Raw genomic sequence first — 72,089 nt, forward strand, 5'->3', positions numbered from 1 at the left:
GTACCACAACGAATGCGTGTACATCTTTTATGTGGACACACAGTTCTTACAGGAAATCTTTTCATTGATCAGATACAACTTTCCACATCAGCCATATGACGAAGACTGTGACAAACAATCCTAGAATAATTAATAAAATAATTTTATGTTCTACGTCTCATTTGTATTTGCCAAATTCAATTAGTATCATATACGTCTTCTATGGGGTTAAATATTAACAATTGTTCATCTAAATAAGTTAATGGTTGCCCAGAATATACCCACACAATTCAATCCCAGAGTTTCCCAAATATCTAGGTCAAGTTGAACATGTAAATGTACAACATAGTCACTACTGTATTGTCTAGTGCACTGTTTCCTGTTTAATTTGCGTGGACTGGATCACCAATTTTCTTCAAATAAAAATAACCATATCACCTCTAATGATCACCACACTTCACACAATGTGTACAATGTCTCATGCAAACAAGTTAACATTACTACAATGCTCATCTCATACATTCTCTTCTTCACGAGTCATATATTGTGTAGCAAACTCCTTTGTCTCCACCTTGTGGCCATAGCAGTCAAGGACAGACACATAGAGTAGTGTAGAAACTCAAGACACTCATTAGCCCCCACATCAGGAGCGACACTATCTTTTTTCCTCTTAGTTGAACAACAACAAAGAACAAAACTATCTCTCTTTTTTATTTTAAACAAAGAACAAAACATCTCCCTCACAAAAACATTCCCCTATCAATCCGCAAACTCCTTTCTGTGCAGAAAATCTGTGCCTTTATTGTGGAAGCTCAAGACATTATGACTTTAATTGTGCAAACGAGTTCCTAAGGACTCTCGCCCTAGCCAAAGTCAAGACCATGACCAATCCAGCCATTATGAAATAAGAGAATGCCACCAAACGCACCTTTGCACCAGTTTTTCAAGACGATGTGAAAACCCTACCCCCACTCCTCCAATTTGTCGGATGTTGGATTCAGGAGTGGGAGGAAACTTCATGGACTTAAAGTTCGCTTCTATCAAACACATTATAACCAGACTTAAGTCCATACCGATTGATATGAAAGCATGGAGGGGTCATCCTTGTTCTCGGGACCAAGCACACAGGAGACAATCGAACTGGTGCTCCGCATGAAACCTGACCAACAAGAAACGATCAACTTCCAGCTCATCTCTTCCCTCTGTGAGAGATGTAGTTTGGTTCACTGACATTAGTTCACTCTGCAGATCCCTTTAAGGCCTTCAGAGAAGAACAAACTGCCCTGGTCATGAACTGTGTACTGACTTAGCATGTCACGTACACTAGCAATTAGTACAAGGATGTTTGTGCATGAAATTATCTTTATAATGGCATCAGGATGCGTTGAGATTGTGGAGTGTGTAGGGGTTATCCTTTAATTGTGTGGTTTCTCAGCATCTGCGAATTCCAATGTTTCTATGTCAAATGTGATATTTTGAGCTTGGGAAAGTTATTTCTTTGCCAACAATGTATACACCCATACGTCTTACCTATATCTTATTTGAATATTCCTTCCCTTATCTATATGTTAATGACGCCTTTCCTGTGTACTCAATAAAACTTGGGTGCCTGGCTCGCCAAGCACTCACTGCCATTAACTAAATTCGGATGTTGTGTCTGAGTTCTGGTTAAGGGTTAAGTCACTGGTGACTCTTATATTTTATTTTACCTGATCTAGGTGTACTTCTTTAGAAATTCTTTAACAGTTGGAGGCCCCAGCGAGATGCTTATCTATACACTTCTTACTGAACGTGGAGCAGCGGCCTACTTCTCTTGGACGAAGCAGTACCCCGGGGCAAGAGATTTCTCTTGACTTCTCCTGGGAAAGGGGGGTCGGCTGCGGTGTCAGTGCCAGGTGTACAGCTTCAGCATTTGTGAACTTGTTCCCTATCAGGTAAAATACTTTGCTCTTTGTATGTTTTTCTCTCTTTACGTTTTGTCTCTTTCATGTACGCTGTTATTGTTATGTTCATACTTTAACTTGTTCTGTACTACATGTTGGTTCTATACCTTTCTGTACCGCTGTTTCCCTGCTCCATCCCTATGTTATTATGTTACACTGATTTGTATATACATTATGCCTAATGTTACTCAACACCCCTGTGATACTCCTCTAAAGTGGGTGGATGCATATTGTGAAGAAGGGTGCTTTCTTGCATTTTGCCTGATCCTTCTGATGTCATTGTGGATTGTCTATATTGTCTATAAAAATCATAGAGCTGGCTTCCTTCCTCGTATTTGGTTCTTTTGATATATGTATGGTTTGTGATTTTTGCATTTGTACTGCAGTTTAAACTCGAGATTCTCCTCATAGTCCTTTTGTGTTGTCTCATGTGCGTCATAATATTAATTCTCGCTGTTCCTACTATCTGCATCATCGATTGTATCTTAAAATCCCATGCCATGCGGTTCCTATTTTGAATAGTGGTAGTTTGTGGACTAGTATAATCAGCTATCGGTGGTACATTCCTCGTTGGATTGATGACCTTGAATGTCCTAATACTTTTGACGCTTCGGCTGGGGATTGCGGCATTGACGCATAGTTTTGCTCATTTGCTTATATTAACTGTTTTGTTTATTCACACTTGCCTTGCCCACGGTTTTACTACGACTCTACGGTTCTTTGGCTACCGATAGAGTGTAGGTATATGTAACTGGGCTCTGGGATAGCCGCCCACTGACAGTTGGGTGACACAAGGATTGTACATAGGTGGATATCCAGAGACGGGACTGGCTCTCCCTGACTGGTTGCTATGGGTGTGATACTTACCAAACTCAATAAAATGTCCAAGTACAAGCCAACGATTGTTGATTTGGTAAGGGTCACATTTGGGAAGGCTGCGGTGAAAAATGCTGCTACCATACTGCGCAAGGCTGGCATGCCAAAGACTGGCTGCCTTGACTTACAGGCATGGTGTGACTTTGCTTTGAAAGAAGCACGGTGGATTGCTGATCGTGATTTCGGTTCTCAGGTTCAAGCATGGGTTGATGCGTCTTTGAAATTTGATCCCCTTATAATACACCGCTATTTCCTGTGAAAAAGAAGTGTCTACCAGGACAACCGCAGGCATACCGGATGGTACATGACCTGCGGGAAATCAATAAATTGATGATTATAGATTCCCCGTTAGTCCAAAATCCACACACGATTTTAAATCAGATTCCCCCTACGGCAGTGTTCTTTAGCATCGTGGACCTTGCGAACGCGTATTTTAGCGTTTGTATTGACGCAGAATCCCAACTGCTGTTAGCCTTTACTCATGAAGGTAGACAATTGTGCTGGACCAGATTACCGCAAGGAGGGGCCACATCCCCCTCAGAGTTTTCTCAAGCGCTAGCGTATGTCCTGTCCTCCTGGCACCCAGAAGACCAGGACACACAGCTGCTGCAATATGTTGATGATCTGATGTTGTGTACAACAACCAGGAGCATTTGTCTAATTGAAACCCGATCCCTCCTGCTGTTTCTGACCGCTGAAGGGTGCAAGGTCTCAAGGGACAAGTTGCAGATCGCGCAAACAAAGGTGGTGTTCTTAGGACACTGTATCTCGCCACAAAAGAAACATATCACTGATGACAGAAAAACCGCCAGAGCGCAGGCACCCCAGCCTGCAAGTGCACGGGCACTACGGGCCTTTCTGGGATTGGTGAGTTACTGCCAGGAATGGGTCCCCAGTGCATCAAGCTTGATGCAACCACTGTTTGATGTGCTGATCACTTGCAACAAAGGACAACCCTTCCAACTGACGCCTGAAGCGCAGGAAGGGTTTCAGAAATTAAAAACTGCAATTGTCTCAGCTCCTGCTTTGGGACTACCAAACTATGACTTGCCATTCAATCTGTTTTGTCATGAAAGTGAAGGACATGCAAAAGGTGTCCTCACCCAGCAACATGGAGCTAAACAAAGACCCATAGGGTATTACTCTGTGAGGTTGGATGTGATTGTGAGAGGAGCACCTTCATGCATCAGAGCCATTGCCGCCTGTGCTGTTCTCAAAGAAAAAGTTGCTGACATGGTGCTGGAGCACCCCCTGGTGGTACAAGTACCGCACGCAGTGCAGGAAGTGTTGTCACAAGTGACAACCAAGCATTTGTCAATGGCAAGGCTCACCAAGTATGAGGTAGCTCTCCTCACTCCTCCCAACCTCACAATTAAAAGGTGCACTGCTTTGAATCCTGCTAGACTTTTGCCAGATGTAGGGGAAAAGAATGACAATGATGATGACATCCCCGCACATGACTGTATTGAATTGATGCATACTGAGACTAAACCACTTGACAATGTCAGTGAGACTCCCATCCCAAATGCTGACCTGGAATTGTTTGTAGATGGATCCCGGTTCTATCAAAACGGTAAGCCACATACAGGGTACGCCATAGTGTCCCAACATGAAGTGCTGAAGGGAGAATCCCTGCCTCCCTCCATGTCAGCACAAGAGGCGGAACTGACTGCACTCGCTGAGGCGTGTTCAATGGCAGAGCATCGTGTAGCCAACATATACACAGACAGTCAATACTGTTTTGGTATATGTCATGACTGCTTACCCTTATGGCAGGCCAGAAACTTTACCTCTTCCTCCGGGAAACCCGTTAAGAATGCCCCACTGGTAGCGCAGTTGTTGAGAGCTCTGGAGCTGCCCAAGAAGGTAGGTATCATTAAGGTTAGGGCGCATACCAAGGAGAGATCACCGGAAGCCCTAGGAAATCACCGAGCTGACCTGGCAGCCAAAGTTGCAGCCCTTCTGCCTTTGCCCAACCACTTATACTGTTTGGCAACGGATACTGCCTTGGGAAAGGTGGATCTGGGTCTGCTGCTGAAGCTCCAGAACCAAGCCTCAGAGCGCGAGAAGGAGGAGTGGGCTAGACACCCCGGATCCCCAGGAGAAGATGGACTGTGGAAGGTAGGAGCCCGCACCTGCCTGCCTAGGGTCTTGCACCCCATGATGTGTGCTCTCTCTCACGGGCCCACCCACCAATCCAAGGAAGCAATGGTGAGTTTAGTTAGTCAGCATTGGGTAGCACCAGGGTTCCACCATTCTGCCGCCAGGTTCACGCAAGGTTGTGTTATCTGTGCCTGCCATAACGTCGGGAAAACTGTTAAAGTCCCTCGTAAATGCACTCCAAAGCCATTGCATCCTTTTCAGAGATTGCAGATTGATTTTATTCAGCTCCCGAAGGTTGGGATCTATGAATAAGTCCTGGTATGTGTGGACGTCTTCTCGAACTGGATTGAAGCTTGGGCCTGCAGCCGGGCTAACGCAAAAACTGTCGCAAGGAAGCTACTCTCTGAAGTAGTATGCAGATATGGTGTTCCAGAAGTGATAGAAAGTGACAGAGGTACACATTTCACATCAGAGGTGTGCCAAGAGGTGACTAAGGCATTGGGGATCGAACAGGCGTTCCACACTCCATACCACCCCCAAAGCAGTGGTAAGGTGGAGCGCCTGAACGGTACCCTTAAGACAAAAATTGCTAAGGCTTCAGCGGAAACTGGGTGACCCTGGACTGAGTGTCTGCCCATAGCCTTATACTCAATCCGTACAACACCCAACAAGCGAACTGGACTTAGTCCCTATGAAATACTTTTTGGGGCTCCACCCAAAACTGGTCTGTATTTCCCACAACAACTGCAGATGCTACACTCAGATTTGACTTCTTATGTAGGATCCTTACAAAAGACATTACAGCAGATTCATAAACGTGTTTACAGTTCCATTCCAGATCCATCCTCACTCTCAGGAACTCATCAATTGCAGCCAGGAGATTGGGTAACCATACGTAAGCACGTAAGGAGGGCGTTGGAGCCTCGCTTTGAAGGTCCTTATCAGGTCCAATTAACTACTCCCACCTCTGTGAAGGTTCAAGGGAAGGAGACATGGATACATGCTTCCCACTGCAAGCTGTTCGCAGGCCACCAGGATTAAACAAAAGGAAGTATTCAGTCATACTTTGTTACCTATGTGCATTGATTACACTGGTTTCTAGTGAGGATGTTCTAGATACAAGTTGTAACAACAAGTTTATCAAATATCATGGGATTGTGTCTCGAGTGAAAAATCTTTCAGATTGCTGGGTATGTACACATTCTCCTGTCTCGGCTAAGGCAATGCCATATTTTGCATCTCCTTTAACCGAGCAGGAATTGTTGACTTCTATTTGTTGGGATCTCCCTCTTATCTCCCTCCCTGAAGACCAAAAGAGAACAGTGATCGCATTACCTGTTACAGGATGGATAAAACATCCTTGGTGGCAGGTAAACTTAACATCTAGGATTAATACATTTTTTGAATTAAGAGATGAAGGTGCCGGATGGCATAATAAGCCACTTCAAATGTTAGAAATGGGTAATATACCTACAGATGAGCTGCAGATCAGTTTCTCCGTTCTAGATAAAGTGAAAGTTGTACAATCTAGAGTTGTCTCAGGAGTGAATGTGGTGCAGAGGAAGCCCTCTGTCCTCCTCCGGGAACTACATAATATCTCCTGGCAGTTTTCTGAAAGGTTCCCAGATAGTGATCCCACTCAATGTAAAGACCTACATGGGTACTATAAGGAGGGGGGAGAGGTGCAGGGGCCTAGACAGACTACGGATAGTGAGCAGCCACAAGTGCAAGAACACTCTGATGATGAACAACCAAGGTGTGATCTCAAAGCCTATTATGCAGTACTCACTGGAGACAAAGCTACATCATGGTGCCTATTCCCTGACACAATTCTGGTATCTTACATCACGAGTGCTATCATACATGGGGCACAGCTTAAATTGCCAGAAGGTGTGTACGTAGTATGCGGTAGTAAAGCCTACAGGTGGATCCCTCTTGGGGCTGGAGGTACATGTATCCTAGCAAAGCTGGAGCCAGCCACCTGGGTTTGGACTAGTGATGAGTTTCCCTATCAGCATGTTCCATCACATATGTTATATAAGCGTGCCGTCCCAGAACACAAGGTACACTTTGCACACACACATTGGGCCTGGAAGGCTGGCGCAGTTCTGGGAGGACCAATAGGAATGATGTTTAACTCACATGATAGAGGCTTTGGGAGATGCTTTTGATAATAATGCTGATACACTATTCGACATACTTGGTGTTCAAAATGAATATACTAAACAATTAATTCTAGTCAGTAATCAGCATACAGTAGTTCTAGACTACCTCACCGCCTCACAAGGAGGGCTGTGTCAGGTAGTGGGTCCATCTTGTTGTCACTACATAAATCCAGCAGGAACATTGCAGATCACTCATGATTTGGAACAAGCAAGAAAAGTGAAAGAGCTGTACCGTAAAGCTATCTCCAACGATGAGACTAAATGGCCAGAATGGTTATCTTACTTAAATCCTGCAAATTGGTTTAAAGGTTTGGGTGGAATGATTTCTGGGGTAGTGGGACTGTTCCTACAGGGAGTCTTGTTCATTGTGGTATTAGCCATCATTATTAAGATTGTTATGGTAATCATTAAGAAAATTCTGGGCACTAACTGCAAATGTTTTTCAGGAAAATCTGCTAAGAAAGTACCTGGTGTATTAAAAACTGAAACTCACCTTATGACCGTGTTGACAACTGACAAGGCACCTTGTATCTTATGTGGAAAACCTACTTTGCAAAAATTTGACAACTGCATGTACTGTGGATATGAGAGTGTGATCTAAAGGATCCCAGCCTTCAATGAACTATATTCTTTTAAAAGACTCATGCACCTTATGGACTATCAACCATACCATGGACATTTCATTATATGAACATTTATTGGACTCATTTATTCTTATTTACTCGTATATAATCAACACCCTTTGGATGCTGTACACCGGAGTATGATAACCCCTTCCTTGGACTGTGACTTGAAGCATAATCACAGGGAGAGAAGAGACCTGAACCAGTTGGGGGCAGGGCAGAGGAGTGGGAGGAAGATCTCCTTACTTTCCTCGGGGCGGGTCTCTCTAGGCAGGGCTAGTGAGTGTAGCAAAGATAGCAGGTCTACTTTGTTTTAAATCCTCTAGCCTAGGGTGCATCCTTGAAGTCCATTCTAAAGATATTTTAGGAGGGAAATTGTGAGAGATGTAGTTTGGTTCACTGACATTGGTTCACTCTGCAGATCCCTTTAAGGCCTTCAGAGAAGAACACACTGCCCTGGTCATGAACTGTGTACTGACTTAGCATGTCACGTACACTAGCAATTAGTACAAGGATGTTTGTGCATGAAATTATCTTTATAATGGCATCAGGATGCGTTGAGATTGTGGAGTGTGTAGGGGTTATCCTTTAATTGTGTGGTTTCTCAGCATCTGCGAATTCCAATGTTTCTATGTCAAATGTGATATTTTGAGCTTGGGAAAGTTATTTCTTTGCCAACAATGTATACACCCATACGTCTTACCTATATCTTATTTGAATATTCCTTCCCTTATCTATATGTTAATGACGCCTTTCCTGTGTACTCAATAAAACTTGGGTGCCTGGCTCGCCAAGCACTCACTGCCATTAACTACATTCGGATGTTGTGTCTGAGTTCTGGTTAAGGGTTAACTCACTGGTGACTCTTATATTTTATTTTACCTGATCTAGGTGTACTTCTTTAGAAATTCTTTAACACCTCTAAATTTCTAGTTATTTTTGGGATCCCCTAGTTCTCTACCCATAATCCCTCATCAACTGGGAAACAAGGACCATTGCCTTCCCTTCAGAATACTGTAAAGAGAACTGCCAGGTGGCACTTTCTGCCTCTAAAACACTGCAAGGCATCAGGGATGGTCAACAGGACTTTGAGAAATTACCAGTTCAATTCCAGATGTTTAGGGATGTCTGTAGAAAGAAGAAAGCTGACCAGCTACCACCTCATCAGCTATATGACTGTCCTATTGAGCTGCTCCCTGGATTTTCTATTCCATTTGCCAGAATCTACAACCTTTCGAAACCAGAGTTAAGAACCCTTCAGGAACATTTGGATCAAAATCTAAAGCAAGACTTTATTGGCCCTCATCCTTCCCAGCAGAAGCACTCATTTTCTTTGTTGAAAAAAAAGATTCTACTGTTCAACCATGCATTGATTACCGGGAACTAAACAAGATTACTATTAAGAATCACTATCCTCTCCCGTTAATTCCATAAGTGCTGGAGAGGCTTCTAGCAACCAAAGTCTTAACTAAACCGGACCTCAGCGGAGTGTATAGCTGGTACAGATCTGCCCCGTAGATGAATGGAAGATGAATGGCTTTCAAAACAAGATATGGTCACTTCGAATCTTTAGTGATGCTGTTCAGTCTCTGCAATGCTCCTGCTACTGTCCAGCAATTTATTAATGACGTATTTTAATATCTGTTGGATCAATTTGTAGGGGCATATCTCAACAACATCCTCATCTTCTCTGACAATTTGGAGGAACATTGCAGGCACATTCAGGTGGTATTGGAATGACTCCAAAAGAATAAACTGTACATCAAACTAAAGAAGTGTGAGTTTGAACAGACCCTAATGCAATTCCTGAGATATATTATCTCCCCAGATGTCGTAAGTATGGACCCCAGGAAGTACAGCGCCTCATTCGTTTTGCGAACTTCTACAGAAGATTTATCAAGGACTTATCAAAAGTCATCTCTCCCATCACCTCCCTCACACAAAGAAAGCACACACATTTTCCTGTTTCCTGGGGGCACAAGTCGCTTTGGAGAAACTAAAGACTCTGTTTATTTCAGCACAACTACTGATGCACACAAGACCAAAATTTCATTTTGTTGTGGAAGTGAACACCTCCGACTCTGCAGTGGGAGCTATTCTATCACAACGAGTCGGAGATACGATGCAATTATATCCTTGTGCATTTCTGTTCTATAGCTAATTATCCGCTGAAAACAACTATGATGTTGGGAACAAGGAACTTTAAAGAACCATGTACCTTCTCCCAAACTTGGGCAAAGGCTTATTGGACCTTTTTCTAACTTCAGCAAGGGTCGGCCAGGTGGCTTTCCTCTTGAAGCTCCCAGGCAACCTAGAGATCCACCCAGATTTCCATGTGTCCCTACTGAAGCCATTCCAGGAGTATACCTTCCTGGAGAGACATCAACCACCTCCCCCTTCTTTGAAGGTCCAGGAGCATAATGAGTATGTTATTGAAAAAATCTTGGACTCCCAAAGATATCAAGAAAAACTGCAGTACCTGGTACAGTGGCAGGGATATGGGCAGGAGAAAAATTTGTGAGAGCCAAAAGAAAACATACATGCTCCAAATATTTTGCAAAGGGTATCCTGGTAAACCAAGCCCTGGGATGTACAGAGGCCATCCTTGAAGGAGAGCCCTACTGTCAGGAATCGAAGCAGGCACCTCTTGCTTTACAGTTAGTAGCTCTCACTACTGAGCCATCTAGTCTGTGGATAGTACTTTTACATTACTATCAACCTTGTTCTATGATCCCGGTTACTTAGCACCTGCCCCCAGGTTTGTCCCTGCCTCTGTCCCTGATTAGGTTCAATATAAAAGCCTGACCCTGCTACTGCATCAGCACATAATTAACCCCTTAGTGACAGCCCTATCGTAAAACTATGTCCTGCTGTTGCAGGACGTGTATGGAGGGAGGTAGCGGCGCTATCTCCCTCCATACAGCGCAGGCATCAGCTGTTTATTACAGCTGACACCCGCGGGCAATAGCTGTGCTTGGCCGTTTGGCCGATCGCGGCTATTAACCCTTTAAATGCCGCTGTCAATTCTGACAGCGGCATTTAAATCCCCCAAACGCTGTTCGGGGGTCCCGCATGGCCCCCCCGCGGTGAGATCGGGGGAGCCGTGCAGGTGTCATGGCAGCCGGGGGCCTAATGAATGGCCCCAGGGCTGCCTTAGCAGACTGCCTATCAAGCCTTCCACACAGGGTGGCTTGAAAGACTGCCTGTAAAAAAGCAGTATGACGTAATGCTGTAGCATTACGTCATACTGCAGGAGCGATCAAAGCATCGCATGTTAAAGTCCCCCAGGGGGACTTCAAAGAAATGTAAAAAAAATCATCAATAAAGTTTTTTTAATTTTTAAAAAAAAAAAGTTATAAAAGTTTAAATCACCCCCCTTTTGCCATATCCATTATTAAAAAATCAAAATCATAAAATAAAAATATGTATTTGATATTGCCGCGTCCGTAAAAGTCCGATCTATCAAAGTAGTGCATTATTTTTCCCACACGGTGAACATCGTCTGAAAAAAAAAATAAAGAACTACACTTTTTTAGTTACCCTGTCTCCCAAAAAAAATGCAATAAAAAGTGATCAAAAAGTCGTATGTATTCCAAATTGATACTATCGGAAACTTCAGGACATCCCGCAAAAAATGAGCCCTTGCTCAACTACGTCGACGAAAAAATAAAAAAGGTATTGTGTGCACAAAATGACCGCAGAAAATAATTGAAAAAAATTAAATATCTTAAAAAAAAAATAAAAGTACTACAGCAAAAAAAAATACCATACAAGTTTGGTATTGTAGCAATCGTGCTGACCCATAGAATAAAAATATCAGGTCGTTTTTGTTGCAGTTTGTGTGCTGTAGAAACAGGACACACCGAAAGATGGTGGAATGTCGTTTTTTTTCCATTTCTCTCCGCTAAGAATTTTTTAAAAGTTTTTCAGTAAATTATATGGTACAATAAATAGTGCCATTGAAAAATACAACTCATCCCGCAAAAAACAAGCCCACATACAGCGATGTTGATGGATAAATTAAGGAGCTACGATTTTTTAAAAGGGAGTAGGAAAAAACAAAAATGGAAAAAAGCAAAAAAGCTCTGTCACTAAGGGGTTAATCTGCTTCACTGCACTGTTTGATAAAGCTCCAAATTGCCTGTTCCCCTGCTGTTTCTGCAAGATCTCCTGACACTGACTTCTGGTTTCCTTTCTGACTACGCTAGCCGCCTTATCCATTTGTACTGCAAACCGAGACCTCCCATTGCTGACTTCTGGCTCATCCTTGATTACTCTCTGGTCCTGCAACCATTACACCTGATGCTCCAACCTCCTGCCCAAAACTGCTACATGGGATTTTAGTCAAGGTGAATGAAATTATAAACAGTTCCAAACATCAGTCCATTTTAGCACAAAACTATCATGCCTCTGCTAAAAAGCTGAAGATGATGAGGAATTTCACCTTTCAGCACAACGACAACCAAAAACATACCTCCAAATCAAGAAAAGAATGGCTACACCAGAAAAGGATCAAAGTTTTGGAGTGGCCCAACCAGAGCCCAGACCTGAATACCATTGAAGATCTTTGGTTGACCTGAAGAGGGCAATACACATGAGATGCTCTCACAATCTGACAGATTTAGAGCATTTTTGCAAGGAAAAGTGGTCAAAGATTGCCAAGTCAAGATGTGCCATGCTGATAGACACCTACCCAAAAAGACTGAATTATTTCATAAAGCCAAAGGGTACATCAACAAAGTATTAGTTTTAGGGAGTGCATATTTATGCAACCACATTTATTTTTTTCTATTTTTCCACTGTAAAAGATTTTAGTTTAACAGATAACAGATATTTTTAAACATGAAAATAACATTGCATTTTAACAGCAGTGTGTAGACTTTTGATATTCATATTTTGCATGTACCACAAAATTTACTAATGAAAACCACAGCTCACTCCGCAGGCATGTATGTAAAATAGAAAAGTTGGAAGGTGTGGAGGCAAAAACAAACTAGAAAAAAAAGACAACTCTCCGGTGTTGAAGGAGTTAAAAGGGTTATCCAACTGTGAAAGTGATCAATTAATGGCTTAAAAGCACATCACTCCTTCAGCCATTTTGTCTCTTTTTAATAAAGCAGTGGGTCAGCAGATGTTACATTTCTACTATAATTTTAATAGTATTTCTTGCACTGTTACGGTACTTCTTATCTGCTTCACCTAGCAGTGGGTGCAGTGAGTTGTTCTTTGTTTTAAAATCGTATCATATACCCCAGATGTACTGGCATTGGTCCCAGACAGTGTCCTAAAAAAGCAATATTTTCTCAAAGCTACATTTAGCAACTTTAATTGTTACATTACTGTTTAAATTTTTTAATGAAATGCTTATAAATACACACAATAACTATTATTCACTGTAAAATGTTTATTGTAATTTCATTGGATGCTGAGGGGGCGAGGCAAACATGTGATCAGCCTACTTCAAATTTACTATATATGATGTATTCATTAAAGGTGCTTCAGAAGATAGCTTGAGACAACATATTGTGTTACGTGTATTCTTCTCAAAGGTGCACCGTTGAATTGGGCATACTTGACTGATGAGGCTTCGATATCCCATCCTCAAGATAGACCATCAATATCTGTTTGGTGGGGGTCCACCACTCAGGATCCCTGCTGATTAGCTGAATGAAGGGGCTATGTAAGTGCTGCAGCCTATCCAATGCTTACATCTGAGCACAAACCTTTTGATTACTACATGCATTTCAATGGGACAAGCCTGTAGTACTCTGAACAGCGGCTATAAATAATACGATCTACTGCAGTACAAGCATAGTCAGTGGGGATCCTGAACGGTGGACTCCTCTTGTTTCGATATTGATGGTCTATCCAGAGGATACCGGATGACACTTTTATATGTCAAGCTAATACATCTATCCTGCAGTTGCCACTAAATATAAACAAGGAATGTGACTGCAAGCCAGGATCTAGTAAAGGATTAGTACACAATCTATTGGAAGGTTACAGAGCAGTTTATTATACAATAATTCGCTTCACTTACAAAAAGACATTGAATTTTTAGTTATCTAGAAAACAGTGATTGGTAAACTAATGAAGAACCAAGGATGCAACGTCCATTATTTCTACATCATTAAGAACATTCTGACCTTTTCTTTGGACTCTGCCTCGTACACAAAAAGCAGGTCTACAGCAAAAATAAATGTCCCCCAATGTTGTTATCTTTCAACACCACACCTCTAACCGGGACACGAGGGCCATGTGAAGTAGTTGGTAGTGTTGTGTATGACGTGGTGGTGACAGACAGCGAAACTTGTTTTTTTATGAAAAATAACTTTTCTGCATTATGGTTAACTTTTCACTACATAGGATGGTATTTTATACTTAAACATTATGTATTTTTAACCAAAAGTCACTCATAACATATATATCTACATATCTTAACCCCTAAGTAACTACCTATGCGTGTTTTCACATCCTAGGTGTCTGGGCTTTAATTCCCAAAGCCATAAAAACACCCCCCCAGTCACAAGATCGGCGTTATCCAATTAATGATGGCAATTGCATAAAAATAAGAAGAAAGTTAAAGTTTAATTTCCCATAACAGATCCATGAGGAGAGCTGAAACTATTGACCTCCAGCCTCCGTTATGTTCCGTGGTGTTCTGGTCCTGCAGGAACCTGACACTGTCTTCTGTGCATGCGTGCCAGACATAAAATGTCAGGCGCATGCGTAGAAGGCCGGACGGCGCAGGAAATTTCAAAATCTCCCTGCTCACGGCTCACAAAGGTATCCGAGAGCAGGGAGATGTCACCAGGGGCCGCAGAATGCGGTCCATGGTCACTTGTTCACCATTATCAAATGGTTAATGGCAATCATGTGAAGTAAAAAAAAAAGTTTAAAAAAAGTTATGAGTTGAAGTTTCATCTACCCTCACGGATTGTAACCGTGAAGGGAGATGAAATTATGAGTCTAAAGCCCCCGCCGGATTTGTCTCGCAACGTCATTTTTATCCCTGGACCTCATTCCGGCCTCTGCTCATGCGGCCGTCGGCAAAATGGCGGAAAAATGTGCAAAAGGTAGCCGAGAGCCTGGAGATTTCATTGGGGGCTGCGGCTTGACAAAGGGAGTTAAAACGTTGCTGCTCTGCCCTTTTTGTATGGATTATTAAAGAAATACAATTTTGGATTACTGGTTGTGCTGCTCGACTTATGTTCTACTTGGATGAATTTTGTAGTCCTAGGACTAAGGACTTTTTGAGCTTTTGCACACCAGATCCACACCTCGCACCTATTGGTGTATTGGAGTGCTGGTGGAGTGCTGCTGCATTTATATTCTTTGGTTAAATTTCACGTCCCGTCAAGGATCCAGACTGTGAGGGGAGGTAAAATTACTTAACTAAGGCCTCCGGCGATGTCCCCTGATTGGATCTTTATCTGTGGACCTTCCTTAGCTTTTGCACAAGTGCGCATCGGCAAAATATGTGTAGAAGCCAGAGAGGGCCTGAGAAATTTAAAATCTCCTGGTTTCTGGCTACCAATGATAGCCGAGAGCCTGGAGCAGTGACCAGTGGCCTCGTTAATTGATCCCTGGTCACGTGATAAAAAGGTAGCGATCTACCTTAGGCTGGTCTCGCACAATATGCAGATCAATCAGCTGCATTGGATTACACAATTCCACTCAAATTAGCGGGTCTGAATACATAGAATGGTAGAGTTGAAAGGGACCTCGAGTGTCATCGGGTCCAACCCCTTGCTCAGTGCAGGATTTACTAAATCATCCCAGACAGATATCTGTCCAGCCTTTGTTTGAACACTTCCATTGAAGGAGAACTCACCACCTCCCATGGTAACCTGTTCCACTTATTGATCACCCTCACTGTCAGAAAGTTTTTTCTAATATCTAATTTGTGTCTCCTCCCTTTCAGTTTCATTCCATTGCTTCTAGGCTTTCCTTGTGCAAATAAGAATAGGGCTGATCCCTCTGCACTGTGACAGCCCTTCAGATATTTGTAGACAGCTATTAAGTCTCCTCTCAGCCTTCTTTTTTGCAAGCTAAACATTCCCAGATCCTTTAACCGTTCCTCATAGGACATTATTTGCAGACCGCTCACCATCTTGGTAACTTTTCTCTGAACTTGCACCAGTTTGTTTATGTCTTTTTTAAAGTGGGGTGCCTAGAACTGGACACAGTATTCCAGATGAGGTCTGACAAAGGAAGAGCAGAGGGGGATAATTACCTCACATGATCTAGACTCTATGCTTCTCTTAATACATCCCAGAATTGTGTTTGCTTTTTTGGCTGCTGCATCACATTTACTCATGTTTAGTCTATGATCTATTAGTATACCCAAGTCTTTTTCACATGTGCTGCTTAGCCCAATTCCTCCTATTTTTTATGTGCTTTTTTTATTTTTCTTGCCCAGATGTAGGACTTTGTATTTCTTCTTGTTAAATGCCATTCTGTTAGTCGCTGCCCACTGTGCCAGCTTTTCTAGATCTTTTTGAATACTCTCTCTCTCCCCTAGTGTTAGCTATCCCTCCTAGCCTTGTGTCATCAGCAAATTGATCAGTTTCAGTTGATCAGTGATCAGTTTCCCATCAATTCCCTTCTCCAGATCATTGATAAAAATGTTGAACAACACTGGGCCTAGGACAGAGCCTTGTGGTACCCCACTTGATACGTTCTTCCACTTGGATGTGCAGTCATTTATGACCACTCTTTGAGTACGATCACTCAGCCAGTTCTGAATCCACCTAACAGTTGCCTTGTCAATCCCATATTTGGTCATTTTTTCAATAAGTATGGTATGAGATACTTTGTCAAATGCTTTACTAAGGGCAAGATAAACTATATCCACTGCATTTTCCTGATCAACCCAGTCTGTGATAGTATCATAGAAGGAAGTTAGATTAGTCTGGCATGACCTGTTTGTTACAAACCCATGCTGGCTCTGGTTAACTACTCTATATTCCAATTATGTAATCCACTCACAGAAAACAGAAGACATCATGTTCTATTGTACGGTGAATATCCAGTACATAGAGCCCATTATGCACTATGGTCACGGATAAACTGACTATAAACTACATATGCAACTACATTGTGTACGAGCTGTGGGTACCCGCGTCATCGCTAGATATAAACAAACAAAAGGTTTACTGTGCCTCTGAAAGCAGATTCCACATATGGCCGTGTGAGCCCGGCATTATTCAGATCGCTATCTGTAATGCCTATGTAAGTCCCCGGGAAAGCTCATTTTCCTGCAGTTCCAGGATCAGCTTGTTGAGTGCTTTCTGTTTGAGACCACCACAGCTCAGCAAGCTTACGAGTCTGAGGGGGTGCGAAGGCTCACATTGCGCTACTTTTTACACCCCATCCCTGCCACTGAGGTCAGCAAACATGGGAGCAGGAGTTATACATGGTTTTATTGCCCCATGTGGCCATCCCAACCAGTCCTCTGTAATTACCACTGAGGAGGGGGAAGGGTTTAGTTTTAGGGACTCAATTTTTTTTCTGCACAATGTGCAATGGGGCCTAGAATTAATTCAATTGTGACTCGAAATCCAATCGGTGTTCCCTACATTATTGGCCTAGCCATGTGTCCTACAAGTAGATTGGGGCTACAATGGGGGTATTGCTAAACACAGAAGAACTAGTGCTACAACATTTGGGGTGCGTCTCCTCAGTTTTTCCTGCTTGAAACAATGGAAACTGTCATGAAAGTAACATTTCTGAAAAAAATTTAATTGTTTAAATTTTTTACATGCTTTATAATAATTTTTGAAATAACTGTGGGGTCAGAATGCTCAGTACACACCTAGATAAATCGGCTAAGGAATCTAGCTTTCAAAATGTGGGTTATGTGTGGGGGGGCGTTTTATCATTTTGGCACCTTGGTGGCTTTACAAGTGAGCAATTGGGCCTGGAATTTATTTAGTTGTGCCCTGAAAGCCAAAGGGGGCTCCATCCATTACAGGCCTAACCATGTGTACAGTATGGGGCTATAATGGGTATGTTTATGAACGCAGGACAAACAGAGGTATCAATTTTGGGGTGAAAATCTTCATTCATATGTGTGTTGTACAAAAAAAACCTGTTTTTAAAATGACACAATTGCCCAAAAAATGAAAATCGTAATTTTATCCTTCTGCTCTACCTAGATTCTTTCAAATGCTGTGGGGTCAAAATATACAGCACACCCTAGATAAATTTATTAAGGGGTCTAGTTTTCAAAATGGGGTCATTTGTGGGGGTTCGTTTTGCCAGCTCAAGAGCTTTACAAGTGTGCAATGGGGCCTAAAACACCTTCAAGCAAAATGTCTGTTCTGAAAGCTACCACCTGCTTCTTTCGCTTTGGGCCCCATTGTGCATACAAACAGAACACAAGTCAAACAGGGGTATCCATTTTGGGGTGCAAACCTTCATTTTCATGTGCACTATAGAAGAAAACTGTCTTTAAAATGACATATTTGCATAAATATGAAATTAATTTTTTTCACCTCTAAATTGCATTAACTCCTGAAAAAAACTGTGATCAAAATACTCATGACCGCCCTCAGTGAATACACTAAGGGGTGTAGTTTTTAAATGGGGTTATCTGTGGGGGTATCTATCATTCTGATACCTATGAGCCTTTGCAATCTTGGGTTGGTGAAGGAAAACAAAATGTTCCTCAAAATGTTAATAATTAATGCTAAATTTTTACGTCTCCTAAATAGTTAAAAAAAAACAACTAAAGTTTTTCCAATGTGCTTTCAGAATATAGGAAACAGATGGAAATATAAATCTTATCAAAAAATTGTACAGCGTATTTGTAGATATTTGACATTTTGCAGTTGAAAATGTGGAAAGATGTTAATTTTTTCAAAATTTTTCCAATTTTGACACTTTTAATAATAAATATACACAAATTCTATCGGTCTAAGTTTACCACCTAAATGAAGTACAATATGTGTTGAAATAGCAATTTCAGAATCATTCGGATATTCAAATTCAAATCCTTTACGGAATTATTCTATGTTAAAGTGACACGTCAGATTTCCAAAATTTGGCCTGGTCATTAAGGCGCAAACAGGCTTGGTCACTAAGGGGTTAAATTGTTACTAATCACTATCCTCGTAGTTCTTCGTACTCAACATCGCACTCCATATTATATTCATGGCAAGAATGCGGCCTTAAAGTACCGTAGGTGCCAGAGTAGGCCCTCAAGGCACTGTATGTGCAACAAGTCATCTCCTGTATACTTTCGGCTCACATATACTCTAGTTAGTGCAGAGCGCCCTGTTATAAAATGCCCTGTTCCCCTCACAGAACATTGCATTAATAATTATTGTCAAACTCGCCCATAACTGATCACAATTCCGAAATTTCCCATATCACAGTTTCTTCTGTTCTGAAAGCTACCACAGCTACCACAGCTACCATTATAGTCCGTAGTATGTCTTGTGTCCTGCAGTTCTGTTGATTTGAATGCCATGTTCATGACAATTACTATTGCTTCTGGGATTAAGTCCCCTGTTTGAATAGAGACTCTCCTTCCATGTCGTGTAATGTAATTTTTGTCCACCAGGTCATCAAGACGCCTTCACTGGCAGCTCGTATTTTCCGCTGCTGCTTGAAGGGTCCTTTTGCCACTGCCTGCATCACTCTTCTTGTGCTGCTTTCAGCTACTGCACCTTCCAGGCCTTTTACCTATTCTGCAGTCTCCACCACTTTAAATGCTGGTTTTGTGCAGCACCCAGCTTTCTCTCAGGGGCTGCGACCTGCTCTGTGTCTCCTATGTGCTGGTGAGTAGCACATGCCACTGCTGCCTTCTGCTGGGCTGCGTTACTGAACTTAAGTGGCGCAGCTACAATTCTTTATTTCTAGGCTGCCTGCTGCAACAAAAAAAGATCCTAAAGTTCAGGACCACGGGCAGAACTCAGGGGGGGCCTAGCCCTATACACTATTTCTAGCTTGGCAACATTCTTCTGCGGGTAATGTCACCAGACGTCCAGATTTAGGTGGGACAGTCCCGCTTTGCGACTCTGTGTTTGTCCCACTTTTGGGATGTCTGGTCACCATTAAAGTGATTACTAGCTGGGGTGCTTCGGCTCCCCAGCTGGTAATTACTCTGCATACAACGTACGGATGCACACACTGATGGCACTGTGTGCATCCAGGCTCTTCCTCCCCCCCTCCCCTGACCTCTCCTCCTTAGTTCCACAAGAGGAGATGAGAGGGGAAGAGGTGCTGCTGCAGGTGCACACACTTTCACCCACAGCAGCGCTGAGAAGAGGAGAACCAGCGGCGCTCAGAAGACCAGGAGAATAAGGTAAGTATATTGGTTTCAGGGGGGCTCTAATACTATTAGGGCTACTGTGGGGGGTCACTGTTACTTCTGGGGTTGATATAGGGGACACTATTAATAATTAATCTTCTTGTCTTGTGCCCCTAGACCTTTTTTGATGTACCCCATAATCCTATTTGCCTTTGCAGCAGCTGCCTGACACTGGTTGGTCCAGTTAAGTTTACAGTTAACTAAAATCCCCAAGTTAATTTCCATGTCATTGTTTCCCAGATGTTTCCCATTTAGTGTGTAATGGTGACATGAATTTCATCTTCCCATGTGCATACCCATACATTTATCAGTGTTAAACCTAATTTGTCACTTTGCTCAAGCCCCAAACTTATTCAGATTCTCTTGCAATCTCCTGGCGCCCTCTTTTGTGTTAATTTCTTTACATAGTTTTGTGTCATCTGCCAATATTGATATTTTACTGCACAATCCTTCTACCTGGTTATTAATAAATATATTAGAATAGGGTCCAAAACTGGTCCCTGTGGTACAGTAAATATTGACTGCTGAGTCAGTGCACAAAACTCGCTTTTATAAGAACTAATAGGTTCCTATAGAGACGTTCACATGGATGATTGTTAGACGCGCTGAATCAGCGCACCTTACAAATATAGGGCATGCGATTGCAGACTCGCATGTCGGCTCCAAGGTGCATGTCCTATCTTTGCTGCGTGCTTTCTATAGGTGCCTATGGGAAAGCACACAGAACGCACGTTTGATCATGTGAACTGGCTACTTCACGTAGCTTGAAATAGCCTGTTCACGCGATCTTTTCAGCATTATAGCACGTCTGAACGTGGCCTGATGGTTGGGAACATTCTATACCTAATAGATAGAGAAAGCAGACCCATGAGCTCGGGGTCACAGCAGCCTGTTATCATGTTCCTGACTATCTTATTGTTATATGATTCTGTACATTTTGTTTTGAGAAGCCTATTATGCATGGTACTGCTCTGCTTGAGAGAAGCCTGTCTGGCAACTCAGATATTAAGATATTAATACTCTTGTTTAGGTTTACAAACCAATGATAATAAATGAATTATAATAAAGTAAAATTATTACAAGTGAGGCGTGTTCTAGCCTCATAGCAAATGTTTTTTGTATTCATACTGCTGCTTGTTACTGGCATAAACAGATGACTTTCAATCACATCCAATGCATGTGTCATCTGCAAGTTACTTAGAACTCAAATATAAACTACTAATTTGGACCCTAAAAGTATACCATATAGCAAATAGATTTATTTGCACTAACACCCACTAGTAATGGTGTAATCAGAGTATGTACCATTTATAACCACCCTCTGCTTTCTATCACCGAGCTAGTCACCCACTTACAGACATTCTTGCTCAGACCAAGCATTCTCATATTATATACTAACCTTTTCCGACACAGTATTAAACACTTTGGAAAAGTCTAGATACACAAGATGATTCTCCCCGATGCAGTCTAGAACTTACCTCTTCATAAAAGCTGATCAGGTTGGTTTGACAGGAGCGGTCTCTCATTAACCCATGCTGATATGGAGTTATACAGCTGTTTTCCTTGAGGTACTCCAGGATAGCATCTCTTAGAAACCCTTCAAACATTTTACCCACAATAGAAGTAAGACTTACTGGCCTGTAGTTTCCAGGTGCACTTTTTGACCCCTTTTTGAATATCGGCACCACATTGGCTATGCGTGAATCCAGTGGAATAGACCCCGTCACTATAGAAACTTTAAATATAAGAAAAAAGGTCTGTGTATCACATTACTTAATTCCCTTACGTATATGCCTTTGAGACCTGGGGATTTGTCTATTTTAATCTTTTTAAGATGGCTTGGCACTTCTTCCTGGCTTAGACCAGTAACATTTAGTGGAGTTTACATTATCACTCTGCATCTCATCTGACATTTCATTTTTTCTCTGTGAATACGCTAGAGAAAAAAATATTTAATAGATTTTAGGGATGAGCGAACGTGTCCGTTACGGACACATCCGCACCCGGACACCGGCTTTGCCGAACACTGCAGTGTTCGCGCGTAAGTGTCCGGGTGCCGCCGGGGGGCGGGGAGATGCGCGGCGGCGCGGGCGGCAGTAGCGGGGAACAGGGGGGAGCCCTCTCTCTCTCCCTCTCCCCCCCACTCCCCGCCGCACCCCCCCGTGCTGCCACGGCGGCCCCCGAACTTTTTCGCCCGAACACTGAAGTGTTCGCAAAGTTCGGTGTTCGGGCGAAAAAGGGGCGGAGCCGAACGTGTTCGCTCATCTCTAATAGATTTGTTTTCTCCTCATAACCCTCTACAATTTCTGCAATATTATTTATTAAAGGGCCAACACTTTCAGTATTAATCTTTATACTATTAATGTAGTTAAAGAAAAGTTTATGGTTAATTTTACTCTCTTTGACAACCAGTCTCTCTGTCACCATCTTTGCTGCATTTCTAATTTTTATATAATTTATATATTTCCTTATAGGTTTTAGTGTTTCTTTGCTGCCTTTGTGTTTTAGTACTTTAAACACTTTATTTTTGCTGTTTATTGCCCCTTTTGCATCTTTATTTAGCCACATTGGTTTTCTTCTATTACTAAGTCTTTTATTCCTGTAATTTATGAACCTCTCTCAGTAAATAATTAGGAAGGTTTTTAAACATTTCCCATTTATTGTTTTGAGAACATTATCCCAGTGAATAAGGTGAAGGGCATCACTAAGCTAATTGAACTTGGTCTTCCAAAACTCTCTTGAAGGACAAGTTGAAATGTACTATATTATGGTCACTATTTCCTAGATGCCTCCCTATCTGCACCCCTGTTATTCTGACAGGTCTCTTGGTTAGTATTAATTAATTACAAAATATCCTTCCCTTTAGTGGGGTCCTGTACAAGTAAGGTAATTATCTTTAATTAGTGACAGAAACTTGTTACCTTTATGAGATCCACAGGTTACGGCTTTCCAGCTTATATCTCCCCCATAATAACTACCTACCGTATATACCGGCGTATAAGACGACTTTTGAACCCCGAAAAATCTGCTCTGCAGTCGGGGGTCGTCTTATGCGCCGGTAATACAAAAAAAAAAAAAGTGTAAAAAAAAAAAATGTTATTACTCACCTCCCACGGCGTCCTGTCGCGCTCCGGCAGGATGTCGCTCGCTCCGGCAGGCTGTCGCTCGCTCCTCGTCCCCGCCGCAGCATAGCTTTCTGAATGTGGGGCTTGAAATCCCTGCTTCCAGAAAGCTAATACACACGCCGGCAGCCATGACAGCATTGAATGGCTGTGATTGGCTAAAGCACACGTGGCTTCAGCCAATCACACTATTCAATGACATCATTGAATGGCTGTGATTGGCTGAAGGCGCACGTGTTAGCAATCACACCCATTCAATGATGTCATTGAATAGTGTGATTGGCTGAAGCCACGTGTGCTTTAGCCAATCACAGCCATTCAATGATGTCATGGCTGCCGGCGTGTGTATTAGCTTTCTGGAAGCGGGGATTTCAAGCCCCACATTCAGAAAGCTATGCTGCGGCGGGGACGAGGAGCGAGCGACAGCCTGCCGGAGCGAGCGACATCCTGCCGGAGCGCGACAGGACGCCGGGGGAGGTGAGTAATAAATTTTTTTTTTTTTCTCCACTGAATACCGGCGTATAAGGTGACAGTTGGGGGGTCGTCTTATACGCCCCGTCGCCTTATACGCCGGTATATACGGTAATTGTGATTTGCTGCTTCATCTATTTGCCTCAATAATAGATTTTCAGTAGCTTCTGTTATATTGGATAATCTATAGAAGACCCCTATCTGATTTTTGTGCTGTTTTTCCCTACATGTATATCACCCATAGAGACTGCACGTGTTAATCTTCCTCCCATATATCTTCTGTAATGTGGGCTTTAAACAAGATTTTAAATAAAGACACACCCCATCCTTTTCTGGTTTTCATGATCTTTCCTGAACAGACTATAACCTTGTAAGTTCACCGCCCAGTCACAGCTTTCATCCAACTAAGTCTCCATTATTCTCACTATGTTGTAGTTTTTCACAGACATTATTTCTTCTAGTTCGTCTACTTTATCAGTCAAACTTCTAGCATAAGTCACTATTAGGGATGAGCGAGTGTACTCGGAAAAGCACTACTCGCTCGAGTAATTTGCTTTATCCGAGTATCGCTGTGCTCGTCCCTGAAGATTCGGGTGCCGGCACGGAGCGGGGAGCTGCAGGGGAGAGCGGGGAGGAACAAAGGGGAGATCTTTCTCTCCCTCTCTCCCGCCCGCTCACCCCTGCTCCCCGCTGCGACTCACCTGTCAGCCGCAGCGGCACCCGAATCTTCAGGGACGAGCACAGCGATACTCGGATAAAACAAATTACTCGAGCGAGTAGTGCTTTTCCGAATATGCTCGCTCATCTCTAGTCACTATACCGTTTAGAAGGTGTTGGTTATTCTTTATATTATGTGTATCCTTACTAACTGTATTCACCCCTCCCACTGCCAGGAGAGGGGAGCCTCTAGAAACAACACTTCTCAGCACTCTTACATGGTGTCCTGAACATCTCTTTAGCTCCCCCCCTCTGCCTGGTCAAATCTTGAGCTGAAGGGGTGTAGCATAGCACCGCCTTCGGCTACAACTGTAAGCAGCTGTATGCCTCTCCAAGCAGTAATTGAGAGAGTGGACAGCGCCTCTCACTTATATAGTGCTTTTTTTCTTCTTCCTTCTTCATATATTTTGCTGTACAGAATATTGTGATCCTTGGAATAGTTCCTCCTCCACCTCTCTATTTGTAGAGAGGGAGAGTATGGTGGCTATCCCAACTGGTCATAAGAACAGGACCTCCAAAGAGGTGAATACACTCCCAAAAACCTTTATGTTGCACTCAGTGTTAGTGTTTATTTTAATGCTGCCTCAAGATTGTCTTGTCTTTACAGTAAGCCTATAGTAAGTCCTCAGCAGAAGTCATGTACAACTTCTTGGAATCAGCACGTGTATATGTAAAACTTTCTGCAGTGCAGCCTTCAGGTCTTTGTTCCTCAAGCTGTATATTAAGGGGTTGATTAAGGGGGTAATTTGCGTATAGATCACAGTGACCACTTGGTTCAGTGTAAGAAGATTACTTGTGTTGGGAACATAGTAGATAAAAGTTATTGATGCATAAAATATGAAAACCACAGTCAGATGAGATGTACAGGTGGAGAAAGCTTTACGTTTTCCATCATTGGTGCGGATTTTTAGTACTGTGCTAAAAATTCTGACATACGGGTAAAATGTGGCAACAAAAGCTACAGTGCCGAGAAAACCCCCCACAATAAACAAGACTAGAAGATTGATGAAAATATCAGTGCAAGAGATCTGGAACAAATGGGGCAGGTCACAAAAGAAATTATGGATGAAGTTGGGACCACAGAACGTCAACCTTCTTAAACACAAGGTGCAAATGATGGGGAGGAAGAAAGCAGAAGACCAAACCAAAGTCACCATCAAAGTGCACATTCCCCAAGACATAACCTGAGAGTAGTGGAGAGGATGGCAGATGGCTACGTATCTGTCATAAGACATGGAGGACAACAAGAAAACCTCAGAGGCACCAAAATAGATGACAAAGAACATTTGCGTTATACAATTAGGGAGGGAGATGGACCAGTTCTGAGTGGTGAGGTCAAAGAGCATTCTTGGGGCAGTGACCGATGAGTAGGACATGTCCAAGAATGACAAGTTTCCGAGAAAGAAGTACATGGGTGTATGAAGATCAGCACAAGTAACAACCAGAAGGATGATGATAGAGTTGGTCAAGAAGGTTATCAGGTAGATGAGTAGGAAGATGATGAAAAGGACATAGATGATCTTCTCATCATTCGATAGACTCATGAGAAGAACTCTGGTGATAGTTGTTTGATTCATCATCATTCCAGTGTAAATCTTCTCCAAATTAATGAAATGTGAAACATTAATAAAATATGGAACATCAGGAGGATTTAGTGGAAAATAAGAACACAATGGATGAATATCCTGACTCAGATATAAAACTGCAGATACTAAAAGCTCATGGCATCTTTCCTTTTATAGCTCATCGTTTGTCCCAGAAGAAGAAGCCACAGAAGCCCCAAACCTCTGCTGTGCATATTCATAATAATGTAATAGCGTCTCAGGATGCTCAATTTCTTGGTTGTTTATAGTGCAGGTGTTTGTTTTTTTTAAACCTAACCAGTGAACATTCATAATGCACAGACAGCAGTGGGCTTCAAAACTAAATAGGGTAGACACATCTACTAATAAATAAGCACAGAACAACAATTAATAGAAATAACTATACATATTGTGAGACGGTGACCGGCAAGGTGCTGGAGGGCAGGTATGTGTCACCTAGGATGCTCTCCTATGCTGCCTTGGGGAGCGCTTGGGCAGATACGTGCTACCGAGCAGCCTGGGCTCGGTGGAGGAAGCCGGCAGTATAGTGTTAGTAGCATTAAGCTACTAACACGCTGTAGCAAGTAAGTGGCTCCAAGCCGCATAATCCGGGCCGGCTTTTCCTGGAGTGACCAAAGCGAAGGGTGGGATGGTCACTCCCACGTACCAGGTGAGGCTGGTACCAGGCCATATAAAGCCTGGGCCTACAGTGCCTAGGAGAGAGCTGAGACCTTTGCAGGTCTGAGAGTCCTGGCTGGCTGTGTGCAGGAGCCATTTGTTTACCAGTACGTAGACAGGGACGCTACATGTTTAGTAAGTGCTCGGACGAGCAGGATTTACGTTATGTTTGCCTGATGTTAAGGCCTGTATCTTGCTTTTGTTTGCTTGGAAATAAACCCAGGCAAAGCCTGGACTAAAGACTTTATCCTATGTGTCACTGTCTCTGACTGCTTATGCCCAGGTTGCTACCGATCCTAAACGCTAATCCCTCACATATGGTGTTTGGATGCGGGCAGCGGTCTTAAAGAGACATACACCAATTAATGGACATTTTGCTGCAGCAGCTGGAGAACCGTTGCTAAGGGCAACCACCCAAGAGAGATTGACTGGAGAGTGCTGTAACCCCCATGTCCTGGGTAAAAGCTGCAATGGCACAGCCATCAGATACTGTCAAGATGGAGGACCTGATAAAGCAGCTGGTACAAATGAACGTGCAGCAACAGCAAGCGTTGGCCCAGCAGCAACAAGTGGCGGCGACCCAGCAAAAGATCCATGAGGAGGCCATGAGAGCTCAGGCCGAGACTAATGCTCTCCTGGCGCAAAGTGTGCAGAGGTCGTCTTGTTCGCTCCCCACCACCCGTACCGCGGTACAGGCGGCCTTACAAAAGATGACGGCCACAGATGACATCGAGGCCTATCTCACGGTCTTTGAGAGAGTGGCCGAGAGAGAGAAATTACCAGCGCCTCAGTGGGCTGAGGTAGTAGCGCCTTTCCTGACAGGAGAACCCCAAAAGGCCTACTTCGACCACGGTGAGCAGGATGCCAAGGACTATAGTAAACTCAAAGGTGAGATCCTGGCACGCTTGGGCATGGACACCCATGTGCGGGCCCGACGCGTACACGCCTGGACTTTCACGGACGACCTACCAGCTCGCTCCCAGATGTACGACCTGTTCCACCTGGTGAGAAAGTGGCTGCAGCCGGAGAAGTCGTCCCTGGCGGAGATCGTACAAAGAGTGGTTCTGGACAAGTTCATCCGCTCGTTGCCCCCTGCAATCCAGCGCTGGGTGGGACAAGGGGGTCCCCAGGATGTGGGCCAACTCGTGAGCCTCGTCGAGAGGTATAAAGCCACAGAGGACTTACTGCAAGCCGTGCCTCCTCGACGTTCCAACCCCGGGAACAGCAAGTCGGCTGGAGCCCCGGGTAAGACTGTTCCATATGTAAGGGGTGTCAAAAGTGTCCCAAGGGGAGGCGGCTCAGAGGGGGATCGTTTGGGGCAGAGGAGGAGCCCTAAATGGACATTCGGGTCCTCGGTAGAACCCCAAGGAGACCGGGCATCCATACGATGTTGGCGCTGTCATGAGCCCGGGCATCTTGCTGCCAACTGTCCACTTACCGTGGAACCAATGGACTGTGACTCTGCCCGGCGGAGGTCGATGTTCGCACGGCCAGTGTGTTCTGCAGAGACTGCGTCAGAGACTGATTGACCATTATGTCACCTAAAGGTGAATGACTTTGCAGTGACAGCTCTACTGGACTCAGGGAGCTTGGTTACGCTGGTGCACTCCAGCCTGGTCGATCCCACAACCTTCACCAGCCGTCGCATGGGGGTTGTTTGTGTGCATGGGGACACCAAGGAGTATCCTATTTCCCTTGTACGACTTGATACTCCGTGTGGACTTGCCACCCATGAGGTGGGCGTCGTAAAATCCTTAATGCTCACCGTGATCCTCGGGAGAGACTTTCCCCTATTTTGGGACTTGTGGTGACACCGAGGGTCATCTGCAAATAAGGCTCATGATAATGCAAATGTGTATGATGTGTGTCCAGAACCGTTTGACCCTGAGGGTACGGTTCCGGCAGTAGGGGTGACCCAAGAGACTGGGGATAACTTTCCCTTAACAGTATTGGCGGGTGAGACGGAGGTACAGGATGAAGTAGTTGCTATGCCTGACTTAGAGGTCTCACATGCCAATTTCGGAACTGAGCAGCTCCGAGACCCCACCTTAGTTAAAGCCAGGGAAAATGTTAAAGTGATAAATGGGGAGCCTCAATTTCCAGGGGCTGATACTGTGTTTCCACACCTTGCAGTCAACCAAGAATTGTTGTATCAGGTTGACAAGGTCCAAGGGGAGGTTGTGGAACAGCTGGTGGTACCTCAGTCCTATCGTAGGATGGTCTTAGACCTGGCGCACAAGCATGTGCTGGGAGGTCATCTCGAGAGCGAAAAGACTAAGGAACGCATCCTTCAGCGTTTTTTCTGGCCTGGGGTACATGGTAATGTAAAACGTTACTGTGAGTCGTGCCCGGAGTGTCAAATAACAGCTCCTATGCCCCATTACCGGAACCCCTTAGTGCCCTTGCCCATCATAGAGGTGCCGTTCGAGCGGATCGCTATGGACCTAGTTGGGCCCTTGGTAAAGTCTGCCCGGGGTCACCAACATATATTAGTGGTTTAAGACTATGCCACCCGTTACCCCGAAGCCGTTCCCTTACGCAATACGTCATCCAAGGGTATTGCAAAGGAACTACTTCACATGTTCTCCCGCACGGGCATACCAAAAGAGATCCTGACGGACCAAGGAACCCCCTTTATGTCAAAGGTCATGAAGGAATTGTGTAAGCTGCTGAATATTAAGCACTTACGGACGTCTGTGTACCACCCACAGACGGATGGTCTGGTTGAGAGATTTAATAAGACCCTAAAAAGCATGCTAAAAAGGGTAGTCAATAAGGATGGGAAGGACTGGGACTGTCTGCTGCCATATTTAATGTTCTCAATCCGTGAAGTCCCACAATCCTCCACTGGGTTCTCTCCCTTTGAATTAGTTTATGGTAGACATCCCCGAGGGCTCCTTGATGTAGCTAAGGAGACCTGGGAGCACGAGTCCACCCCCTACAGGAGTGTTATTGAACACATCTCCGTGATGCAAGATCGAATTGCGGCGGTCATGCCCACTGTTAGAGAACATTTACAGCAGGCTCAAGAAGCCAAAGCCGGGTATATAACAGGTCCGCCAAGGTGAGAACCTTCAACCCTGGGGATCGGGTACTAGTGTTGGTGCCCACCCTGGAAAGTAAATTCCTAGCAAAATGGCAAGGGCCGTATGAAATAATTGAGAAAGTCGGAGAGGTAAATTATAAGGTATACCAGCCAGGTAAGCGGAAACCAGAACAGTTGTACCATGTAAACCTAATTAAGCCATGGAAGGACAGAGAAGCCCTGACTGCAGTGAGCACCCCCCATGGTGCGGTCCCAGAGGTGTGTGTATCAGGGTCCCTGTCTAAATCCCAACAACAAGAGTCGAGGGAATTTATACAACGTAATTCAGATGTGTTCTCTGATATACCAGGGCGTACTGGTGTCATAAAACACGACATAATAACTGAACCAGGGGTAAAGGTTCAGTTGAAACCGTACAGGGTTCCAGAAGCCCGCAGACGAGCCATCTCAGAGGAGGTCAAGAAAATGCTAGACCTCGGAGTAATTGAGGAGTCGAAAAGCGAATGGTCCAGCCCTATCGTGCTGATACCAAAACCTGATGGCTCTCTGCGCTTCTGTAACGACTTCCGGAAGCTAAATGACGTGTCAAAATTTGACGCATACCCAATGCCGAGAGTGGGCGAGTTAATTGAGAGACTGGGTCATGCCAGGTACCTTTCCACTCTCGACCTTACTAAAGGCTACTGGCAGGTTCCCCTTACAGAGAGTGCGAAAGAAAGGACTGCGTTTGCCACACCAGAAGGGTTGTTTCAGTACATCTGCCTACCCTTCGGTTTGCATGGAGCCCCAGCAACCTTCCAAAGATTGATGGATATCATACTCAAACCCCATCGTCAATATGCGTCAGCATATTTAGATGATATCATCATCTTTAGCGAAGACTGGGACAGCCATCTACCCAAGGTACAGGCAGTACTGAGCTCCCTTAGAAAAGCAGGGCTCACAGCAAACCCAAAGAAGTGCGCCCTGGGTCTTGAAGAAGCCCGATACCTGGGGTATATAATAGGTAGGGGTATTATAAAACCCCAGGTCAATAAAGTTGAAGCCGTTCAGAACTGGCCACAACCCACAACTAAAAAGCAGGTGAGAGCCTTTTTAGGCATTGTAGGGTACTATAGGTGGTTCGTGCAAAACTTTGCTAGCATAGCAGCGCCCCTAACAGACTTGACCAAGAACAGTAAGTCAGTCATGGTCAAGTGGAACCCTGACGCTGAAAAGGCGTTCCAAGAATTAAAACGGGCCCTCTGTAGACGTCCAGTGTTAGTCACACCCAATTTTAAAAGGGAATTTATTGTCCAATCAGACGCGTCCGATGTGGGACTGGGAGCAGTTCTGTCCCAAGAAGTAGAAGGAGAGGAACATCCCGTAATTTATCTAAGCAGAAAGCTCACGCCACCGGAAAAAAATAACAGTATCGTTGAGCGGGAGTGCCTAGCCATCAAGTGGGCCCTGGAATCCCTAAAATACTACCTGCTAGGTCGGCACTTCAGGCTGATCACAGACCACTCCCCCTTAACCTGGATGTCACAGGTAAAAGAAAGAAATGCCAGAGTCACTAGATGGTTCCTGACCCTTCAAAATTTTAGTTTTTCGGTAGAGCACAGGGCCGGAAAGCTTCAGGGCAATGCCGATGCCTTATCAAGGACGCATTGCATGACGGCGAAAGGTGTCCGACCCCACAGACTCGAACAGAGGGGGAGGGTATGTGAGACGGTGACCAGCAAGGTGCTGGAGGGCAGGTATGTGTCGCCTAGGATGCTCTCCTATGCTGCCTTGGGGAGCGCTTGGGCAGATACATGCCACCGAGCAGCCTGGGCTCGGTGGAGGAAGCCGGCAGTATAGTGTTAGTAGCATTAAGCTACTAACACGCTGTAGCAAGTAAGTGGCTCCAAGCCGCATAATCCGGGCCGGCTTTTCCTGGAGTGACCAAAGCGAAGGGTGGGATGGTCACTCCCACGTACCAGGTGAGGCTGGTACCAGGCCATATAAAGCCTGGGCCTACAGGGCCTAGGAGAGAGCTGAGACCTTTGCAGGTCTGAGAGTCCTGGCTGGCTGTGTGCAGAAGCCATTTGTTTACCAGTACGTAGACAGGGACGCTACATGTTTAGTAAGTGCTCGGACGAGCAGGATTTACGTTATGTTTGCCTGATGTCAAGGCCTGTATTTTGCTTTTGTTTGCTTGGAAATAAACCCAGGCAAAGCCTGGACTAAAGACTTTATCCTATGTGTCACTGTCTCTGACTGCTTATGCCCAGGTTGCTACCGATCCTAAACGCTAATCCCTCACAATATTTATTAGGGACAGCAATAATATAGTCAGGTAAAATAACACGAATATATCCAACTAGAGAACAAATGATAACTCGACCTGCATATATACATCAATTAATAATTAAACACTCAATAGTAGTAAGTAGTGTTAAGTGAACTTTTGAAAAGTTTAGTCTGGCTGGGTCACCGAACTTTTGCAAAAAGTGCAGTTCAGTCCGAATTAGTTCAAACTGAACTATTTCGGACTAAGTTCACCAAAACCCTTATGACATTGCGTACTTGCTATGTGCCTCTGATGCACTTGGCGCTAAGATAGAACATGCTGCGTATTTAACGCAGTATGTGTGAGCAGCCACATGGGAGCCTATGGCAGATTGGTTCAATTTTTACACATGTATAACCTGCGCATGTAATATGCTGTGTCCATATGCTCATTTAAGGAGCCTTACGGGGCAGAAAAGGCAGCAGTAAATTAATAACAAGGGCAGAAAAGGCAGCATTATTACTGCTGGGGCAGAAAAGGGTGCACATTTACTGTGTGGAGAGCACTCAAAGCAGCACTTACTGTATGGAGCCTAATTACTTTCTGGGGCCTAAGGATTGCATAGCATTGTGGAAAACGTAGGGAGGGCAATGGAAAATCAAAAAGCCAAAGATTTCTGTATGTGAAATTTTGCAGAGGCAAGTTGTGGTTGGGAGGAGTCATTGTGACGGTCTAGGTGAGGATAGAGAAGAAAAGGGACAGAGAACAACATCAATCAGAGATAATGCCACCTGTCAACTCTGGAGGTAACTGCACTGTAATCAATGTCCCATATGTTCATAGTATTTGGGAGACATGCCGCACTTTTGGAGGTCTAGTATGGTGGTGCTATGATGAGCAACTTCATCAGAACTTTGCACCGCATGTGGTTTTTTTGGCAATTTATTGATTGACAGGCATTGTACAGTAGGAGTAGCTTTTCATTTCTGCCTTGAGTGGTTGGGTTATGGGGGCAGTAAAAGTATGCCAATCACATCAAGCGGACAACCAGCTACCAAATGGGAATACTCCAGTGATGGTAAGCACAATGATCCTGTAGCTTGACCGTTATGATGATAGGGTGCCCTCAAATGTGAAGTTTTTAGTCAGGTTTTAGAATCCAAGGCATGGTGAAGTCTAGCAGGAGTGTTCAATTTTGCTAATCTAAAGTCTGTTTAATGCTTCCTGTAGTTGGTTTGGGAGAAATTGAAAAGGAAGTTGAGTTTGGGGGAATGGCAGACCACTATATGGAGCCATCGATTCAGAATCTAAGGATCTTCCTGCTAAAATTAGTTCCTAAAAAGGAACAAGGATAATTCAGAAAGATACACCACTCTTCTTTTCCCAGCCAGGAGTTGTGAATGACCATAGACAAGGAGTTATGCTTACTACTTTCTACATCATAGTTTATTGCTCTCTGGAAGTTATGCATTCTGAAATCAAAAACTTTTTATGTTGCCGCATTCAGATAATCAGAACTTGTTTGTTTCCAACAATGTACCCGTATCTGGCCTTGACTTTTGTGAGATTAATCCTATTGTTTGTTAGAACCATTTTGGGTTCCATACCTTTTTATTTTGGGGAACAGATAACGTATTGATTACATTTTTATTAACTTTTTAATCCCTTAGGGACATGGCCAATTTATGGCTTAAAAGGGTCCTTTGGGGAAAATACTATTAATGAAAGAAATAGGAGCCGCGCCTGCAATTACAAGTGCCTGCCACTACACAGTAGTCGGAGCAGCGGCTTCCTCTCCAACCCCAGTGTATACCAGAACTGACAGCGAGCACTCAATAAGCTAATCAATCATGGTCCCTAGCAGTAGACCCCAGGCTATCAAATAATGATGACCTATCCTAAGGATAGGTCATCAATGTTATCTGCCCTGGAAAACCCCATTTGATAACGCAACGATTTTGGGGAATTTTCATCTCTACTCTTCAAAAGCCACAACTTCTTTATTTTTTCCTCAATATGGCTGTATGAGGGCTTGTTTTTTGCATTGCGAGCTGTATTTTTTATTGCTTCCAGTTTTTGTGCATATATATGTAGTGGCCCAGAGTTGGGGCCCAACAGCGTTGTCATAACAATCTCATGTGGAATGTATATGTGTGTGTATGTGTTTTCATGTATTGTTATGTGTATTGGCCTTACCTGACCCCCTAACAGTTAATGTCTAGTGTCTCTGTAACTTCCTTTTGCATGACTTTGCAGTATGCTACCTAACTCACTCTGTTCCCTGTCAATCATCCCAAGTTAGTGCTGGGATTGGGTAGTAGGTTTTTCCCTAGTTCAGGATTGGTTGGTCGGAAGATATAAAAGACAGAACTTGGGTGTGGTTATGGTTCTTGGTACTTCAGGGGAGTGTGGAATATTGAATAGGGTAGCATGGAGGCGAGTTAAGTCAGTTAGGAAGCTGGGGCCCGGAGGCAGGCCAGCCAGAATGTGTACTCATGGAGTCAGCTGGAGGGGGGAACTAAAGAAGAGCAGAGTCTTCTTCATCCCTGTTTAAGGCCCCCTGCACACGGGTGGAAATTCTGCGGTGGGATTTCCCACAGAATTTCCGCCTGTGCCCGCTGCCATAGGATTGCATTAGATAATGAAATCCTATGCACACAACCGTGATTTGTCCACGTGAAAACACGTGCGGAAAACAAATTGTGGCATGTTCTATTTATGATGCTGCTTTTCTCTGATGTAAACGTGGATTTTGGAGGGACGTGGGTCCAGTCCCATATGTAAGCTTGCATCTTTTCACCCCACCAAAATTGGAATATTAGTGAGTGCCGCTGTCTATTTTTTGACTTTGTGAATATCAGTCAGCCAGGATGTGGACTCGTGTCTTGTGGTGCTGAGAGGTTAAGAGAGCAAATTGAAAAATAACTGAAATTCTGCTACTGTTTTTAAAACATAAAATTTACACTGTTCACTCTTCATCTTACTTTTATTCCGTGGCTCAGTACGATTACGGCGATAGTAAGTGCAGGGGACTTAGTGATTAACAGTTTTTGGGAGTGGATGGGTTAAAAAACTATTCTTCTGTTGTTCTTTGCTTGGGCACAACCTGTATCGGACAGCACATGGATAGCCATATGTGTGCTGTCCTTCCTGCATGGCCACTGAACACTGCATGTCCTGTTCTCATCCATGAAAATGGACGCAAATAGGATATGCAGCGAATATATGGACAGCACATGGCTAAGCTCAGCCATGGAGGCCCCTAATTGTTATGGCACCATACCGGCACCCTGTGATTGTAATTGCCGGAGTGAAGGGTCATAGGGAGCCCCTCCATCTGTTAAACTGCCTAGATGCTGTGGTCAGCAGTGGCTGCAACATCTAAGCAGTTATATGATTGGGCATAGGATTATCTCTAATTCCGGCTGTTACTGCGGGAGTCCAGCTGATCACGTCGGGCTCCTGTGGTGCTTATATGGGCAAAGCTTCTATTTTGACTCAATGATTGGGTGGCAAGTGCAATGCTTTAAAGGCAATATCACTGTGTGTGTCGCATTGGAGTGTCCGCCCACAAAGAAACATCATCAGACAGAGTTAGCTCAGTTGAGGCAGCTTGTAAGGATATGTTCACATGGCTTGCTTTTGCCATAGATTTGCCATAGAATCCATGTGGATTCGGCATCAAATCTGTGGCAAATTCACACCCCATTACTTTCAAAGGGAATCAACACCAATATTAATACAGAATTTTTCCGCATGTGGCTTTGAAGTTCATGTGCAGAATAAACAGAAGCGTCATGTCACTTTTTGACACAGATTTTGCACTAAATTCATTGCTAAAATTCCACATGCCCATTGAAAAAGCCTTAATCCACCTGCAGATCTGCGGGTATATATGTACATAGCGGAGTGTTTCTGTTGCTGTCTTTCAAGTGCAATCCATATGAAAAAATCTGGCATGGATTCCGTCTGTATGAACATACAGTATCTGAAAAAGATTCCAGGTGTAGTATTTTTCTTGGGCATTTACACCTACCAACTGCAGGTGAAAAGATGATTGGTAGCCAAAGCAAAACAGAAAACCTAGCAGACAGGAAGAGGGAGCGGCTAGTGACATCAGAGCCCGACTACAGGGAGATGAAAACTTAGTGTCCCGAACCAGGCCGTCACAGCACTTGACCTGGACGCAGCCGGAGGGGTTGACATATGTCCACTCCCTCAATCCTGTACTTGTTACAACATGTGTCAAACTCAAGGCCCATGAGTTGAATCTGTCCCACCACGTCATTTTATGTGGGCCACGACGAGGTCTGGGCAAATAAGAATCAGCTCTTCACTTTCCCCCAGAGGATGCAGCCAGTGTTGTTAGGAGAGATGGCACCAGAACAGGGAGTGGGTGCAGTCTTGTATTTTGAGCTCCGGTGCACACCTCCACACCGCTCTGTTCAGGTGGTGGCACAGCTCTGACAGCCCTAGCCGGGCACCATAGCCACCCGCCAAGGTAGGAAGCTAAAGAGGTGGAAGGGAGGAAACTCCATGATAGCGCAGAGAGCACCATAGCTATGTCATGGATTAGCTACATTTAAGACTCAAGCACATGGGCGTAATCATGAAATACACAGCGTTTTCATGGGCTGAAACTGTGTGTATTCACTGCGTATTTGGACCTTCTTGTGTTTTTTTGTGTGCAAGTATTCACTCGGTTTGTCACGTGTGCAAAAGAAACTGCAAGAAGGTCCCATAAATCTCTCCTACCTTTTTGCATAAATATGCAGTAAATGTGCTTGTATTATGCACATTGACTACATATTTGCACAATCCCATTTGGCTTCAATGAGCAATTACAGGCCTCGGTCACACGGGCATTTTTTCGCGCGATTTGCGGATCGCATAACGGATGCGCATCCGCAAATCGCGTGACCGGGGCCGACGATTTGCTGAAAAATCTGCGCCTAGCAGCGTTTTCAGCGAAACGGCCCAGCGCTGCCTGCTATCCTCTGCCACTGCTGTGGCACAGCTGTGGCAGAGGAGAACGATGTTCACCCATTGAATTCAATGGAGCCAGCAATACAGCCGGCTCCATTGAAAGCAATGGGATGCCGGCAAGCGCTGGATGAATTTTCGGGGAAGGGCTTAGTATATGTTCTCCATGGGGTTGGCGCTGCTGCCGCCGGCCCCATTGAGCGCATATACAAGCACTGATTTGCGCAGAACGCTGTTACATGCGTTCTGCGAATCGGTGTGTCCTAAAATTATCGGCACATCCGCATCAAAAACGGACATGTGACCGATCCCATTGCTTTGCATTGGGTCTATAAATCTGCAGATCACAAGCGCGTCTGGAAATCGGACCTAAAAACGTCCGTGTGATAGAGGCCTCAGTCTGTAATCCAGACCAGAATTGGAAATGCTGCAATTTTTTCACGTGTGTGAAATCTAAAAATCTAGGTGCAAAGAGACAAGCTGCACGGTGGGCAGTTCCTGTATCTGGTGCAATCCCCTGAAGTTCTGACCATGGGGAAAGGCAAAATATTGTAGTCTGTAACACTATGAACAATTTGCAATAGCACCATAATAGCAATATCACTATAAATGGGACATGACAGCTCCTGTGCCTGTACAATCACCATGAGATAAATATCCATCATGTAGGATTAAAATAAACATTACCATGATGCACCTTTACATCCTAATGGGGAAAGTAGTTAAACGGGGCATCATGGTGGCTTAGTGGTTAGTCCTGGGTTCAAATCTGACCAATGGCAATTCATCTATTCTGCAATTGACAGAATGTCAGCAAACAGAAATTAAGTGAGGAATTAATACACAAAACCTTTTGGAAGGTTACAAAACAGTTTTTTTTATACAAGGAGTCACTTATAAGACCGGAAAAGAGAACATTGAATTTCCCATTACCTAGAAACTGATCATCAAACTAATGAAGAACCATGTGAAAAAATAAATAAATAATAATAAAAAAAAAAAAATATATATATACTGTACAGTAGTGTGCAAACGTTTTAGGCAGTGTGTTAAAAATGCTGCAGAGTAAGAATGCTTTTACAAACAGAAGTGTTAATAGTTTATTTTTGTCATTTAACAAAGTTCAAAGTGACTGAACAAAAGAGAAATCGAAATCGCAATCAATATTTGGGGTGACCGCACTTTACTTTCAAAGCAGCATCAATTCTTCTAGGTACACTTGCACACAGTCAGGGATTTTGTAGAACTGTAGTCAGCTGTACGATTTACCAATTATACCAAACAGATAACAATCATCATTTTCATATGTAGGTTGAAACACAGTTATTAGCAGAAACAGCTTTGCTTAAAACTAGTGAAGAACAGCCAAACTCTGCTATAAAGGTGAGGTTATGGAAGACAGTTTCATGTCACAAATCATACATCATGGCAAGAATGAACACAACAACAAGAGACAAGGTCTGTATACTTGCATACAAGATTCTGCATCAGCAAAGTTTCTCCCATTCAAAGATTTAAAAGCAGACTGGGGTTTCCGGATGTGCTGTTCAAGCTCTTTTGAAGAAGCACGAAGCAACGCGCAATGCTGAGGACTGTAGACACAGTGGTCGGCCAAGGAAACTTAGTGCAGCAGATTAAAGACACAGCATGCTTACGTCCCTTCAAAATTGGAAGATGATCAGCAGAGCCATCAGCTCAGAACTGGCAGAAACCAGTGGTACCCAGATACACTCATTTACTGTTTGAGGACATCTGGCCAGAAGTGGTCTTTGTGGAAGAATTGGGCCAAAATGCCATACCTTCTATGTAGAGACAAGGCAAAGTGACTCAACAATGTACGAAAACATAGGAACTGGGATGCAGAAAAATCGCAGCAGGTGCTCCAGTCTGATTAGTCAATATGTGAAATATTTGGCTGTAATAGGTGGTAGTTTGTTTGGTGTAGGGCTGGAGAGCGGTACAATAATGCGTGTCTGCAGGCAGCAGTGAGGCATGGTGGAGAGCAGTACAATAAATTGTCTTTTGAGATTCTGTTGTCTACAAAGTAAGTCTATCATAAATCCTCAGCAGGAGTCATGAGCATCTTCCATTGTTGTGTGCAATCAGCATGTGTAAAGCTTTCTGCAGTGCAGACTGCAGATCTTTGCTCCTTAAACTGTAGATTAAGGGGTTGAGTAACGGGGTGATTAGTGCATAGATCACTGTGACCACTTCATTCAATGTAAGAAGATTACTTGTGTTAGGATCAAAGTAAATAAAAGTTATTGATGCATAAAATATGAAAACCACAGTCAGATGAGACGTACAGGTGGAGAAAGCTTTACGCTTTCCTTCACTGGTGCGAATGCTGAGCACTGTGCTAAAAATTTTGACATATGAGTAGAATGTGGCAACAAAGGCTATAATACCAAAAACACCTCCCACAATTATTAAGACTAGAATATTGATGAATGTATCAGTACAAGAGATTTGGAACAAATGGGGGAGGTCACAAAAGAAATTATGGATGAAGTTGGGACCACAGAACGTCAACCTTTTTAAACATAAGGTAAAAATGATGGTGAGAAAGAAGGCAGTAGACCAAACAAAAGACACCATCAGAGTGCACTTACCCCAAGACATGACCTGAGAGTAGTGGAGAGGACGACAGATGGCTACGTACCGGTCATAAGACATGGAGGACAACAAGAAAACCTCACAGGCACCAAAATAGATGACAAAGAAAATTTGTGTTATACAGTCAGGGAGGGAGATGGACCAGTCCTGGGTGGTGAGCTCACAAAGTGTTCTTGGGACAGTGACCGATGAGTAGGACATGTCCAAGAATGCCAAGTTTCCAAGAAAGAAAAACATGGGTGTATGAAGATGAGCACAAGTAACAACTAGAAGAATGATGAGAAAGTTGCACAAGAAGGTCATCAGGTAGATGAGGAGGAAGATAGTGAAGAGGACATAGTTGGTATTCTGATTATCTGATAGACTCATGAGAAGAACGCTAGTGATCGTTGTTTGGTTCTTCATCACTCCAGTGTGATTCTTCCCAAGATTTTCCAAGTAAATAAAATGGATGACAATGACACATCAGGAAAAATGGATGGAATATATTAACACAATGGGTGAATATTCCGACTCAGATATAATATTGCTGATCCTAGCAGATAACAGTATCCTTCGTTTTATAACTCATCATTTCTCCCAAGAGGGGAATTCACAGAAGGCCAAAGCTCTACTCTGCACATCCAGGAATATATAATAGGGTCTCAGAACACTTATTATCCTGGTTGCTTTTAGTGTAGGAGTTTGTCTTTTACCCCCTAACACTCACATTAAAATTGGAAAAACCGTCCCGGAAATGTCACTTTTTTATTGTAAAATTTGAATTTCTTTGTCCTGTAAATATATTTGGTGCAGAATTCTGTCGCCTTAAATCTGTTTTTAGTTCCTTACTAGAGATGAGCGAGCACCAAAATGCTCGGGTACTCGTTACTCGAGTCGAACTTTCAGTGATGCTCGAGAGTTCGTTTCGAGTAACGAACCCCATTGAAGTCAATAGGTGACTCGAGCATTTTTGTATATCGGCGATGCTCGCTAAGGTTTTCATTTGTGAAAACCTGGGAAATTCAAGAAAGCGATGGGAACGACACAGAAACGGATAGGGCAGGCGAGGGGCTACATGTTGGGCTGCATCTCAAGTTCCCAGGTCCCACTATTAAGCCACAATAGTGGCAAGAGTGAGACCCCCCCCCGCACTGTCAGCATAAAGATCGTTCTCCTCTGCCACAGCTGTAACAGCTGTGGCAGAGAAGAACGATGTTAGCCCATTGAATTCAATGGAGCCAGCAATACAGCCGGCTCCATTGAAAGCAATGGGCTGCCGGCGATTGCGGGATGAATTGTCAGGAAGGGCTTAAATATATAAGCCCTTCCCTGCAATTCATCCAGAAATGTGTAAAAATAAAAAAATATATACTCACCTGGTCCCGGCAGAACGATGTTAGCCCATTGAATTCAATGGAGCCGTCAATACAGCCGGCTCCATTGAAAGCAATGGGCTGCCGGCGATTGCGTGATGAATTGTCAGGAAGGGCTTAAATATATAAGCCCTTCCCTGCAATTCATCCAGAAATGTGTAAAAATAAAAATATACTCACCTGGTCCCGGCAGACGGAGTTTAGCGCGGCAGGCTGCAGTTTCCCTGAACTGCTCTGAACAGCTGTGAGTAGTATTCAGCTGCCGGGGATTTAAAATCCCCACCTGCTGAATAAGCTGCCTCTGATTGGTCACAGCCTGACCAATCAGAGGCAGCCCTCACTCACACCCATTCATGAATATTCGCACTGGTGCGAATGCTGAGCACTGTGCTAAAAATTTTGACATATGAGTAGAATGTGGCAACAAAGGCTATAATACCAAAAACACCCCCCACAATTATTAAGACGAGAATATTGATGAATGTATCAGTGCAAGAGATTTGGAACAAATGGGGGAGGTCACAAAAGAAATTATGGATGAAGTTGGGACCACAGAATGTCAACCTTTTTAAACATAAGGTAAAAAGGATGGTGAGAAAGAAGGCAGTAGACCAAACAAAAGACACCATCAGAGTGCACTTACCCCAAGACATGACCTGAGAGTAGTGGAGTGGACGACAGATGGCTATGTACCGGTCATAAGACATAGAAGACAACAAGAAAACCTCAGAGGCACCGAAACAGTTGAGAAAGGAAATTTGTGTTATACAGTCAGGGAGGGAGATGGACCAGTCCTGGGTGATGAGCTCACAAAGTGTCCTTGGGGCAGTGACTGATGAGTAGGACATGTCCAAGAATGCCAAGTTTCCGAGAAAGAAAAACATGGGTGTATGAAGATGAGCGCAAGTAACAACTAGAAGGATGATGAGAAAGTTGCACAAGAAGGTCATCAGGTAGATGAGGAAGAAGATGACGAAGATGACATAGATGGACTTCTGATTATGTGATAAACTCATGAGAAGAACGCTAGTGATCGTTGTTTGGTTCTTCATCACTCCAGTGTGATCCTTCCCAAGATTTTCCAAGTAAATAAAATTGATGACAATGACACATCAGGAGAAATGGGTGGAATATATTTACACAATGGGTGAATATCTCGACTCAGATATAATATTGCTGATACTAGCACTTAACAGTGTCCTTCATTTTATACCTCATCATTTCTCCCAAGAGGGGAATTCACAGAAGGCCAAAGGTCTACTCTGCACATCCAGGAATATATAATAGGGCCTCAGGACACTCATTTTCATGGTTGTTTTTACTGTAGGAGTTTGTTTTTTAATTTTAACCAATGTAGATTTACGATGCTCAGGTCTCTTTAAACCCCTAACATTCACTTAAAAATTAGAGCCCTCCCCCCCTCCCGGAAGTGTCACTTTTTTAGTGTGAAATTTGAATTTCTTTCTCCTGTAAATACATTTGACACAGAACTCTGTCACCTTAAGGCCTTAGTCAGACGGGCGTTTTTTCGCGCGATTTGCGCGTGGGCATGTGTCCGGCGATTTTATAAAACCCATGCTTTGCAATGGTATCGGACACATGAGCACTTTTTATGCGCTCGTCCGATAAATTATAGAACAGAAATCGCAGATCGCACCTATCTGCGATCTGCGATTCCTGTTCTCTTCTCTATATGCGCTCAATGGGGCCGGCGGCAGCAGCGCCGACCCCATTGAGAACATATACTAGACAAATAATTCTTCTCTGCCACAGCTGTAACAGCTGTGGCAGAGAAGAACGATGTTTGCCCATTGAATTCAATGGAGCCGGCAATACAGCCAGCTCCATTGAAAGCAATGGGCTGCCGGCGAGTGCAGGATGAATTTTTAGGAAGGGCTTAAATATATAAGCCCTTTCCTGCAATTCATCCAGAAATGTGTAAAAATAAAAAAATATATACTCACCTCGTCCTGGCAGATGGAGTTCAGCCGCGGCCGGCGGCAGTTCTCCTGAACTGCTCTCTGTAGTATTCAGCAGCCGGGGATTTAAAATCCCCACCTGCTGAATGAGCTGCCTCTGATTGGTCACAGCCTGACCAATCAGAGGCAGCTCTCACTCACACCTATTCATGAATTCATGAATGGGTGAGTGAGTGCTGCCTCTGATTAACTCAGCGCAGGGCCAATCAGGGGCAGCTCTCAGCTGTCATTCAGCTGAGAGCTGCCCCTGATTGGCCCTGCGCTGAGCCAATCAGAGGCAGCACTCACTCACCCATTCATGAATTCATGAATGGGTGTGAGTGAGAGCTGCCTCTGATTGGTCAGGCTGTGACTGCAGCATGTAAAGGGCTGTCACTGCAGCATGTAAAGGGCTGTCACCATCGGACCCCCGGAATGTGATCAGGGGGTCCTGATGGGTCCCTGTGGAAGTCCCCTAAAGGGACAAAAAAAAAAAAGTAAAAAAATTATAAAAATACTTGTCTCCCTTTACTTTGTAAAAAATCAAAAATACAATCACACATGTGGTATCCATGCGTCATAATGACCCAGAGAAGGAAGTTAATACATTATTTAACCCCTTAATGACATGGCCCCTTTTTTTCTTTTTTCCCCATTTCTTTTTTTCCTCCCCCCTGTTTAAAAAATCACAACTTGTCCCGCAAAAAACAAGCCATTATATGGCCATGTCAATGGAAAAATGTACAATGGTCTGGCCAGCTTTCATGCTAAATAGGGTAAAAACACCTACTAACAAATATTCACAAAGCAAAAATTTATAGAAAGAATACATCTTTAATAGGAGCACCAATAATATAACATCAAGTAAATTGGCGGAAACATACTCATGTAGTTAACAAATGACACCTAGATTTGTGATTCTATATTAACAATAAAACACCCAGTTGAGCTAGGTTACCAGGTGAAACTTGAAAAATAAATGATGGTAGCAATAAGGGCAAACCAGATAGGATGGTTATGTGTGCCTTCCAACAGTGTCACCAACAAAATCACCCCACACCATCACACCTTCTCCACACATGTAGAAACCATCTACTGACCTTCTTTGTGTCTCAACATGACTTGGCAGTTGGAGCCAAAAAATCTCATCAGTACAGATTTCCACTGATCTAATGTCCATTTCTTTTGTTTCTTGGCCCAAGCAATTCTCTTCTTGATGTTTCTCATTAGCAGCTTCTTTGTGGCAATTCAACCATAAAGGTTTGATTCTCGCAGTCTCCTCTGAACAGTTGATGTTGAGATGAGTCTGGTACTTGATCTTTGTGAAGCATTCATGTGGGATCTAATGAGAGGTGCTGGTATGGTTTCTGAGGGTAATAACACTAATAAACTTCTCCTCTGCAGCAAAGCTAACTCTTGGTTAAGTCTGTAAGACAGTCAGTCTTAAAGACATGACTAAAAGGGCCTTTAGTGAAAAGATCATGTGTTCTTCAACAGGACAATGACCCCACACACCTCCAGTCTATGTAAGGACTATTTGACCAAGAATTAGAGTGATGGGGTGCTGCGTGAGATGACAATCACCTAGCCTAAACCAAATTAAGATGGTTTGGGATGAGTTGGACCTGAGAGTGAAAATCAGCTAACAAGTGCTTAATACCCCTGGGAACTTCTTCAAGACTGTTAGAAAACCATTCTGGGAGATTACCTCATAAAGATGATTGAGAGAATGCCAAGGATTGACAAAGCTGTTATCAAAGCAGAAGGGGGCTACAGTGAAGAATATAAAATATAAAACATATTCTAGTTAAATACTTTTTTGTTTACTACTTAATTCCATATGTGTTCTTTCATAGTTTTCATGTCTTCAATATGAATCTACAATGTAGAAAATAAAAAAAAACATGGAATGGAAAGGTTTGTCCAATCTTTTCATTGTTAACTCGATATGCAGTTACATCTCAGGCAGATATGCAAACGATTAGAGTTGTGGTGTGATTAGATGAATGGTTTTGTCACCTGAGGCCCTAAAATTGGTTCAACTCTTGGCCTATGAAAAAACTCTTAGATGCTCTTTGCGTGTAGTGATCTCATTTTCTTCTTCTTTACAGCTTGTTGTTTACTAGACGCCTCTACGATGTAGATAAGAGATTTTACCCAGTTACGAGAGTCTGAGAGGGGCGCATTATTGGAATGCAATAAGCTGTATGGTCGTGTTGATTAATTGCCTGACACCTGGGCCATTTTGACCAGACTGTTAGGAGGTGTTGGGACAAGTAGAAGAGTGAGGGCGTGCATACAAGGCAACTGGGCTCAGGATGCCATTGAGGGAACACCAATAGAGAGGATTATCTGATTGTCCAATAAGCACTAGCAACTCCAACAGTTTCATTGTCTATTATCAAAAGATGGATAGCAGCATTGTTACAGGCCCATGTGTCTGTTGGAACCATTTTCAGATGCTTGACTGAAGGACACCGTCGTCTCCATTTGCAGTGATTTCTAAATGACCCAATTGGACTGCTTCAAAGTAGAATCAGATTGTCTTCGGTAACTAATCCAGGTTTAGTTTGGGCACTGATTACGGCCATGTTCATGTCTGGAGACCTAAGGGGTGCGCACCTCAATCCTAGTCAAAAGAATAAACGCTCACCTCCTCTCCAATGGGAAACCAGATTCACTATTGCATAAGTCCACGGAGCTCCAGGCACACCGACAGTCAAAATGCCTCTACTAGGCATAAATTCTTTCAAAGTGTCGGCTCTGTGGTTTTTGCAGGTGATCTGACTTTTCTGTTTAACATTTTCTTGCCACACAAAATGGTTCAAGTAGAAACATACAGCATCAAAGAATAGTATATCTTTTGACTGTGTATTTCTGAAATTCCTTCTTTACCACCTCTCACGAATGTTATAAGTTTTTCAGAAGATTTTTCTTCAACTCTGATAACTTGTACCAGAAATGACACTTTAACTTATACAGCTGTTTCTTATTATGAGACACAAGCTTGAATGAAAAGAGTCTCACAAGTATTTTGTTCCACACCTGTGGCCTCACAATCTAATGTAATAATAATAATCTTTATTTGTATAGCGCCAACTCATTCTGCACTGCTTGTAGAAACCAAGTTAAAAAAAACTGAATTAAAAACAAGGTGGAACATGAGTACACTCACCAAATACAGTTAGATAAAAATGATCCCAAGGGGGTTACATATAAAGAAAATACCCACAACCATGTTTTGCACAGAATTTATAGACCAATAGAACAACACTCTATCAGAATGTTTTTTTAAAACTCATTGCTTTAAGAGCTCAAAATTAATATTGGGGAAATAGAGATGCAATTAATGGTTACAGTCAGCACAATGGAATACGAGAGTATGCAGATTAAGATAAAAGAAAAACTATCCAAAATGGAGGAATCCATCATGCAAATAAAAAAATGAAAATTTGAAAGAGATCAAATGGACTACAGTAAAAAAGAAATCTATGAATGGAGAAGAAAAACCTCTTACAGTAAACCCAAATCCATTTTGAGAAATAAAGGACAGAACAACAAATCTCCTGCTAGAGTGACTTTAACTTCATCTGATTTTGACAAATCGGACACAAACTACGAGTCATCAAGCTTTACCAATTCAAGTTCAGAGGATTCTATCATCAGAAGAGAACGTAAAACAAAATCTTCAAAAAACGGATTAGAAGGACAAGAAGGAAAAAGAAGTTATTCAAGCCATTTAAGGAGGAGGAAATAAACAACAACATAGTCCTACTAACTCCATTTGTCATATCGAATGAACAACTACAAGTTCTCAACCAAGGTCTAAACTTTGTACTGGATGTAAATGTCAACATATTTCAAACAATTATAGATCTGAACAGATTTATTAAAGCCCTTGTAGTCAAAAAATACGGATAAAGAAAATGTGAAACTTGACATAGGAGGAATATCAGCACCAGCACATAATGAATATCAAGGAAGATATTTTGCTGAGGGACTCGCATTATTGGATCTCCAGGACTTGGAAAGAAAGAGCATCAATATGCGAAAGGAAAGTGATAAGGAAAAATTGAATATCAATATATCAAACCCCTCCTTTTATCCAACATCAGCAAGAGTAAAATGTATAGAAGATTTCCAACATATGATGGAAATAGGGCTAAGAGAATTATAGAAGCAACAACATAAACATAGAAATCTATCAAAAAGCAACATGAAGAACACAAAATAACACAAAATAAAAACCTTATCACAAAAGGTTCAGATGAAGGTAGAAATGTTGTCATTATGGACGCCGCACTGTACTCTATTCTCATACATAAAATGTTGGACATTGACAAGATCTACAGAAAATTAAAAGATGATCCAATGAAAGCATGCATGGAAAAATCAAATAACCTTCTGAAAGAAGGACAGTGCTAGGGAGCCATAAGTTATAAAGAAGCTGTTCTTTTATACCCAGAGCATCCAATAACGGCTGTATTATATAGATTACCTAAAATTCATAAAAATGTTTTCCTTCCACCTATGCGCCCGATAGTTGTGGGTACTGGATCTCCCTGTGTGCACTTTAGCGAATGGGTGGACCATGCCCTGCAGCCCTTGGTGCGCCGCATACCAGGACATCTTATTGTTAGCAAAAGTGTTATACAACAATGTGGAGATGTCAGATGTGAACAGGAATGTGAGTGGCTTGCCAGCGATGTTGTGGATCTGTATTCTTGCATGCCACACCATGTAGCAATACAAGCAGTTGAGTTTTACCTTGTCAAGTATAATGATTACTCTGCTAATCTAAAGGAGTTTATTGTGGTCTGTACAACATTTTTATTAAAAGATAATTATTTTTTATTTGAGAATGATTATTTATTACAGTTTACTGGAGCCCCTATGGGCTTCAGATTCTTACCCTCCATTACAAATTTGGTCATGGCATGGTGGGAGCATATTTCACTGGAAAAGAGGCAAAAATGCAATACCTGATAAGGTGCAGAGCAGGGACAATCGCCGCTAAGCAGGCACAATCACCATAAGGTCGGCATAATGGCCGTAGAACCTAACAATATGCAGCAAATCAGACTATAAACCAGACGAGCTAACTTGTTTACTGCAGACCTATATGCAGTCACCCACTCAACCCAGCCCAGATTGGGGAGGGGCGACTGCATGCAACTAAATCTGCAATGTGAATGATACCACAGAAGACAGGCAATAGATGGGTGCATCCCGCAATACAGGATTACAACTCACACTGACATGGCAGTGGGTTGCCCTGTATCTCAACAGTGGGCCGCACTGGCTGACATCTTGGGCTCCCCCAGAAGTCTATAGCAAACTGCATAAAGGAAATATTGATACACACTAATAAAATGCGGGTGTTAGTTTAGCATTTTGGCCAAGACGCATAAGCTGATGGGCCGATGGCAAGGCCACACTGTGTCCATCAGAATTAAACAAATTGGTGTCCTCAACAGCATTCAGTATGGACTATTATGCAGTTAAACCTTAAGAAGAATTTTAGATAATGGAGTACAATGCGTACCGAAAAAGAAGAGGAATTTGGGGGACATGTTGTCCCCAAGTTACTTCTCTACTAATAGAGATGGTTATCCCAAAAAAGGTTTTATAAATGTAGTGGTAATAAATGTGAACTGTGTAAATAAGCTTCAAAAAGGAACTATTTTGAGAGTAGCAACAAAAAACTCATGTCCACTAGTAAATTATTATTTAAAATCCGCAGCGTTTTTCCCGCACGCGGATCCGCGCCCCATAGGGATGCATTAGACACCCGCAGGTAGTTAAATACCTGCAGATGTCATTTTTCCCTGCAGACGCGGATCCGCGTGCAGGAAAAAATCCGGACAATGCTCCATTTGGTGCGGGTCTCCCGCGCGGACGGCTCTCGCAGGCTTCTATTGAAGCCTATGGAAGCCGTCCGATCAGCGGGAGACCTAAAATCAGAATATACTAACCTGCTGCGGGCCGTGCGTGTCTTCCCTTCTTCCCAGGCGGATCTTCTTGCTTCGGCCCGGCGGATGTGCCCAGCGCATGTGCGCGGCACGCAGCCGGCGTGCCGAGCACATCCACCGGGCCGAAGAAAGAAGATCCGGCCGGGAAGAAGGGAAGACACGCACGGCCCGCAGCAGGTGAGTATATTCTATTTTCAGCACTCATGTCTGCGGGGCAGGAGGGACGCGCTACGGATTCTCCATGGAGAATCCGCAGCGGGCCTGATTTTCCCCGTGGACATGAGGCCTTAGATTCAGCATAAATACATTCATTAACTGCAATACCAAGAACCTAATGTATATTATATTATGCACAGAGTGCAATTTAATGTATGTTTTTTGTGCAACCAGAAAACTAAAGGTTTGCATCATGGAACATGTCAGGAACATAAATAACGGCAACGCAAACAGCTGAGCGGTGGAACATTTTCTAGACCAACATGCTGGGAATCTTGCATATTTTTCGTTTTTTCGGTTCTGTACAAATTAGAGGTAATAAAGGACAGGTTGTAAATAAAAAATGATTCTTAAAAGAGAAGCTTTATGAAATTTGAAACTGGACACTAGACTTCCGAAAGGGTTAAATCCAAAACCAGATCTAATGCTTGTATACTAAAGAATCTCATACATTACTGTTACATTTAGTTGCAGCGGTATAGTGTGGTGATTATTTTTAATATTGATATATATGTCGGGTCACATGGTCTTGCAACTGGAAATTCGGATCCCAGATGTGGTTTAAATGTGGTCTTGCAGATAAGCCAAACTCTGCCACTTCCACTTCATATATCACGTTATAGCATATAACATCTGTCACACATACAAACCGGTCTATGCATGAATAAGGAGCACACGTTTGGGTGAACGATAATCTATTTTTGGATGGTAGATGCGGTTTGAATGCGGTTTTTGCAGGTGATCTGATTTTTCTGTTTAAGCATCAAAGAATAGTATACCAACTACACAAAGCACCAATGTCTAACTGCAATTTAATTATGATCTGAAGCATTTGTTTTATATTTACCATGTTTCCCCCAAAATAAGACCCTGTCTTATATTAATTTTTGCCCCAAAATAGGCACTAGGTCTTATTTTCTGGGGATGTCTTATAATACTTACCTAGCAGGCCCGATCTAGGTCCCTCCCGCTCCTCTTCATAGCTCTAGTGTGCGCTTCCTGTAGTTCTTGGTGCTCGTACAACATCACTTTTTGGTTATGGGATTCATAAATCCCACCTGCACAATGATATGACTGTTGATTGGCTCAGCAGTAATCAAAGAGCCAGTCAATGCAACGCTGGATGAACCAATCACAGCCATCGCATTGGTTTATCCAGCGTTCTATTGATTGGCTAAGCAGCAGTCGATGAACCAATCCCAGCCATCTCTTCCTAGAGGCGGGATTTATGAATCTCATAACCAGGAAGTGATGTATGAGCGCCGAGGACTGCGGGAAGCGCGAACACTGGAGCTATGAAGAGGACCAGGCCTAGGATAGCTAGGGCTTATTTTCAGGGTAGGGCTTATGTTTCAAGCCTCCCCAAAAATCTGGCCAGGGCTTATTTTTTGGTAGGTCTTATTTTGGGGAATATAGGGTATATTTGTCTGCTATGCAATTTGTTCTACATTTTTTGCAAGCCATAATTTATATGAGAGAGAAAAATGTCATTTATGGCTAAGTAAACTATTGGAGAAGACAGATTTAGGGCGCCCACCCACTGGCGTTTTTTTACCGCGGAAAACGCAAACGCCAGTGGGTGGGCGCCCTTATGGGTGAATTGTGTAGGAGCTGTAGATTTTCTCCAGCACTTATAGAGTCTGTTAGAAAAAGGGAGGATCTTTAGAACGTATAGTAAATGAAGGCCATCAGCTGGTTTTAGTAGAACTTTTAAATGTTAGTTCAAGCAATGGTTTGTTAGATGTGATCAAGACTGGCGTGCTGGTGGAAATGCGTCTTCTGTAAAGCCTGATGCCCACTGTTTTGAAGAATAAAGCATTTTTTTCCACACGTACTTTGTAAGAATATATGCCTCAATCCTGCCTTTGCTGTGGAGCGGCACACTGCCCCCTGCTAGTGTGATGGTCTGGGGGCATCGCATACGACAGTCGGTCACCCCTAGTAGAGGTACGAGGGACAATGGCAGCTCAGTGATATGTTCAGGGCATCCTGCAGCCACATGTGTTCCTCTCATAGCGGCTTCCAAGAGGTATTTCCCAGCAGGATAATACTCAGCCGCACACACAAGGGGGACACAGGAATGTCTCTACAACTTTGTCACAGATCTATGCTCTGCCCGGTTACCTGATTTATCACGAATAGAACATGTATGGACCATCTGGGAAGCCAATTTCAACAGCCTATGAGTTTGCTCGATTTAGAGGATCAGTTACAGCAAATGTGAAGTGAAATGCCACAGATACTATACAGAACTTGTATGACTCCTTGTATCCAAGCTAGATACCAACAGGGTACTAGAGCCTCCATGCCTGCCCCTATCACATCTTGTATCTAACCTAGAGGCCAACAGGGTACGAGAGCCTGCATGCCTGCCCCTATGACATCTTGTATCCAACCTAGAGGCCAACAGGGTACTAGAGACGCCATGCCTGCCCCTACGACATCTTGTATCCAAGCTAGATACCAACAGGGTACTAGAGTCTCCATGCCCACCCATATCACATCTTGTATCCATGCTAGAGGCGGTACATCGGGGTACAAGAGCATACCTTCAAGAGGTCAGTTTTGTGCAATAACTTATCCTTTTACTCTATTATTGTAATCACTTTCTTATATGAGCATTTTAATCTCACATAGAAAGTTTCACTCCATTCCAACTACTGCTTCTAGGGAAGGAATTGGTTTTGACAATGAATGAATGTTGTGAACCTGCAACAGGGAAAGTGCTTGAGGGGTGTATATTTCACCCAGGTGTTTAAGCTTGGTGAAATGCAAAGTCTAGAAAGATGGTTTTGTTCAGAAAACCTAGTTTTATGAGCCTTTATTTAAGTGTGTTATGGACTGGATTTTTATTGTAGTGATGGGTAGGATGAGGGTGAGACTTATCACACCCTCTCCTACTGTAGTCCAGGGTTTTCCCTGGTTTCCCAGTCATCTCAGCTGCCTCCACTGAGCTTCTTAATGGGGCAGAGAACACTGCAATCCTAGGTAGTTTGGAACATTGTGACTCTTCCATTGCTAACAATGTGCCCATAGAGAGGGTGAGCAAGGCTGACAATGCCGACCGTTCATGAAACTGAAACTCCCTGTTGATGTGTTTCCAAAAACGTGATCAAGCTGGACTTATGGTGCATAGACCCTAAAAGAAACCTATGCTGTACCCAATGGTCTTAGTTTTGAATTTGAATTTAGGAAATGCTGCTACAAGATTGTCTTGTCTATATAGCAAGTCTAGAATAAATCCACACCTGAAATCATGTAAATCCTCTTCTACTGCCATCTGGCATCATCACGTGTATATGTATAGCTTTCTTCAATGCAGACTTCAGGTCTTTGCTCCTCAGGCTGTAGATTAAAGGATTGAGTAATGGGGTAATTAGTGCATAGATCACAGTGACCACTTGGTTCAATGTAAGAAGATTACTTGTGTTAGGAACAAAATATGTAAAGGTTATTGAAACATAAAATATTAAAACCACAGTCAGATGAGACGTACAGGTGGAGAAAGCTTTAAGTCTTCCATTGCTGGTGCGGATTTTGAGCACTGTGCTAAAGATCCTGAAATATGAGTAAAATGTGGTAACAAAGGCTCCAGTGCTGAAAACACCTCCTACGATTATCAAGACTAGAACATTGATGGAAGTATCAGTACAGGAGATCTGGAACAAGTGGGGCAGATCACAAAAGAAATTATGGATAAAGTTGGGACCACAGAATGTCAACCTTCTTAAACATAAGGTATTAATCATGGGGATAAGAAGAGCAAAAGACCAAACCAAGGATACTAACTGAATGCACCTACCCCAAGACATGACCTGAGAGTAGTGAAGAGGACAGCAGATGGCTACGTACCGGTCGTAAGACATGGAAGACAATAAAAAAACCTCAGAACTCCCAAAATAGATGACAAAGAACATTTGCGTTATGCAGTTAGGGAGGGAGATGGACCAGTCCTGGGTAATGAAGTTAAAGAGCATCCTCGGGGCAGTAACTGATGAGTAGGACATGTCCAAGAATGCCAAGTTCCCGAGAAAGAAGTACATGGGTATATGTAGGTGAGCGCAAGTAAGAACTAGAAGAATGATAAGAAAGTTTGTCAGGAAAGTCATCACATAGATGAGGAGGAAGATGGTGAAGAGGACATAAATGATCTTCTGATTATCCGATAGACTCATGAGAAGAACACTGGTGATCGTTGTTTGGTTTCTCAGCATTACGGTGTGATTCTTCCCAAAGTTTTCTAAATGAATAAAATTGCTGGCAACAATAAAACATCAGGAGGATTTGGTGGAATATATGAACACAACAGGTGAATAGCCTGACTTGGATATAAAACTGTTGATACTAACAGATATGGGAATCCTTTATTTTATAACTCATCAGTTTCCCCAGGAGCAGAAGCCACAGAATCCCCAAACCCCTGCTCTGCATATCCATAATAATGTAATAGGGTCTCAGAACACTTATTTTCATGATTGTTTATAGTGTAAGATTCTATTTTTTAACCTTCTACCAATCACATTAAAATTGGAAAGCCCTCCCAGAGCAGAAAAGATTTCCTGTATCTTTTTTCATTTTTTCAAAAAATTTACCATAGTGGATAAATAACATTTTATAGTACAGGATAGTAAAAATATGGCAATACCACTTATGTATAGTTTATTTTTTCAATATTTAAAGCATTGTGCAAGGGGGCAAAAAATGTATTTTTTGTAAAACGATTTTCTGTACAGCCACAGAGATGCCATGGTCAGTAATTGAGAGAAAGGGAGGGAGAGAGGGATAGGAGCATGTTAATGTCTGTAAATGTCTGGAAAATGTAACAATTTGTGTTGTCACGTGAGTATGCAAGATATATGTTAGTGGAAGGTGCAAGAGAGAGAGTTCCATTCCAGTCAGTCAGAGAGTGAGTGCCAGTCACATGGGGGTACCTTCAACCCCTTATGTGGTGAAGAATGGAAGCAAAAGAGTGGTATCCTGGAGATTCATTGCCAGGACCCCTACACTAAGAGAGAAAGAAAGAAAGAGAAAGGAATCCGCTGTGCAGAGTTCAGGAACCATCAGAAAGTGAGTGACAGTGGAGTTTTCTTGTCCTCCTCTGGAGTGTGTGTCTCCAGGAGCTGAGTCATATAGATAACTCCACTGTAGGCCTGGTGTCATCCTGTGTTTTCCTCCCTTTTATCTCAAGATATTTCTCCACAAGTAAAGTTCCAGTTGTTGACCATTCCCAGCAACTGAGTTTATCAAATTAACCATGTGTGGACTCTTTTATTTTCCCATCGGATATCCTATGGAGCAAGGAACGGTGGCGTCACCCGTAAAAGAGTTCTTCCAGTCCACTACACTATTTATTCAGGTAACAACTGCCCTAGCATTGCCTGGAGAGGCCCATCAGCACCTTGGCCAAGTGTCACATGCGTCCCTCCGGGTAGGAGTTGGTAGTGCTACAGTGACGTCCCTAACATTTACCCTGCCATCTCCTCAGTGGTGTGCCTCATACCTTGTTCGCTGCATAAGCAATCCACTTCCTCAACACCAGACAAAATCTGGAATATCTTTGAAGACCTGACAATCAAGGATATTCAAGGGATAATACATGAGGATCCCCTAACCATAGTAAATACACTTTTGCCTCTCAGGAAGATTAATGGTCTTCACCTTGCACATCTCTCTGCTGTTATAACAAATTTTAAAGCTCAACATTTATCCTCGACACCACTAACAGATTTTAAAAAATTAGTTAGCAACTAGAATAAAAACTCCAGAAAGATCTCACATTTAACAAAAAATTTCACTTCCTCTCGTGCCACAGGTAGACCAACTTTTATCTCTTCATATTTAAAATTCCATATGGAATTTCCCAATGTGTCCGTCTGCAGTAGAACCATTACAAATTATTAACTAGATGGTACAAAACACTGGTTATATGCATATAAACTCTCGGAGACAGACAGATGTTGGAGATGGCAAGAGCATACAGGATGATACCTACATATCTGGTGGAACCGCCCTAGGATTCAAAAATTCTGGACAGAGGTTGCGAGTGAAATGGGAACAATACTTAAAAAAATATACAGCTCTCTCCTGACCAAATCATCCTTAGCATATCCCATGCATCTTTTAACCCTCTAAAACATAGGCTAGCCTCATATTTAATTGCAGCAACGAAAGCATTGATACCCCTCCTTTGGGGAATAACAATCCCTCCATCAGTAGTTATGTGGAAAGAAAAGAAAAATCAAATTTGTGTCTTCAAAGAATTACTAAGTTGGACAAATTTATCACATTCAACATTTCCCGAAATATGGTCACCCTGGAAACAATACTCAAGACATAATCCCTAAAATACAAGGGATTACCAGCAAAATGTGTTTCACGCACTTTATGAGGCTCTACTTTAAGATGATTCTGCGATAAATAGGATAATGTTGTTGGTATTTCTTTGCGAACCCACTACACACAATCTCTTACATAAAAGATGTCTTTGTTCTGGACCCTCCCCCTACCCTTTTCTCTCCCCCAATCCCTTTCCCCTTTTCTCTCCCCCAACCCCCTCCCTCTCTCATTCGTACTTCCATAGTTTTTCTTTTCATTCTCTGTTTGTCAGGTGATGCCACACTTTTGTAATCTCCCTAGCTCCGCTGCGTCCATCCTTGGGCTGCATGTTGTGGAGCGGTATGGAGGAAGTTAAGTCAAGCAGGCAAGTTAAGACTGACTTGCGGAATTACATGGGCGGAGAAGAAAATAGTATCTTTAAATCCTGCTAGTAATCTTTTCTCAGACATGAAAATCTCTTATGAACATTATAGGACTGTAGTTAAACAAGCTATCACAATTATGTTAGAAATCATTTTTAAAACCAAAATGCTTTGAAATTTTGATATTTGAAAATGTAGAATTTTGTTTATATTGATGTATGAATATGGATATGCAAGACTTTGTTTGTCTGTATTGTTTAATAATGATCAATCTTGAATAAAAAGTGATTTCATCAAAAAATATGCAACTTTTTTACATTACAGGTGTAATAGATGTTCATTCTGTACAACAGTCTGGCCAGTTTTCATGCTAAATAGGGTAGAAACACCCACTAACAAATATTCTCAGAGCAAGAATTTATAGAAATAACAATATATCTTTATTAGGAGCATCAATAATATAACATCAGGTAAAATGGCAGAAACACTCATGTAGATAACAAATGACACCAGATTTGTATATATATAACAAATAGAACACCTAATTGAGCTAGGTTACCAGTGTGAACCTTGAAAAATAAATGATGGTCGCCATAACCAGATGAGATGGCAAGTTGCTTCAGAATGCTGCAGTAACCTTGCAGGTTACGTGTGCCTACCAACAGTATCACCAACAAAGTCCTCCTACCTCCTCCTCCATGCTTTATGGTGGAAACTACACACGTAGAAGCCATCCACCCACATTCTTTGTCCATTTCTTTTGTTTCTTGGCCAAAGCAATTCTATTCTTCTTGTTGATGTTCCTTATTAATATCATAGAAGCATAGAATGGTAGAGTTGTAAGGGACCTCCAAGGTAATCGGGTCCAACCCCCTGCCCAGACAGATATTTGTCCAGCCTTTGTTTGATCACTTCCATTGAAGGAGAACTCACCATCTCCCATGGCAACCTGTTCCACTCATTGATCACCCTCACTGTCAGAAAGTTTTTTCTAATATCTAATTTGTATCTCCTCCCTTTCAGTTTCAACCCATTGCTTTTAGTCTTTCCTTGAGCAAATAAGAATAGGGCTGATCCCTCTGCATTGTCACAGCCCTACAGATATCTGTAGAAAGTTATTAAGTCTCCTCTCAACCTTTTTGCAAGCTAAACATTCCCAGATCCTTTAACCGTTCTTCATAGGACATGATTTACAGACCGCTCACCATCTTGGTAACTCTTCTCTGAACTTGCTCCAGTTTGTCTATGTCTTTTTTAAAGTGGGGTGCCCAGAACTGGACACAGTATTCCAGATGTGGTCTGACTGAAGAAGAGTAGAGGGGATATTTACCTCACATCATCTAGACTTTATGCTTCTCTTAATACATCCCAGAATTGTATTTGCCTTTTGGCTGCTGCATCACATTGTTGACTCATGTTTAATCTATGATCTATCAGTATACCCAAGTCTTTTTCACATTTGCTGCTGTTTAGCCCAATTCCTCCCATTCTGTATGTGCTTTTTGATTTTTCTTGCCCAGATGTAGGACTTGTTAAATACCATTCTGTTAGTCACCGCCCACTGTTCAAGTTTTTTCTAGAACTTTTTGAATATTCTCTCTCTCTTCCCTAGTGTTAGCTATCCCTCCTAGCTTTGTGTCGTTGGCAAACTTTATCAGTTTCCCATCAATTCCCTTCTCCAGATCATTGATAAAAATGTTGAACAACACTGGGCCTAGGACAGAGCCTTGTGGCACCCCACTTGATACATTCTTCCACCTAACAGTTGCAGCTTCTTTGTGGCAATTCGACCATAAAGGCTTGATTCTTGCTGTCTCCTCTGAAAGTTGATGTTGAGATGTGTCTGCTACTTAATCTTTGTGAAGCATTTATGTGGAATCTAATGTGAGATGCTGGTTATTTGTGGTTTTTGAGGCGGATAAATCTAATAAACTTCTGCTCTGCAGCAGAGCTAACTCTTCATCATGTCATTAAGACAGTCAGTCTTAAAGACATGACCAAGAGGTCTTTAGTGAGACGATCATTTGTTCTTCAACAGGACAATGACCCCACACATCTCCAGTCTATGTAAGGGCTTTTTCACCAAGAAGTACAGTGATGGGGTGCTGCGTCAGATGACAATCAACCGACCTAAACCCAATTAAGATGGTTTGGGGTGGGTTTTTCTGAGAGTGAAGGAAAATCAGCCCCCAAGTGCTTAGCTACCCTGGGAACTCATTCAAGACTGCTGGAAATCAATTCTGAGTGATTACCTAATGAAGATGATTGAGAGAATGCCAAAGGTTGACAAAGCTGTTATGGAAGCAAAAGGGGCTACAGTGAAGAACCTAAAATATAAAACATATTTTAGTTTAAACCTTTTTTGTTTACTACTTAATTCCATGTGTGTTCCTTCATAGTTTTCATGTCTTTAATATGGGTATTATTGTATCTTATCACCACCATGAAGAATGGGTGGAAACAAGATAATTGCACCCAAGCGACGCCCAGAATTTTATTGGCTGGCCTGGAGAATAGGTTGGCATTATCTCCCCTCCAGCCTGTGTCACTCAGCCCTCCAGTGCTGTGCCTTGTGCCCTGTAACCGACTTCTGCACTGTGGACTTCCCGTAGACATTCCCTCCTGTGGTCTCCAGCACTTCCTCCATGCCGGCAACAAAGGAAGCTCCTGGGAGTGCCTACGGCAGGGACTCTGCGTCTGCTTCTGGCTGGGCAGCTCCTGGAACAGGCACCAGCACTGCCACTGCGAGCACTGCAGCTGCTGGCCAGCAAGCCCCTGGAAGTGGCTCCGGCAGGGCCGCTGCCATCCCTTCTGTTCCTGGATGCGGCCAGCTCTTGGAAGATGCTCCTGCGGCTGCTCCTGCTAGTACAGCTCCTGGATGCGGCTCTGGCAGTGACGCAGCAGCATCTCCTGGCAGAAGCGCAGCCAGACACAGTGGGCATTGAAGGATGGAATCGCCGGACACAAGGTCGGCATGGAGGCAGACAGCAGCTCCAGCATCGCCGGGGAATGGGAGCGCAGGCATACACAGCTATCAGTGGGAGCGCAGATGGGGCAGCAGCACAGACAGCTGTCTGCGGGGAACAGGAGCACAGGTATACACAATGCAGAAGAAGGTTACAGTGCACAAGGCAGAGCGCCGGAGGCCTGAGTGACACAAGGCTGGAAGTGAGATAATGCCCACTCATTCTCTAGGCCAGCCAATAAAATTGTGGGCGTCGCTTGGGGTCGTTCATCTTGCCACCACCCATTCTCCACAACATTTCCACATATTCATGCCCTGCCTGGTCATCAGAGTTATCACCAATAGAACGCCCTTCACAGCTAGGACTTAACTAAAATGTCAATATTTTATTAGTATTCTTTAAAATACATAAATTGGGGCACAAACGTGAAACAAGACTACTGTTACCTGATATGTGAATCTCAGAAACAGATATTTAATGAAGCACAGGACAAAAACAAAACAAAACAAAAATGTGAGATGTGCTAACAACACAATGAACTCACTAAATAAGGGATATTAAAAATAACTCTGATGCTAGAGCTAGTATGTTATATCCATATATTTGACTCTTATTACCAATAGAATATGTATGGGACCATCTGGGGTGCCAATTTCGACAGCCTATGATTTTGCATGATCTAAAGGCTTAGTTACAGCAAATGTGTAACGATATGCTGCAGGATACAATACAGAACTTGTATGCCTCCTTGTATCCAAGCTAGAGGCCAACAGGGTACAAGAACCTCCATGCCTGTCCGTATCACATCTTGTATCCAAACTAGAGCTTTCCTTCAAGGGGTCAGTTTTGTGCAATAACTTATCCTTTTACTCTAGTATTGTTATCACTTAGGCCTTAGTCAGACGGGCGATTTTTCGCGCGATTTGCGCATGCGTCCGGCGATTTTATAAAACCATTGCTTTGCAATGGTATCGGACACATGAGCGCTTTTTATGCGCTCGTCCGATAAATTATAGAACAAAAAATCGCAGATCGCACCTATCTGCGATCTGCGATTCCTGTTCTCTTCTCTATATGCGCTCAATGGGGCCGGCGGCAGCAGCGCCGACCCCATTGAGAACATATAGAAGACAAATCATTCTTCTCTGCCACAGCTGTAACAGCTGTGACAGAGAAGAACAATGTTTGCCCATTGAATTCAATGGAGCGGCAATACAGCCGCTCCATTGAAAGCAATGGGCTGCCGGCGTGCGCGGGGTGAATTGTCGGGAAGGGGTTAAATATATAAACCCTTCCCTGCAATTCATTCTAAAATGTGTTAAAAAAAAAAAATTGTATACTCACCTTTCCGCTGCAGCCGGAGTCCAGCCGTGGCCGCTGTCAGTTCTCCTGAACTGCTTCTTGGCACTATTCAGCCGGCGGGGCTTTAAAATCCCCGCCTGCTGAATGATCTGCCTCTGATTGGTCACAGCCCTGACCAATCAGAGGCTGAAAAGACTCACACACCCATTCATGAATTCATAAATGGGTGAGTGACTGCTGCCTCTCAGCGCTGAGCCAATCAGGGGCAGGTCTGACTCACATCCATTCATGAATTCATGAATGGGTGTGAGTGAGGCATGCTTCTGATTGGCTCAGTGCTGAGCCAATCAGGGGGCAGGTCTGACTCACACCCCCTTCACACCCACTGCAGGACTGCCACGCGGAGCTCCGGCTGCCGGGAGAAGGTGAGTATACAATTTTTTTTTTATTTTAACACATTTTAGGATGGATTGCAGGGAAGGGCTTATATATTTAAGCCCTTACCGACAATTCATCCTGGGCTTGCCCGCAGTGCATTGCTTTCAATGGAGACGGCTGTATTGCCGTCTCCATTGAATGCAATGCGCTGGACAGCTCCGGCCCGTTTCTAATGAAACGCGGCTAGGAGCAGATTTTCGGGCGATTTGCGGGCGACTTGCGCGCACCGGTCACGCGATTTGCGGATGCGCATCCGTCATGCGATCCGCAAATCGTGAGAAAAATCGCCCGTCTGACTAAGGCCTTACTTGTATGAACATTTTAATCTCACACAGAAAGTTTCGTTCCATTCCAACAACTGCTTCTAGGGAAGGAATTGGTTTTGACAATTAATGAATGTTGTGAAAGTACAACAGGGAAAGTGCTGGAGGGGTGTATATTTCACCCAGGTGTTTAAGCTTGGTAAAATGCAAAGTTTAGAAAGATGGTTTTGCTCACAAAACCTAGTTTTATGAGCCTTTATTTAAGTGTGTTAAGGGCTGGATTTTTATTGTATGGATAAGTTGGCAATAGGACTTATCACACCCTCTAGTACTCTAGTCCAGGGTCTTCCCTGGTTTCCCAGTCGGCCCAGCTACCTCCACTGAGATTCTTAATGGGACAGAGAAGACTGCAATCATAGGCAGTCTGGGTCAGATACAAACAAGCCTAGTGTGGAGAAGTCAGATCATTTGATGATATCTGCTATATGTTATTGCTAGGTGAGAAAACATTGTTTAGATAGTACCCAGACGGGCAGATATTTATTTTCTCTTGTTGTACGTGTCAGGATTTCCACAAAGTTTATACTGCTTGCACAAAATAAAGCTAAATGGGTTTTTAATTGCGACTGAGTCCTTGCTGAACCTCAGAAAGTCTATTGTAAAGTTACAGAACAGTTTATTATATAAGGAGTCGGCATCACTTACAAGATCTTTGCACCCATGACTGCACACAAAAGGTAGCAGTCCCTAAATCAAAAATAAATGCCCCACCCCATTATTGTTATAGGGTTTCGTCCAGGACTGAACTATTGATGATCTATCATCCAGATGGGTCATCAATGGTTGATTGGGGACCAACAGTCGTATACACAGCAGCAGTCCAGGTTATTATTGTATTGAATTCAGAGGGCTCTATGCCTGCATAAGCTATCTAGATCACTGCAATGTGCATGGAGCTGTCAGCTTCAGCTCTGTCCACACTAACTGCAAGCCAGATAACAGTTGATCAATGTGGGTCCAGAGCAACTGACGCCCACCAATTCTCTATTCATGACCTAACCTAAGGATAGGTCATCAATAGTTTAGTTCTGGACAACCCCCTTAATTTTTAATACTACACCTCCAGCTAGGAGATGGATGGCCGGTGCTTATCCTTCTCTTCCTTCTTTCTGTGTACTGCAGTAAAGAACGTTGTGACTCTTCCATTGCTAACAATGTGCCCATAGAGAGGGTGAGCAAGGGTCACAATCCCAACTGTTCATGAAACTGGAACTCCCTGTTGTGTTTCCAAAAAAGTGATCAAGCTGGACTTATGGTGCATAGACCCTAAAAGAAACCTATGTTGTACTCCGTGGTCTTAGTTCTGAATTTAAGAAATGCTGCTACAAGATTGTCTTGTCTATATAGCAAATCTAGAATAAATCCACACCTGAAATCATGTAAATCCTCTTCTACTGTTATCTGGCATCATCACGTGTATTTGTATAGCTTTCTGCAATGCAGACTTCAGGTCTTTGCTCCTCAGGCTGTAGATTAAAGGATTGAGTAAGGGGGTGATTAGTGCATAGATCACAGTGACCACTTGGTTTAATCTAAGAAGATTACTTGTGTTAGGAACAAAATAAGCAAAAGTCACTGAAACATAAAATATAGAAACCACAGTCAGATGAGATGTACAGGTGGAAAATCCTTTACGTTTTCCATCGCTGGTGCGGATTTTGAGCACTGTACTAAAGATCCTGAAATATGAGTAAAATGTGGTACCAAAGGCTCCAGTGCTGAGAACCCCTCCTGCAATTATCAAGACTAGAACATTGATGGAAGTATCAGTACAAGAGATCTGGAACAAATGAGGCAGGTCACAAAAGAAATTGTGGATGAAGTTGGGACCACAGAATGTCAACCTTCTTAAACATAAGGTATATATCAAGGGGATAAGAAAATCAGAAGACCAAACCAAGGATACTAACTGAAAGCATCTACCCCAAGACATGATCTGAGAGTAGTGAAGAGGACGGCAAATGGCTACGTACCGGTCGTACGACATGGAGGACAATAAAAAAAACTCAGAACTCCCAAAATAGATGACAAAGAACATTTGCGTTATGCATTCAGGGAATGAGATGGACCAGTCCTGGGTAATGAAGTTAAAGAGCATTCTTGGGGCAGTCACTGATGAGTAGGACATGTCCAAGAATGCCAAGTTTCCAAGAAAGAAGTACATGGGTGTATGAAGACGAGTGCAAGTAAGAACTAGAAGGATGATAAGAAAGTTTGTTAGGAAAGTCATCACATAGATGAGGAGGAAGATGGTGAAGAGGACATAAATGATCTTCTGATTATCCGATAGACTCATGAGAAGAACACTGGTGATTGTTGTTTGGTTTCTCATCATTACAGTGTGATTCTTCCCAAAGTTCTTTAAATGAATAACTTTGCTGGCAACAATGAAACATCAGGAGAACTTGGTGGAATATATGAACACAACAGGTGAATAGCCTGACTTGGATATAAAATTGTTGATACTAACAGATATGGGAATCCTTTATTTTATAACTCATCAGTTTCCCCAGGAGCAGAAGCCACAGAATCCCCAAACCCCTGCTGTGCATATCCATAATAATGTAATAGGGTCTCAGAACACTTATTTTCATGGTTGTTTATAGTGTAAGATTCTATTTTTTAACCTTCTATGAGTCACATTAAAATTGGAAAACCCTCCCAGAGCAGAAAACATTTCCTTTATCATTTTTCCATTTTTTTTTAAATTTACTGTGCTGGATAAATAACATATTTTATAGTACTGGATAGTACAAATATGGCAATACCACTTATGTGTAGTTTATTTTTTCAATATTTAAAGCATTGTCTAAGGGGGGGGAAATTATTTTTTGTAAAACTATTTTCTGTAAAACCACAGAGATGCCATGGTCAGTAATGAACACGGCATCCAGATGGTTAAAAGGCACAGTGTAGTAATTAGATGAGCAAGTGCCCATCTTTTCGCTTCTTTCTGCGAAAAAAAGACTGTCATATGTGGCAATCAGAGAGCAAATTTGTTCTCCGATCCATAAGATGGTTTATAACTTAAACAAAAGTGTCACCCCAAAACAGGCAGGCAAATAGGGGAATCACAGATCATTCTTTGCTGCCCTCCTTTACCTTGCTTTGCACACAGACTGAAGTGACAGCTATAAATTCAGTATTCTCACTTTCATTTCAAAAGGCTATAGGTCAGGTTGTATTGTGGCTACAGACATATTTTTGGTCTCATTTTAAAGCCAATAATCTGCAATAGAATCAGAGATATAATCTTTTGAAGTAGAATGAGCTCTGTTTGTCCAAATGTTCTTTCCCTGATAAATGAACAGAATTCAGGGTAATCAGTAGGGTTTTAACCAGTGAACATTCACAATGTACAGATCTCTGACAAGTGGCAGGGCTTGCCCAAAACATGTCATTTTTTTATGCCAATGCTTTCTATGTACAATGTTCCAGCCATCTTTTATACTAAAATGTGGTAGAAATGTCTGCCAATAAATGAGAACAAGAATTTATGAAAATAACAATACATCTTTATTAGTGGCATCAATAGCAAATAATCAGGTGTCAATATAGCATGAACATATCCATATAGAAAACAAATAACACCTGGACTTGCATACATATTGTAATCTAAGATAAAAAAGCCTACAGGCTTTTCTTGCACCAGACTTTGACCCCTTTGCAGGACCTTTGGTGGATGATTTTGGTGTTGCTAAATTCGCTAGATCCTCACCACTGCTGTAAGATCATAAAATTTAAGTTTGATTGATTGCGTGAGGTGTCAGGCCAGCTCAGAGTTGCAATGTTAAATGTAATGGTACCTTTGCTTCAGCCGTTAAGGAAGGAAAACGTTGATAAGCGAGCGCAAGAACCTTTGCTGTCTCTAGCGGCTAAAGCACAACAGCCGGCCCCATTGAAAACATGTGGAAACCCCTGGATGCAAGGCATTTTCACATGGAAACAGCTTCATATTCTTGCAGTGGTGAAGGGGTCGTGATGTTCTCCTATTGTTTTCCATGTGGCCGGTGGTGCTGCCGCCGGTCCCATTGAAGACATGTGAAAACCCCTGGATGCAAGAGAGAGAGAGAGGGGGGGAGAGAGAGAGAGGGAGAATGAGAGAGGAGGAAAGGGGGAGTGGGTGCAAGGGGGAGTGGGTGCAAGGGAGAGAGGGAGAAGGGGAGAGGAGAAGATAGAGAGGAGGTGAGGGAGAAAGATTGGGAGAGAGGGAGGAAGAAAGAGAGGGAGAGGGGGAGAGAGAAAGTGGGAGAGGGAGATTAAGAGAGAGGGAGAGAGAAGGAGAGATACTCAGCTTTGCTACATATACTCAGCTCTGCAACACGCAGCTATATACACTCAGCTCTGTTACACGCAATTATATACACTCAGCTCTGCTGCACAAAGCTATATACTCTTAGCTTTGCTACACACTGGAATATAAACTCAGCTCTGTTACACAAAGCTATATACACTCAATCCTGCTGCACGCGTGTATAAAATTAATTCTGCTACACGCAGCCATAAACACTCAGCTCTGCTACACAGAGGTATATACACTCAGCTCTGCTACACGAAGCTATATACACTCAGCTCTGCTACACATAGCTATATACATTCAGCTCTGCTACCAACAGGTATATACACTCGGCTTTGCTACACGTAGATATATAAACTCAGCTTTGCTGCACGCACATATATACACTCATCTCTGCTATACATAGGGAAATACCCTCAGCTCTGTTACACTTAGCTACATATACACTCAGCTCTGCTACATGCAGGGATATATGCAGCTCTGCTACACACAGGTAAATACACTCAGTTCTCCTGCACACAGCTCTGCTGCACGCAGCTATATACACTCCGCTCTGCTACATGCAGGTATACACACTCAGCTCTGCTACATGCAGGTAAATACACTTAACTCTGTCATGCAAATCTACATATACACTAAGCTGTGCTGCACTCAGCTCTGCTACATACAGCTATATATACACTCAGCTCTTTTACATGCAGCTATATGCACTCAGCTCTGTTACACGCAGTTATATGCACTCAGCTCTGCTACACGCAACTATATACGCTCAGCTTTGCAAAACGCAAGTATATACACTCAGCTCTGCTACACACAGGTAAATACACTCAACTCTGCTACAAACAGCTCTGCTACATGCAGTTATATACATTCAGCTCTACTACACACAGGTATATACATTCAACTCTACTACATGCAAGCATATACACTCAGCTCTGTTACACGCTGGTATACACACTCACCTCTGCTACATGCAGCTGCAAATACTCAGCTTCGATACACGTAGCTATATACACTCAGCTCTATTACATGCAGGTAAATACACTCAGCTTTGCTGCATGCAAGTATATACACTCAGCTCTGCTAAACACAGCTTTACAGTGGTCTACAGTTCAGTGACTGCATTCTCTACCTGCAGTAGATCCAATATGTAGAGTATACCAGAGATACAAGATATTACTGCAGGATACACCGAATATACTGCGGTCTCCACAGACGGATTTATACTAAGTTGTGTAATATACCGACATGTAATATACACTAAATAGACTGTTGCCATGTCCCCAGAATGTGGAAGACCAAGCCGTGAATGGCAAACAGTTCAAGCCGAATCAGTTCTTAAAACTTTTACAACCATTTTTCCAAACATTTTCTGTTTGCGTAGTGAACATCAGGTAAGTTCAGGTCAGGGGATACCATTTTACATCTGGGGAGCTGGAAAGGGGAATTTCTTGGCCGACTGGATCCGTCTTATGACGGAACCAAACATCACTGATTGGACCCCATTGACTATAATGGCCTTCGTTTTGTTTCCATTTAGCTGCATGGCCTTTTACCGGAAGAAAAAGCATGTGGCACTATTACTACCGGCATCTTCTGCTGGATCTGCAACGAAACCCCTGAACTGAGGTTCAAGTGCAGATATGAACCTGGCCTAACACTGAGCAGTGGTAAGCAATAAGTGTAAAACTATATAATATCTACCACAGATATACTCGAAAAGTTTTTGTTTACCTTGTTTGACTCTAATAAGTCAGCGTTTTCTCACTCAGTGCCCTGTCAGTGGCCGAGAGTACATGGGACAGTTATTAAAATTTGCTTTTTCCAATGATTATTCTGGTGACAGTTGCCCTGTGTAAAGGTACCTTTTAGAGGAGGAACGTCTTGATGACATGGGCATGTGGATTTTTTTTACCCCGGTTACAATGCAGTTAACATAATGTTTTAACTTTATTATTCGCATTGTTATGATTGTGGTAATGCCATATATGTGCATCCGCGTGTTTTGTTATATTTTTCCAGAATAAAACCACTTGTTATACTATTTTTTTAAGAGTAGAATTTTTATTATTTTTTTTAACAAACTTCATTCCTATTTCTTTAAAGATTTATTTAGTCCCATAAAAGGACGTAACAATGTGATTACTTTGGTATACTCAGCATATAAAAGCATAAAACAGTGTGGTCCCAATAATAATTGTGTACCACCTCAGTGGTCCCAATGGAAATGCGCCCATTAATGGTCCCAATAATAATTGTGCACCCTCAATAGTTGCCAAAATAGTAGTAGTGCACCCTCTCAGTGGCCCCAAAGGTAATTGTTACTCCAAAATAATACTGCATACACAATAGTGCCCCAATAGTAAAGGTGCACCCCCTTAGTGGATCCAATGGTAATAGTGGCCCAAATAATAGTTCATTCACAATAATGTCTCCAATATTGATGATGCATCCTCTTAGTAGTGCCCCCAGTAGTGGTCGCAATAATAGTGCACCCCCGATAATAGGCCTAATACTAATGTGCATAACTTTGGGGGTCCCAAAGGTAATAGTGCCTAATAGTTGCGACAAAAATAATCAATATCATCATAGTCTATCATTTGTGGCCGAGCATGATTGCCTACCAAATATAGGGGCTTAGGGGTGGGTCCAAAAGTGAGGACATCAGTTTCCAAGTAGAAGGTGGCCCGGACAAGATTTGGCTTGACATTCTTACCTCTCAATAAGTTTCTCTCTTTCACCATCCATTTGTGCCTCTTTGAAATTCACAGTGCTTTTGGTAACGTCTGGCCCCAAAATTGAGTGCTCAAGGGCCAGGGCTTCTCAGTTCTCAAAGTCTATGCCACAGTTTTTAAGGTTAGCTTTAACCGCATCTTTAAATCTCTTTTGCTGTCCATCAACATTCCATTTTCTGTTCTTGAGTTTAGAGTATAGTAATTGCTTTGGGAGACAGTATTGAGCATTCACACAATGTGGCCAGTCCAGCGAAATTGATGGTGAAGGATCATTGCTTCAATGCTTCTTCCCGAACACTGACATTTGTCCGCCTGTCTTCCCTCTTCCCAAGAGATTTGCAGGATTTTTCGAAGGCAACGCTGATGGAATCATTCCAGGAGTTGAGGGGCACATTTCGCAGGCATATAACAAGGTTGGAAGGACAACAGCTTTATAAACAGCATCTTGGTATATGAATGTCCAGCTCCTCAAACACCCTCTGCTTCATTAGAAAAAAAGCTGCACTTGCAGAGCTCAGACATTGTTGTATTTCGGCATTGATGTTCGCTTTTGGGGAGAAGTGGCTGCCAAAATAGTGGAAATGGTCAACATTTTCCAATGTTACACCATTAAGCTGTATTTCTGGCATTGCAGAAGAATTAGTTGGTGCCTGCTCATAAAGCACTTTGGTTTTCTCGATCTTCAATGAGAGGCCAAGCTTTTTGTATACTTCTGCAAAGATATTTAGCCCCTTAATGACACGGTCCCTTTTTCCCATTTTCCTTTTTTCCTCCACCCTTTTTAAAAATCGTAACTCCTTTATTTATCTATCGACGTCGCTGTATGAGGGCTTGTTCTTTGTGGGGCATGTTGTATTTTTCAATGATGCTATTTAATTTACCATATAATGTACTGGAAAACGTAAAAAAAATTCTAAGTGGAGTAAAATGAAAAAAAAAAAGAAAATCCACCATTTTCAGTGCGTCTTGTTTCTATGGCTTTCAAACTGCAACAAAAATGACATGATAATTTTATTCTATGGGTCCGTACAATTACTACAATACCAAATTTGTATAGTTTTTTTTTTGCTGTACTACTTTTATTTTCTTTCAAAGACATTTTTAAATTATTTTCTACCGCCATCTTCTGCGCGCAATAACTTTTTTATTTTTCAGTTAACGTAGTTGTGCGAGGTCTCATTTTTTGCAGGATGTCCTGTAGTTTACGTTGGTACCAATTCAGAATACATTTGACTTTTTGATAGCTTTTTTTTTTTGCATTTTTTTCTGGGAGACAGGGTGACTGAAAAAGTGCATTTCTGGCGTTCTTCATTTTTTTTCCGGACGATGTTCACCATACGGGGTAAACAATGTGCTACTTTGATAGATCGGACTTTTATGGACATGGCGATACCAGATATGTATTTTTGTTTAACAATTAAAATTTTTTTATTATAGCTATGGCAAAAGGGGGGTGATTTAAACTTTTATTACTTTTTTTTTTACAATTATTAAAACTTTATTGAGTTCATTTTTACTTTTCTTTTAAGCCCTTCTAGGGGACCACAACTAGCGTACTTTGATCGCTCTTGCATAATGACGTAATGCTATAGCATTACATCATGGTGCAATTTGACAGGCAGTCTATCAAGCCACCCCATGGGCACGGCTTGATAGGCAGTCTGCTAAGCAGCCCTTGGGCCTTTTAGAAGGACCTCGGCAGCCATGACACCCATACTGTTCCCTGCAATCTCACGTGAGTGGGTCGTACGAGACCCCCGAACATCGTTCGGGGCATTTAAAGAGTTAGTAGCCGTGATCGGCCACGAGGTCAATTGCACCTATTGCCCGCGGGTGTCAGCTGCAATAAACAGCTGACGCCCATACTGTATGAAGAGAGGTCACCCTGCAATCTCTCTTCATAATACCCCGCACCTGCATGACTTAATGTAAGTCATATAGCGGAAAGGGGTTTAAGTAGCTTGTAGATCATTTTCTGAATGAGCACAGACTACATTATTATCAGCATATTGGAGTTCTATAACAGACATTGTTGTGACTTTGGTTTTGGCAAAAATAATACAAAAATAATAGTGCATCTCGATAGTAGACCCAATAGTAATGGTGTGCCCCTTAATGGCTCCAATAGTAATAGTGCCCCCATGGCTGCAAGTAGTTTTACTTACTGAAACAGCTCCACTCCGGCTGCCTTGGAATTTAAAGGGACTGTATGAGTTAAGGAAAACGCCTGTGAATGGGTTCCCTATGCATTAAAATAAGTGAGTGGTTACTCACCTCCCATTGCTCCCCCATTCGCCCTCCGCCCCCAGCTCTGGTCTCCCTGTGATGTCACTTTGCCTGCTGAACCCATCTACAAACAAGCTGCAGCAGCGAATGACATTGGCTGCTACAGCAGGATTGCAGAACGTCAGAGCTGCTAGTAAACAGATAGCGTTGACCAAAGCTGGGGGCAGGGGACGAGCGGGAAGTGGAGAAAGGTGAATAACTGATTAATTGTTATTTTATACCATGAGGGACCCGGTGACAGGTGTGTCCCTTAACTCGGACAACCCCTGTGATTACCAGTTGGGTGGCAACTCCAAGTAAGTCCTTCTTAACAGTTGCAAATGGATTTTTAAACAAAACTCCCAGGCAGCATGGAATAGGTAGCTCTAATGCTGCTCAGGCAAGTGGGATGTGCTTCGCTGAATGCTGTAAGTGATGTATGACATTCTGGCATACAATGTCGTAACATTCACCAGCCTCTGACTGTACTCTGCAGGAAGTTGAATCCCATCATCTCGTTACACAATCCACACTTCCCCCTAGCATGTCCCTCTTTTTATATCCATATCTGCCAGCGCTGGACCTACCATATCCCATCTCTGCATGCTGCGATAGAGAAATAGTCCCTAAAACAACCTTTATTATCCTTATGGGGGTTACTTAAACACCTAACATTAGTTTTCCATACAATTTAGTCCCAGACTACCCCCTTTAATTCTCAACACCACACTGCTAGCTAGGACATTATTTCCCAGAGATTATCATCCACTTTCTTTTTTCTGCCTTTGGAGGTACAGAATGTTGTTACTCCTTCTCCATTGCTAACAGTGTATCTACAGAAAGGATGAGCATGGTGCCGATCACGACTGCTCATGAAACTGCAACTCCTTTGTTGGAGTAATCAATTAATTTAGGTGATATTCAATGGGTATTGTAGCCTTATCAATTAGGTATGTCCAATTATTAAATGCATCGTAGAAAAAAACAATGAGAAACACTCAAGTGATGTTTCCAAGATCTTCTGAAGTGCTTTATTATTGCATATTTTAAATAGAGAAATGCAAAGCAGTGAGGGATACTGTCCAGATGCCAAGTGTGTTACCATGCGGCGGTTGCTGGTCCTCCCGGAACGGCGGTGTGCTGGGTCCCGCAGTCGGGGCATGTCCTCCCGGCTTGTTGTCTGGCTACCGGGGGCGCGGGTTCCCGGCCGGCGTGGGTGCCTGGTCAGCGTGGGCAGCATGGTGCTGGTGGCGCGCGCACCTGTGAGTGCAGTTGCCGTGCACGAGCTCCCTTTAATTTTGTTCTGTTGGGAGTTAGCTGTCTCCCTCTCTCCGCCCCTGGGTGGAGGCTTTTGTTTAAAGGTCGGGCAGAGACTTGCAGTCAGTGCCTGTTATTGGTTTCCCTCAGTGTGCTAGCTAGTCTGCCTCTGTTGGTCTCCTCCTGCCTCTGTCATCTTGTCTGCTATACCTTGCTATTGTCCGCCAGGTTTTTCTATCTGCCTCAGTCTGCTTAGTATTGTTCGTGTTGCCCTTTTCGGTCCCTAGTGAGAGTATGGACCGCCGCCCAGCTGTCTGCCTGGGGTTAGCCAGGAGTGGAGGCAAGCAGGCAGGGACTGGGGTTGTAGGTGAAATCTAGGGCACCCGGGCTGGCGTATCAAGGGTAGTGTATCGTAACATAAAACATGGCCCTGAAAAAAATTGCTCTCCAATGGAGGCCATAAGTACCCTCGCAAGTCAGTTGCAGGATTTAGTGGTCGTGATCCATGACCTGTCCGGTTGTATGGTGGCCCAGGAGCAGTGGGAGTTAGTGCATGTTTCTACCGCCGCTTCTATTTCCGAGCCCAAGCGTCCTCTTCCTGAGGTATTTTCGAGGGAGAGAAGCAAGTTTTTTGTTTTTCAGCAGGCATTTAGATTTTTTTTTCGGATCCGGCTCAGAATCCCAGAAAGTTGGATTAATTATGTCCTTACTTCGGGGTCCCCCCCAGACATGGGCCTACTCCTTGGCCGAGAGTTCGGCTTGCCTGCAGTCAGTTGATTTGTTTTTTCAGAAACTTGGAGGTATTTTTGATGAGCGGACCGTGCGGGGT

General features: G+C 43.0%; 5 protein-coding genes across 5 annotated transcripts; all 5 read right to left on the reverse strand.

Moving 5' to 3' along the window:
- Window positions 1-24,953: 24,953 nt before the first annotated feature.
- LOC136620251 (olfactory receptor 1468-like) lies at window positions 24,954-25,898 on the reverse strand. The gene has a single exon (XM_066594956.1). The coding sequence runs from the start codon at window positions 25,896-25,898 to the stop codon at window positions 24,954-24,956; it is 945 nt and encodes a 314-aa protein (XP_066451053.1).
- A 13,037-nt stretch (window positions 25,899-38,935) lies between these two features.
- Window positions 38,936-39,883, reverse strand: LOC136620252 (olfactory receptor 1E5-like). Its single transcript, XM_066594957.1, has one exon. It carries the CDS (start codon window positions 39,881-39,883, stop codon window positions 38,936-38,938), a length of 948 nt encoding a protein of 315 aa, XP_066451054.1.
- A 1,291-nt stretch (window positions 39,884-41,174) lies between these two features.
- Window positions 41,175-41,885, reverse strand: LOC136620253 (olfactory receptor 1E5-like). Its single transcript, XM_066594958.1, has one exon. It carries the CDS (start codon window positions 41,883-41,885, stop codon window positions 41,175-41,177), a length of 711 nt encoding a protein of 236 aa, XP_066451055.1.
- A 10,348-nt stretch (window positions 41,886-52,233) lies between these two features.
- LOC136620254 (olfactory receptor 5J3-like) lies at window positions 52,234-58,324 on the reverse strand. The gene is made up of 4 exons (XM_066594959.1): window positions 58,227-58,324; window positions 57,930-58,004; window positions 54,480-54,544; window positions 52,234-53,219 (listed from the first exon to the last, which is right to left on the reverse strand). Exons 1-4 carry the CDS (start codon window positions 58,322-58,324, stop codon window positions 52,234-52,236), a joined length of 1,224 nt encoding a protein of 407 aa, XP_066451056.1.
- Window positions 58,325-62,081: 3,757 nt separating this feature from the next.
- Window positions 62,082-63,038, reverse strand: LOC136620255 (olfactory receptor 5J3-like). The gene has a single exon (XM_066594960.1). It carries the CDS (start codon window positions 63,036-63,038, stop codon window positions 62,082-62,084), a length of 957 nt encoding a protein of 318 aa, XP_066451057.1.
- Between the last annotated feature and the right edge of the window lie 9,051 nt (window positions 63,039-72,089).

This window comes from Eleutherodactylus coqui, chromosome 3 (assembly GCF_035609145.1).
Source record: "Eleutherodactylus coqui strain aEleCoq1 chromosome 3, aEleCoq1.hap1, whole genome shotgun sequence".
Lineage (NCBI taxonomy): Eukaryota > Metazoa > Chordata > Amphibia > Anura > Eleutherodactylidae > Eleutherodactylus > Eleutherodactylus coqui.

Coding starts and splice junctions, on each gene's coding strand:
- LOC136620254 (XM_066594959.1), bottom strand. CDS start 58,324: ATGGAGGAAGTGCTGGAGACCACAGGAGGGAATGTCTACGGGAAGTCC. Junction 58,005..58,226: donor GCACAGCACTGGAGGGCTGA/GTGACACAGGCT, acceptor TTTATATTTTAG/GTTCTTCACTGTAGCCCCTT. Junction 54,545..57,929: donor CTCTCAATCATCTTCATTAG/GTAATCACTCAG, acceptor CTTGATTGTCAG/GTCTTCAAAGATATTCCAGA.
- LOC136620252 (XM_066594957.1), bottom strand. CDS start 39,883: ATGAAGAACCAAACAACGATCACTAGCGTTCTTCTCATGAGTCTATCA.
- LOC136620253 (XM_066594958.1), bottom strand. CDS start 41,885: ATGAAGAACCAAACAACGATCACTAGCGTTCTTCTCATGAGTTTATCA.
- LOC136620251 (XM_066594956.1), bottom strand. CDS start 25,898: ATGATGAATCAAACAACTATCACCAGAGTTCTTCTCATGAGTCTATCG.
- LOC136620255 (XM_066594960.1), bottom strand. CDS start 63,038: ATGAGAAACCAAACAACAATCACCAGTGTTCTTCTCATGAGTCTATCG.